General features: G+C 55.4%; 2 protein-coding genes and 1 pseudogene across 2 annotated transcripts; 2 read left to right on the top strand and 1 right to left on the bottom strand.

The window, feature by feature from the left end:
- Nucleotides 1-7167: 7167 nt before the first annotated feature.
- LOC129011830 (uncharacterized) lies at nt 7168-8060 on the top strand (annotated as a pseudogene).
- A 10042-nt stretch (nt 8061-18102) lies between these two features.
- On the bottom strand, nt 18103-37757 carry GRK1 (G protein-coupled receptor kinase 1). Its single transcript, XM_054447098.2, has 7 exons — nt 37059-37757; nt 35329-35456; nt 33521-33678; nt 31779-31862; nt 24912-25036; nt 23173-23374; nt 18103-21721 (listed from the first exon to the last, which is right to left on the bottom strand). The coding sequence occupies exons 1-7, from the start codon at nt 37755-37757 to the stop codon at nt 21426-21428; spliced, it is 1692 nt and encodes a 563-aa protein (XP_054303073.2). The 3' UTR covers nt 18103-21425.
- Nucleotides 37758-46950: 9193 nt separating this feature from the next.
- On the top strand, nt 46951-56313 carry ATP4B (ATPase H+/K+ transporting subunit beta). The gene is made up of 7 exons (XM_054447096.2): nt 46951-47119; nt 50058-50186; nt 51577-51690; nt 52013-52212; nt 53382-53438; nt 54605-54706; nt 55578-56313. Exons 1-7 carry the CDS (start codon nt 47008-47010, stop codon nt 55737-55739), a joined length of 876 nt encoding a protein of 291 aa, XP_054303071.1. The 5' UTR covers nt 46951-47007; the 3' UTR covers nt 55740-56313.
- Nucleotides 56314-56690: the final 377 nt, after the last annotated feature.

Here is a 56690-nt window from a genome sequence, read left to right as displayed (position 1 = left end):
ATTCACTCAGTGAGCCTCTCAAGACTTAATAAACATCCGCGATATACCAGACACTGTTCCAGGTACTTGGGATGTATCAATGAGCAAGGTAGACAAGGATACTGGTGGGGAAGTGAGGCCATGAATAATAATACAATAAACAAGAAAAATGCACAGCATGTCAGAGGGCAACATGCTATGGAATACACACACACATACACATACACACATGCACACTGCATACACACATGCATACATATGTGCACACATACACACACACATGCACACACATACACTTATACATACACACATGCATATATACACGCATACATACACACGTGCATGCATAGATACATACACACATACATGCACATACACACTGCATATGCATACACATACACACATACGTGCATACATGCATGCATACAAACATGCACATACACACAGCACACTTATACATACACACATGCATACACACATACATACACACACATAAACACTTATACATACACACATACACACACACATACATACACAGCCAGGTAATGCAGGCCACAGAAAAAGCAAAGAGGGGTAAAGAAACAAAATAGAAAGTATAATGTGGGAGAGGGAGTGAGCTGTGGTTTTTAAGTAGTGAAAAGAGAGCTTGTTGACAGGTGACGTTGAAGACCCAGCTTGAGGGCATGGAGGTGTTTGCTCACCCAGACATCTGGGGCAGAGGGTCCAGGAAAAAGGAACCTCCATGCAAAGGCCCTGGGGTGGAACCATCCAGGCCCAGGGGGAGCAGCAAGGAGACCAGGGTGCCAGAGGCTTGTGGGGACCAGGTAGAGGACATCAGGGGTGGGCTGCAGGGCCTCTGGCCTTTGCTCCGAGTGATGTGGGGGTTATTGGAGGGTCCTACACATAGGATTACTGGAGAGTAGTTGTAGGGTAGCAGAATGGAAGCCGAGAAACTGGTTATAGGATATGATGAAACAGTAGGAGGTGATTACACGAACACCATGAGTCATGTTTGCAGATACACGGACACCGTGAGTCCTGTGTGCAGATACATGGACACCGTGAGTCATGTGTGCAGATACACAGACACCTTGAGTCATGTGTGCAGATACACAGACGTGAGTCTCGTGTGCAGATACACGGACACGTTGAGTCATGTGTGCAGATACACGAACGTGAGTCTCATGTGCAGATACACGGACACCGTGAGTCTCGTGTGTGCAGATACACGGACACGGTGAGTCATGTGTGTAGATGCACAGACACCGTGAGTCATGTGTGTAGATACATGGATACTGTGTAAGTAAAGTAGAAGAACATGCTGGGGGAGAGTGCATGCTTCATCCAGAACTGTGATTCTCTGTCTGGGTGGACAAGCTGAACAGCTTTGGAACTATGTCTAGGGGCTTAAATTCTATTTGTGAAACCTTCTTTCTTTAAAAAAGTTTAAAGACTTGAAGAAAAAGGGGGAATGTTGAGATACCATTAAGGCTAGATGGTGTGGACAGGGATGTTATATTATTCTCTATACTTTTCTGGATGTTTAAAATAGATGATTACTTTTTTGTAACTTTTTATTTTTATCTATTTTCAAACCTAAAGGTGGGTTGCAGGGATAGTGCAAGGAGCTCCTGTGCATCCTCTACCCAGGTGCGCCTTTGTTTGCAGTCTGTCACTTTTTTGTTTTTTGGGACATGCCGTGGCTCTGTGGCCCAGGCTGGAGTGCAGTGGCGTGATCATAGCTTACTGCAGTCTCCACCTCCCAGCTCAAGCGATCCTCCCACCTCAGCCTCCCAAGTAGCTGGGACCACAGGCGTATGCTGCAACACCCAGCTAAGGTTTATACTTTTTGTAGAGATGGCGTTTCCTCTTGTTGCCCAGGCTGATGTCAAACCCCTGGGCTCAAGTGATCCGCCCGTCTCGGCCTCCCAAAGTGCTGGGATTACAGGCGAGAGCTACTGTGCCCGGCCACAGTCTGTTACATTTTAAAAATTAAATGGACAAAAGGAAAAGAAAAGGAGGAAAAAGGGCGCCTGCTTGGCTCTGCAGGCCGAGTCCCACCCTAAGCTGCCAGGGTGCCCAACCTCTTCCACCACTGAGAGCAGCCCAGGGATTTCCATGTTTGTCTCATTCCACCAGGCTCAGGGAATGCCTTTTTAAAGAGGAGAAAAAGCGCCTGCCTGGCATGGGGAATGTACAGAGGCCGATTGGAGCACAACCAACTCAGAACTTCTTCAGGGGCTCCCTGAACAGGCCCCACCTGCCTCCTCTTCCCAGGCCTGCACCTCGGAAGTGGCTGGAACCCACAGCCAGCACCTGTCCTTCCTTCCCGCCAGCACTGCCTTCCTCCTCTACTCACTCAGAGATACCGGGGGTCCCCATGACTGGTTCATCCTCCCCTCACCCCTAACTCTCCGTGGTCCTCAGATCTCTAACCCATTCCTGCAACATCCAGTGAGGTAGGGAAGCAACAGCGCTGGCTCCGAGAGCCAGGGTCAGGGCCAGGGGCTAACTCCCACACTGTCCTGTCCTGAGCATTGTCCAGGCCCAGAGCAGGGCTGGGCTTGGCGCTGGGCTGTGGAAGCACAGGAGTGATCACTGTCCTGGGGCCCTGATGGAGCTCGGAGGCTGGTGGAGAAGAGACAGAAAGACTGAGCCCTCCCAGGTGATGCCACCGTGTTAAGCTCAGCGCTGAGAGGCAGCGGGAGGTGTTGCAGGGAGGGCTCCCGCAAGGACAGACACACAGAGCTAAGAGCTGGAGGGCAGGGAGCCAGGCCGCTCGGGCCCTTCCTGGAGGATCGGATGAATCTGTTATGTCTGAGCAAGCTCCGGGAAACAGGAGACAGGCTGGGTGCTGGCTTGATGAGGGCAGTGGATGGGGTTACCCAAGATACGCTGCGACCTGTGAGCGTCCGGGAAGGGATTCAGGCTTGGGAGGAGTCCAGGAGACAGAAGTCATAGGATTGCCAATCTTTACAGTGGGACAGGTCCTTGGAAGTCATTCCGGTTACTACAACTGTGGGACAAATGACCCCATAACTCAGTGGCTTAAAAAACCACATTTATTTAGTTGGAGTTGAAATTTGGGCAAGGCTTGGAGTGGACACCCTGCCTCTGCTCCACTCAGGGTTAGCTAGGGTGGCTCCCAGGACTGGCGCGTGGCTGACTGTGGCTGTGCCTGTAACTTCTCCAGGTGACGTGGGTTTCCTCATGACATGGGGGCTGGACTCCCAGGAACGTTGGGCAAGAGAGAGAGCCGGGTGGAGTCTGAGGCACCTTCTGCAACCCAGCCTTAGCTTCACGCTGTGTCACCTCTGCTGCCTTCTCTTCAGCAGCCCAGTGACAAAATTCAAAGGAAGAAGGAAGAGGCTCTCCCTGTGTGTGGGAAATAGAAAGGTGATGTGGTCATTTGGGGAAAATAGAATTTGCCACAGGGATCACTGTGTCAGGACAGGACCCTCACTACAGGGAGGCCGGAAGGTGAACAAGCGATAATAAAGATAACGAACCTTTTCCTCTTACTTCAGCAGATATTTAGCAGCTATTTGGGCAGCTTGGAATGGGAACTGCTGAAGTCTTCCTAGACCACAGGTAATGAGGGGTGGCGTAGAGGAGGCAGCCCTGCCAGGCAGGAAGATCATCCTGGGATCCACAATGTGTGCATTGGAGGCACCCAGAGAGAATAGAAGCTGCCAGAAAAATGCAAGGAAACCCAGAAACTCGGAGAGCACAAACGAATCGCAGTTTTTATTGTGTGAATTTTCACTAAATATCCTACAATGAATACTCGTCATAAGAAAAACAGACATTTTTAATGTCATGATTTCCTGGAAATATAGAAAGAAAGAAAAATAGAGAAAAGGCACAACTCCTCCCAAGCACAGCAGCAGAGCCTTGGTGGTGGGTGCTCCCCTGCCACGCCCGGGGATGCTCCTGCTTCAGGAGTTCGCTTGGCTCAGTTATGGCAGCAGGTTCTGATGCTGCAGAGCTCAGAGCAGAAAGGCTAAGGACGCCTGCTCAGGGCCCCTACTGTGTGTGTGCATGTCTGTGTGCACACATGTGTATGTGTGTGTGTGCAGGACTGTGTGTGCATGACTGCACGTATGTGGATGGGTGCACATGACTGTGTGAGTACCTGTGTGTGTATATGTATGGATGAGTGAGCCTGATTGTGTGTCTGTGTGTGCATGTGTGTGTCTCACGCCAGATTGGTTCTGCTCAGGTGCTCTGCATCATTTCTGCAATCTGATTTCTCCAAGTCTCAAAGGTCGAATGTGTACCATCAACAGCACTGAGAGCCTCTTAGAAAGGCAAAGTCTCCCCAGACCGAATGCACTCCCAGCTTCCGTGCCTGGAATTAGCCTATTTCCTGCAACACCAGGCCGGGCAGAGCTAGGCAAAGTCACCCAGGATCTGGAGTTGCCAAAATGCAACTTCAGCCACTGACATCATCATCATGGCCAAGAACTGCCCTCTTCAGACCACATAAAAAATCTCCCAAATAGATTTCCTAGGAAGAAGTAAATAAGTTCTTTGTACCTAAGTTTGGAGGTGACCAGTCCTAACTGGTAAATGAATTCCTTGTGATGTCTTACAAATCCTTTGCTTTCTAATTCTATAAATTATGTGTGCTTTTCCCCGGAGATCTTCTGAGAATTTCCTTTAGAGAGCATTTGACTCGGAAGCCGTCGGCATCAGATCAGCCCAGGACACTTCAAGAGTGAATTGTGTGACAAGCAACAAAATCTCAGTAAAGCTAAAATCTCAGTAAAGCTAAAACATCAGCACTGAAAAGACCTTAAAGAAACCGCCTCCTCAGCCACAGAGCCGGCACAACGGGAAAGAAACCGCCTCCTCAGCCACAGAGCCCGGCACAACCGGAAAGAAACTGCTTCCTCAGCCACAGAGCCTGGACGGCCCGAAAGAAACCGCCTCCTCAGCTACAGCCGGCACAACGGGAAAGAAACCGCCTCCAGCCACAGAGCCGGGAGGGCCGGAAAGAAACCGCCTCCAGCCACAGAGCCGGCACAACGGGAAAGAAACCGCCTCCAGCCACAGAGCCGCGACGGCCCGAAAGAAACCGCCTCCTCAGCCACAGAGCAGGGACGGCCGGAAAGAAAACGCCTCCAGCCACAGAGCCGGCACGGCCGGAAAGAAACCGCCTCCTCAGCCACAGAGCCGGGACGGCCGGAAAGAAACCGCCTCCAGCCACAGAGCCGGCACGGCCGGAAAGAAACCGCCTCCTCAGCCACAGAGCCGGGACGGCCGGAAAGAAACCGCCTCCAGCCACAGAGCCGGCACGGCCGGAAAGAAACCGCCTCCTCAGCCACAGAGCAGGGACGGCCGGAAAGAAACCGCCTCCTCAGCCACAGAGCCGGGACGGCCGGAAAGAAACCGCCTCCTCAGCCACAGAGCAGGGACGGCCGGAAAGAAACCGCCTCCTCAGCCACAGAGCCGGGACGGCCGGAAAGAAACCGCCTCCAGCCACAGAGCCGGCACGGCCGGAAAGAAACCGCCTCCTCAGCCACAGAGCCGGCACAACGGGAAAGAAACCGCCTCCAGCCACAGAGCCGGGAGGGCCGGAAAGAAACCGCCTCCAGCCACAGAGCCGGCACAACAGGAAAGAAACCGCCTCCAGCCACAGAGCCGCGACGGCCCGAAAGAAACCGCCTCCTCAGCCACAGAGCAGGGACGGCCGGAAAGAAAACGCCTCCAGCCACAGAGCCGGCACGGCCGGAAAGAAACCGCCTCCTCAGCCACAGAGCCGGCACAACGGGAAAGAAACCGCCTCCTCAGCCTCAGAGCCGGCACGGCCGGAAAGAAACCGCCTCCAGCCACAGAGCCGGCACGGCCGGAAAGAAACCGCCTCCTCAGCCACAGAGCCGGGACGGCCGGAAAGAAACCGCCTCCTCAGCCACAGAGCCGGCACAACTGGAAAGCAACTGTCCGAGCTGAAAAGCAATGGGTTTGCAAAGAGTGGGAAAACACACAGAAGGCGGGTCATGCAAAACGTCCTCCCGTGTCTGTAAATGGCAGTTGCCCGCTGCGATGTCCAGATGCACCGGGGAGTCTGGCCACGCCAAGGGAGAGACCAGAGGGGGTGACCAGCACACCGTTCACATCTGGTGGCTCTGGCCCCCTAGACACTCCCCACCGAAGCTTGGGGCAGAGGAGAAACCTCGTGCCTGCACACAGAAGGCGTCTCCACAAGGAGCCGTCTCTGCAGCGTGACGTTGGAAACCAAGCCTCGGGACCCTGGGACCAGCACCAAGAATGCCAGACCTGGTTCTCCGAGGCTGCGGCATTCCTCCCACGTCTGCCACTAGGGGCCACGCAAGGGAGCTGAGACACGGGAGTTACAGAGCACTCAGCTTCCCCACAAGAACTGGCTCTGGTAAGAGCAGCTGGCATCAAGGAGGATTCACGTGTGCACACACCACTCAGAGACACAGACATATGCACACTCACAGACATGCACAAACACATGCACATACACATGCACACACACACACACCACAGACAGACATGCCCATGCACACACACACACGTGCACACACGCACACACATGCACACATACATGCACACATGTACTCACACACCACACACACACATGCACACACACAAACATACACATGCAGGTATGCATGCATGTACATGCACACATACACACACCACAGTGATGCAATCACACATGCACACAAACACATGCACATACACACATGCGTACATACATGCATATATGCAGATATGCACACACGTATGTGCACACACGTGCACATGCATACACATGCAAACATGCACACGTACACACACCACACAGACATGCACTCACACGTACAGACACCTAAACATGCACATGTACACACCACACAGAGACAGACATGCACTCACATACACATGCACACACAAACACATGGACATACACATGTGCACACACACATGCACACACACAGTCACACACGTACGCACATGCATGCATGCACACAGACATGCACACACACCACACTGCACAAACATGCACACACAGACACACAAGCACATGCACACACATGCACATGCACTCACACCACACACAGACGTGCACACACACGCATGCACACACACGTACACAGAGACACACATTCACAAACACATAAACGCTTGTGTGTGGAGACAACTTTCTGCATTCATTGAGCATGAGTTTTGTTCATGAAAACCCACTGGCTCCGCTTGTTCTTTGAATGGGTCTTTTTCCTGTGCATGATTTTGAGGCATCACACGCTGGTCATGTGGAGAATTATTCGGAAGCTGTCACGCTCACAATACGAGAAACAAGTTTTCAAAAATTCCTCTTGTCACTTGAAAGCTCAACATTCTATCATTGGTGCCAGATACTCCCAGCTGTTTTCCTTGCAGGGATGGGCTTGTTTGTTTCCAGGAAAACACCCAAGCCTGGGTATGTAGGGCTGTTCGCTGTTTGTTCCATGGAAACTGGTGTTGCAAGAATAAAGGAGCTCGGTTCGGCTTGGCTGCCAGACGCCCACATGGTACTCACAAAGCACTGCGCGCAAACCTCCAGCTCCATCACAAGGAACGTCACTGCCGAATGCTGCTGGCGATGGTGGCGAGAAGCCTCACGAGCTCAAAGCCACCTTGATCCAGGCCCAGGCACCAGCAGGTGTCCCACCATCAGCCTTCTGCCATTGCCGCGAATGTCAACACAGAGAAAAAGGCAAGGGGCCCGAGATGACTGTGCTGGTCTTGGAGACCCCACTGAAAACACCCCAAGGACCACACGTGGATAACTGCTGTTCTGTGGAACAAATGATGCCAACGCTTCAACAAATGCACAGCCCGAAGAGTCTGGGCAGATAAACAAGGTGCCGGACACGGCCCTGCTGGGTCCTGTTTCAAACAAGCCAGACATAAATAGACGTGTGGAGACCCCGAGAGAACCTCCGGGAGCACTTGGGGGCTGGAGGGAGGCACACGGGCCTGTGCCTGGGAGCCGTGCTCTGCCCACTCCACCCCACGACCCTCGAAGGAAGCACTTCACGGGGCCCCCAGGGGTGCAGGGAGTCAGCTGCCCTGTTCCTGGGTGAGCAGGGCCCCTGGGGCACGGACCTGGTGAGGAGAGGCCACTCCAGCCTCTGGGCTTCTCAGGGGTGAGGCCTGAAGTGGCCCTTCCCAGTCTGAGCAAGGGCTCAGTCCCACCAGCAGCTACATAGCCCAGGGCATGGAAGCCCTTGATGGCGTACATGGGGCTCGACTCCCACAAAGCCAACCCCATTGTGGGGTCAGCACAGCTGCAGAGAGTACCCACGCCAGCCGCAGCCATCCCCGAGGAGCATGGTGCTGGGGACAGTGAGCTGGGTGTGTCAACCTGTGAGGGGCGCCTGAGGCCAGCATGAGGGCAGGCGAGGCGGCCGTGGCTCATGGGTGCTTGGTCTGCAGGACTGTGCCCAGGTGTAGGCTCAGCCTCCCAGCCCCGCGGCGAACACCCACGGTGCCCCTGCCCTGTGGCAAGACCCTGACCCCCACACATGTCCCCAGACACCTCCTGGGGCAACAATGCTGCCATGAGGACCTCTGAGATGAAGGCACCAGCTCCACTGAGGCCTGTGTGGTTCCCACCACCTGCCCCCACGCCCTTCCTCCTCCACCCGCCCTGCGCTCTGGAGTGGCCCAGAGCCTGCCCCGTGGGTGCCCACAGAGTCAGGCACCAGCAGGAGATGAAGGGGCGGAGGAAGGTGAGAGCATCCTCATCCCAGGCCTCCTCGTGTGGTCCCTGCGGCCTGGCTGAGCCCCTCCCAGGGACAGGCCCCTCCACTGCTACCCTGGAAGCTGCTTTCCTCGGACGTGGGAACAGCCCTGTCCCTGGGCCCTCAGGAATGGGATAGAACAGGGCCCAGGGTGCGAACCAACACCCTAAGTTTCTTCCCACAGAAGCCTAAGGACAGCAATGGCTGAGGGAGGCGTCCTGAGGTGCTCCCGTGGCTGTGCTCCCATGGCTGTGCTCCCCTCGCTGTGCAAGCATTGCAGCCACTCACATGGCTGGAGGGCAGGGCCCACTGCCTGCCCAGGCTTCACGGTGTGGCCCTGGCTGCACACCTGTGCTGCAGGTGCCTGCGCCAATCCCTGGAGGAGCTGTAGTAAGCGTTTGTGCGTGTAAACACATCCAAACTTGGAAATGGCACAGTAAAAGCACAGCACCGCGATCTTACAGGAGAAACGTGGTTATGCGTGTGGCTGGGTGGCCTTTACTACTGCTGCCTCAGTCCCTCGCTTGAGGGGGTGCCTGGCTGAGTGAAGATCCCAGCACACTCAGGATCTCGTGCCTGTCCCTGGGCACCTGACCTGCTACGGAGACAGTGACTTTGCAGATGGGATTAGGGTCAGGGCCTTGAGGCGGGGACTGATCTGGGACTGTCCAAGTGATAACAGAATGTAACCACGAGGTCCCCAGGGAGGGAGGCGGAGGGAGGTTTGACCAGAGATGACACTAAGGCCATGTGATGGTAGGGCAGCGTCAGGGAGGTGGCAGGGCCGCAAGCCAGGGATGCTGACTCTTGCCTGAGCCAGGAGAGGCAGTGTGGCCCTGCTCACACCTCCCTCTTAGCCCTGTGAGCCCCGTTTTGGACTTGGGCCCCCAGAGCTGTAATGGGATAAGCGTGTGTGTGTTAGGCTTCGACGCACAACAGTACCTTGAGGGTCCCAGCGTCTCGGACACCTCCATGCTGGGGCGTACGAAGATTTTCCAGGTGGTGCAATTGCCTAAGGGAATCACTTCCAGACCCCTGATTTCCAGATGCAATCTCTCCCACAGTAGATCTGGCTGAGTCCAGGGCCCCAGCTCCACTGCATCCCCTTCCCACCCGACTGCCACCAAGAGGAGCCAACCCCGTCCCCAGCCCAGCCTCCCTGAGGTGCAGCTCTACCTGTGTGACCCTCGGGCCCCAAACACAGAAGCAGTCACAGCACGGGACAAGGCCGGGCTCCGGGGGAGAATCACCGAGTCTGTACCTGGCAGATTCTGTGCCTGACGGATTCTGTGCCCGGTGGATTCTGTGCCCGGCGGATTCACACAGGGCCCAGCCTTCTCCTCATCCATGCCCAGCCGCCAGGGCCGGAGGACCCAGAAGGAGGGGTCGTCACTGGACACCTCCTGACGTCCTAACAGTTCTGACAGAAGCCAGATCGGTCCTACCAGCCGCTTTGACTGGCTCCCCAGCCAGGTTGCCTTTGTCTGTTTGGTGAACTCCGGCCAAACCTTGCTCCAGGCGCGCCACGTTCAAACTCGCCACAGCCTTGCATCAGGGGCTGTCACCACTGCCGTGTAAGATAAGGAAGCCAAGGCTCTGGGCAGTGGCGTGAGCAGCCCAGGGTCACACAGCAGGCAGTGGCAGAGTGGGGGCAGACCCAGGCACCAGCCAGGCTCATGCACACGGCCTTTGTTGCCACAAGCCCCGAGACGAAAGGACCTCGTCTGTGGATCCCCGTTCTGTGGGAAATGCATTAAATGGCACGTGAGTGCGTTGCTGCATCACCGGAAATGATGCCCTTTCCAACTAAACCAAAAGTATTTTAGATGCAAAGTTGACATGGCACATTTCTGAAAATTCTTTGAGGGCTACACGAGCAAAACATGTTGAGAGCCGGGACCTCGGGCCTTAGCCTCAGTAACAGAAACCAAAGCCATCCCTGAACAATCTCAGCATGGTCCCCCTTCAAAGACGAGAAACTGAGGCTCTGGGAGGTTGGTTGTTGTGGCCCAGGACGGACCCCCAAAGCCCGTGTGCTTAACTGCAGGGCAGGGACGCTGGCTAGGATCTGGCCACTGGAACGGCTCCCGCCCCAGGGCCCAAGCTGGTGGCCCACAGCACCTCTCCTGCAATCCCAGATCAGCTCGGCATGGGCGGTCACCTGGGATCAGGGTATTTTTTTTAATTTAATTTACTTTAGCTCTTCCAAGAGGCAATTAGGAGATGAGGAAATCTGTCTTCCGCCAGACTGAAGATAATTAGAGAGACTGGATAAATTGTTATTGACAGTAAGAAGATAATTCGCTAGAACCGCTGGAAAAAATGCCTGCTGTCCTTCCCAATTCCAGATTCCTTCCTGCTTAGAGGAAAATGAAAGTGCCCTGAGGTTTCCTACCTTGACTTCCTCCACAGGAACATGGGCCCTGTAAACCAGAAAGCATGAGAGACAGGCCTCAATCCATTGAGAAGTTCATTTGCCAAGGTTAAGGGCACGCTTGGGAGAGAGCTCTGTGACTTTCTCCAAAGATGATTTTGAGGGTTTCAATATTTTGAAGGGGAAATGCAGGCTGGAGGGGAAAGAGGGAGGTTTGGTTGCGTGACTGAACCTGTGCGTTGTAGGAGAAAGGAACAGGCAGGACAATGGTGAATGATGCATTTGTCCTGGGCTCAGAAAGTCGGACTTTGCACTAGGCCAGGGGAACGCAGAGCAGCTGCCGGTGGAGACGCTGAGCCTTTGCTGGGCAGCTCCCTGCTCAGGAACACAAGGAAAGGCCTCTCCTCACAGGGCTCAGCTTCCAGCTTTAAGGGTTTCCTTTGGCAGTGAATTGCAGTCCCCAGATTTTATTTTGCTTTCACAGCCCCGATGTTGCCCCAGAAACAACAGAGACTCCTAAAAGTTTCCCACACCCTTTAGAAGGCTTCGGGCAAATCGGGGTCTAGGAGATGGGATGAGAATGGATGGAGTGCCTACTGTGCACCTCATGCTGTGGCTGGTCTGGGAGACGGGACGAATGTGGATGGAGCGCCTACTGGATGCCTCACCCTATGGCTGGTTTGGGGATGGGACGAGCATGGATGGAGTGCCTACTATATGCCTCACCCTGTGGCCGGTCTGGGAGATGGGATGAGCGTGGATGGAGCGCCTACTGTATGCCTCACGCTGTGGCTGCCACTTTCACTTTCTGCCTCATCCCAGCCTTGCCGTGTGGCACCCATTTCACAGATGGTGAAACAGAAGCACGCAGAATTCAGTAACTTTTTTCAATATCAAATAGCTGGCTAATGGGAGAAACAAGATATAAACCAGGTAAGTCTGATTCAAAACATAACCACATCTTCCAAATGGGAAAGCATGCATTTACCTGTATGTACACTTTTAAGTTAATCTTTCACTCAGTCAACACACATGTATTGGATTTCCTTACGTGCAGGATGCTAGACAAGGTGCAAAGATGACTCGTGCAGTTCTGCTCTGTAAGAATCCACAGTTAAAGTAAGAAGCAAGAGAAACAGAACAGACGATGATGAGACAAAGCAGACAGCGGTGACAGCATCCCACCATGCGGCTGCCCTGCTGGAGAATTCACAGGGAAGTCCAGGATGTGGCTGGCCCGTGTGCAGACCAGGAGCTCACTGACCAATCAACACATCAGGCAGGGGGTTGTCAACCGTGGCCTCACCTGAGGGTCCCGCAGGGGCTGCTAAGGACCCAGATACTCAGGACACAGGCCGGCTGGACCCCGCACATCAGTCTCTGGAGGGGGTGGATGTTTGAAGCTCCCCAGGTGGTTCTCTAAGTAGCCAGGCCTGCAGGGGGTGGTGGGGGTGAGCAGTGGGTGAGTTTGGGGTGATGGGGAGGAGCAGCAGGTGAAACCACTCCCTGGGGGGAGAAGGAGCAGTTGATGAAACCACTCCCAGGCAAGTGGGAGGAGAAGTGGGTGAACCACTCCCTTCGGGAGGGAGCAGTGGGTGAAACCACTCCTGGGGGCGGGCGGAAAGGAGCAGCAAGTGAAACCACTCCTGGTGGAGGGGAGCAGCAGGTGAGCCACTCCCTGGGGTGGGGGGAGCAGCAGGTGAAACCACTCCCCGCAGGGCAGAGAGGAGCAGCTGGTGAGCCACTCCCTGGGGGTCCACAGTGGTTCCAGGCAGAGGCTGCATTTGTCAGGCCTTGGAGAATGGTGCTGAGTGGGCAGAATTCCAGGAGGCTCTGGGGCAAACCCTAACCTTAACCCTAATCCTGGCCCTGGCAACACCTCATCGCAGCTCCTCTTCCTCCTGCAGCCCGTAGTAGATTCTCCAGCATGAGCACCAGGAAGACGCCCTGTCCCAGAACCCATCCAGTACCCACCCCAAGCTCCAGGAGGGGCAGGCCCAGGCCCCAGACACCAGGGCACAGCGCCTCTCCTCCCACCCCCACCCCCGCCTGCCTGCCAACCTTGGCCTCCCTCACACACACAGGCGCCCCCACACATATGCACATGCTCACACACACACTACCAAGAGTGCACACACTCACACACACAAGGCCTGCACACACACACCACCAAGCGTACACACTCACACAGGGACTGGCCCGGGTCCAGGCTGTGCAGTGTCATGGTGGCCGGAGTGGGTGGGGCTGAGACATCGGCCATTGGCCCACACTTGCCACAGTGTCCACTGTGGGGCTCAAGCAGGCTTTCACGGCCAGCATGCCTCTGATCTTCCGGCCACAGTGAGGGTGGGCGTGCTGTGTGGTCCGGTGCTTGCACCCCCAAGTCTGCAGCGAGGCCTGGCTGGGGAGCCGCCGAGATCACCTGCTCCGGCTCTGCCACCCTCTCTCGGTCCCGTCCTCCCCAGGGAAGCCCTTCCTAGTTTTCTACCCAGGCCTGTGAATCCCCTTCTTCCTCTTTCCCTGCTTCTTTCTCCTTAAGGTTTAGACTTTGGAGAAACCAAAACAGAAAGACCTGCCTGGAGCTCCCACACGGACCCCTCCCTGGAGCCCCAGATTCTACTGGCCCCCAATGGAACAGGGGAGGAAGCAGAGGAAGAAGGTACATGCAGCCTCCAGAAAAATGATCAGGATGATTCCAGACTCACCTGATAGGGCTATCAGGGCAGGCGATTAGCCCTGATTCCACCTGGGGAGAGGGGCCTCCCCAACCACACAGCCCTGTTGGGAGAAGGAGCTGCTGGGGCCTGCCAAGGGAATGGGCCTCCCTTGGAGCTTTAAGAGTCAAAAGCTGTGCCTTTTTTGCATAAAAGCGGGGCAGGAGGAATTGGGGGTGTGGTGGCCGAGGCACTACTGAATTCAAAAGAAGCTCGTTGAGGGCAGGGACCTTCACCCCAGTTCTCACAGGAGGCACTCCCTGAACAAAAGCCACAGGAGGACTATACATGCCAAACTGCCAAACTCAGACCAGCACCTGCTGGGCCGGGGCCACGGGGACGCCTGGTCTTCTCCTACCCGTACCCACCATGGCCCCCAGGCAGAGGACACGGGGGACCCATGGGGGCCTGACTACTGGGAATACCCATTGGCTTAAGCAGATGTGCGTCAACAAGACTCAGACAATGACGCGGGCTCTAAGATGGCAATTACATGAACCATGAAGCTCAATTTCTCCTGTTTGTTCAGAGCCTCCGCATCCTGGCCCCAGCTCAGGTGGGAGTCATCGCTGAGGCACCCATGTGTGCACGTGGCCTGGCTCTCGGCGCTCAGGGATCAGTAGTGCTGGCAGCAAAACATGACCCTTCCTGTAACAAAATGCCCATGAAATGGAGCAGGGGATGAATAATGTAAGCCGAGCTGTGAGGGAGTGGGAGGGGCCACCCCGCCTGTCTGTACAGGGTGTGGGGTGAGGGCGGCAAGGAGACAGGAGGTGCCCCCAGAGACATGAATTTTTAAAAATTAAACACACTCCTTGCACTTTGCTAGAAGGCCTCTGTCACCATGTGACCCGGGACCTCTCCAGGGCTCCCAACAGGAAAGGCAGAATTACACCCCCGGGAAGCCTGAAGCCCACCCTCTCGCAGCCCTGAGCTGGGCAGCGGCAGCTCGCCAGCACCTCCTGTTCTAGGTGGCATTTCTCTAAAGTGCAGAGCACAGCAGCCTCTGCATCACCCCACTGCAGGGAGAGAGCCACGCCCTTTGCAGCTGTGAAACCAGACCCGCTGGACAGTTCGCCTCCAAGCACACAGTGCATATTGGATACCGATGGTCCGGGGTGGCAGTGGGGCTCCTGGGACCCATGTGACGGGACAAGAGCTGAGGCTCAGCCAGTCGCCCCCACAAGGCCAGCCGAAGAATGCCAGGGACCGAGAGCTGAGGCTCGGTGAGCCATCCCACCCATGCCAGCGGGAGAATGCCAGGTACATCGCTCTCCACGCTGTCGTCCTCAAACCCCAGCATAATGCCTCACCCTTGGTAACATTCAGCCTTCAGCTCATTTGTCTTGGAAATAAAAAGGTTGAACTTGGAAGAACATTTCACTACGTAATTGGGGGATTGGGGCTTGGTTTTTTAAAAATCAAATCAAGGCTTCTTATCTCCATTTTAAATTGCCTAGATAGAAACTGAGAATCTATCTCATATTTATTTGTAATTTCATGTTATCAGATTGAGGTTTTCTTTCAAAACTGCTCTTCCATTGACTGGCATAATGCCTGTAATCTGTACATTTTATTTGCAATTGAGACACGTAAATACATGTCTAAACACTCACAGAGGGCAGACCCCCATTGTAAAACAAAACACAATGGGCCCCAGCCAGAGACTGCCAGCTTTTCGAGGACTCGCTGTGGTGGAGCTCACGTTGAGGTAATTCCATACTCGGAAAACCCACAGACTGCAGACATGAAAAAAGAAAGAACCGCCACTCTGACAATATCATAAATAGTTGAGTAAAGGAATAAAATAAGAAGTACTGAGCCTGCAGCCCATGCTGGAGTTATCAGAGCCGGCCCCAAATGTCCTGCAAGGCTGTCTCTGGCACGGCCCTCCCCAGAGGCCAGCTGGCCCCATAGGCACATCCATGCTAAGCTCCATGGCCTCTCACACATCCACGCTGAGCTCCACGGCCTCTTCTGCATCCATGCTGAGCTCCACGGCCTCTCATGCGTCCACGCTGAGCTCCACAGCCTCTTCTGCATCCACGCTGAGCTCCACGGCCTCTTGCGCATCCACGCTGAGCTCCACAGTCTCTCCTGGGAAGCCCTGGCTTCCTTCCCTCTGCCAGCCCTCATGGGAGTGCCCAGCACCACCACAGCGCAGAGAGGACGCGAGGTGCCTGCAGCTCCAGCCATTTCTTCTCCAGGGGAGGAGACCAGAGGCAGAGGGAAAGCAGGCAGCTCCCGCAGGACAGCCCTGAGCCAGCATGAATGTGGGTGAAGCTCCCAGTGCTCACTGCAACAAGGAGGACGCATGAGCAAGTGCAGACCCCGGGGACTCAGCCCTGACCGACAATGTTGATATCTGCCAGGTATATAGAGATGAAAATGAAGGCATGTCGCGTGCACGTATGTGTGTAGAGGTGTGTGTGTGTGTGCATGTGTGCACCTGTGTGTAATTCTGAAGAAAAGTATGTGACTTGGAAATCATGTTACAATCCAGGGACTCACTCTTCCTTATTAGCTTTTATTTTTACTCTTTTTTTATTTGAATAAAAATTGCAGTTCTTGTTTTTTACGAAAGGAAAGGTCACACGGCATTGTTCCTCAGCCTGCTGGCGGCCTGCGGCTCCCCCAGCTGCAGCGTCACTAAGGCAGTGCGGTGGGCTGGCCCTGAGCTGCAGGTGCACACGCTTGCCCGGGAGGTTGACAGTGGGACGTTTCTTGCCATGTTTTTGGCCCCAGCATGAGCTGATCGCATCAGCCACCTCCGCGGATGAGACAAAGCCACCTTGCAGGGATTCCCATGGGCTTCTGAGGAGCCCTGGCCGTGGCCCACATTGAGGATAAGAGGATTGCAGCTGAGGGCTTCTCTGCAGAGGGTGCGCCTATGCCTGCCTCACTGCAGCCAGATGCCCAGATGCCTGGGCCTCTTGATGTGCAGTCCCACCCTTTGCTGACCCCCAGGGAGACTACAAACCCAGACTGGCCAGACGGCTGCCTGGGCAGCAGAGCGGGGTGTTGCTGGTCCAGGCAGCACCGAGAGAGAGCCCGGGGAGGGCAGCAGGGGGTCGACCCCACTGAGGAGAGAGTATTTGCCCAGATTCAGGGACCTGAAACCCCAAGACTGCCCACAACAGAGGGCCCAGATGAAGAGTCCATAGAGACATCTGCCCAGAGGGCACCGAGCCATGTGCAGCAGCACCAGGCAGGCAAGAATGGCCCTGGATGCCTTCCTTCATCCCAGCTCAGCCCTGCAGAGCCAGAGGCCGAGGCTGGCCACAGGGAGCAGGGCTGCTCTGCAGGCAGGTAGGCATGAGACACATGCACCGCCACTGTCAGACACTGCAGCCCCACGGGGACGGAGCCACCGAAGCTCATCGCATGTGGAGCTGTGACCGTCATGGGGCCACACACACTGAGCCCCTGAGGGGAGGCTGGTGCTGCCTGGGTGGGGAGCAAACAGGCGGGGGCAGGCAGTATCCGAGCTCCAGAACTGGGCGGGGCCCCCCGTGGTGTCTCTGTGGGATCACTGACTCAGCATTCGTGATGTATTTTCTCCATGGGACACAAAGCTTTAGAAGTTTTTAAAAATAAAGTGACAATAGGCCGGGCACTGTGTCTCACGCCTGTAATCCCAACACTTTGGGAGGCCGAGGCCGGCAAATCACAAGCTCAGGAGATCGAGACCATCCTGGCTAACACGGTGAAACCCCGTCTCTACTAAAAAATACAAAAAATTAGCTGGGCATGGCAGCGGGCGCCTGTAGTCCCAGCTACTTGGGAGGCAAAGGCAGAAGAATGGCATGAACCTGGGAGGCGAAGCTTGCAGTGAGCTGAGATTGCACCACGGCACTCTAGCCTGGACGACAGAGCAAGACTCTGTCTCAAAAAAAATAAATAAAAAATAAAGTGACAATAGGGCTTTCGAATGCCTTGTATGAATGCATGGGGTGAGCGTGAGTTTCATCAAGGGGTGAAAACACCACTCAACTGACCCAAGAGATGGCAGAAGCCAAAAACAAAGCTGCTTTTGTGGTTTTATCCCAACAGGTTGCCTGTGCAGTGGAACCACTGCTGATCTTACAGATAAATATATAATCTGCAACAGGCTTGCCAGAGTTAACCAAAAGAAAACTGCATAACATCCCATTAAATCTGAATTTCAGAAAAATGATGAATCATTTTTTAGGTCAAGTATGTCCCAACCACTGCTTGGGATAGACTTACACTAAAAAATGATTCCTTATTTATCTGCAATTCAAATTCATCGGGATGTCCTGTATTGTGTCTGGCAACCCAGCCCTAAGACAGGCAGAGGGTCTTGCTGGTGGGCCTGGGGGGCCACGGGGCTCCTCTCCGGCACCAGGAGCCAGGTTCCCCTCCACCGCTGCAACCACTCACAGCCCCTCCAAGCCCCCTGATCCCAGTAAAGCCAGGACGAGATTGCTCACCTGTCCAGGGCCATAGGAATGCAAGGCAGGTTAAAATGGGTTTAAAAAATTAGAAATGGAGTCTTTCATGTTCCAGAGTGTATGAAGTGGGACTGATAGCCATTACCTAATCGATGTGTAACATTCTAGAAAACAAAACAGGAGGCCGAGGCGGGCGGATAATCTGAGGTCAGGAGTTCGAGACCAGCCTGGCCAACATGGTGAAACCCCATCTCTTACTAAAAATACAAAAACCCAGCACTTTGGGATGCTGAGGCGGGTAGATCACGAGGTCAGGAGATCAAGACCATCCTGGCTAACACGGTGAAACCCTATCTGTACTAAAAGTACAAAAAATTAGCCAGGTGTGGTGGCAGGCACCTGTAGTCCCAGCTACTCGGGAGGCTAAGGCAGGAGAATTGCTTGAACCTGGGAGGCGGAGGTTACAGTGAGCTGATATTGTGCCACTGCACTCCAGCCTGGGTGACAGAGAGAGATCAGTCTCAAAAAGAAAAGAAAAGAAAGAGAAAGAAAGGGAGGGAGGGAAAGAAGGAAGGAAGGGAGGAAGGAAGGAAGGAAAGAAAGAAAGGAAGGAAAAGAAAGAAAAGAAAGAAGGAAAAAAGAAAGGAACGAAAGAAAGAGAAAGAAAAGAGAGAGAGAAGGAAAGAAAGAAAAAGAAAGAAAGAAGAGAAGAGAAAGAAAGAGAAGGAAGGGAGGAAGGAAGGAAGGAGAAAGAGTGGACAGGGAAATCTGTCCGGCAGGCCGCTTCCCACGGGCCTCCTCCTGGGCCTGCCTGCGCCTGCTCAGGTGCACATGGATGGGCAGTTTTATGACAAAAAGCACTGGACGCCCCACAGCTCCTCCTGAACATCCCAGGTCTCAGAAGTGTCAGACGCTCAGAGCCAGGACAGGAGCCGGGAGGTTTATTCTGCAGTCCAGGTTTGCTTCCCGAGAACAGTCTGCAGGTGCATGAGGCACCTTGACAGGACATGTGAAAGTCTCCACAAAACCAGGCGATGTGGAGTTCTATTGGGATCTGTGGGAAGACGTGCTCCTAACCCAGGGTGTTGCCGACGTGGGATCTATGGGAAGACGTGCTCCTCACCCAGGGTTTGGCCAACTTGGGATCTATGGGAAGACGTGCTCCTCACCCAGGGTGTGGCCGACTTGGGATCTATGGGAAGATGTGCTTCTCACCCAGGGTGTGGCCGACTTGGGATCTATGGGAAGATGTGCTCCTCACCCAGGGTGTGGCTGACGTGGGGTCTATGTGAAGACGTGCTCCTCACCCAGGGTGTGGCTGACGTGGGATCTGTGGGAAGACGTGCTCCTCACCCAGGGGCGTGGCCTATCTTCCCTCCAGAAGCTCTAAAACCACATAGAAGGGAGTTGGGTCCCCATTTTGGCTGCAGCCAGCAAATCTCCAAAATTGTGGATTGCCAGGGTCCTCTTCTCCCCAACAGGAAGAGGACGACCTGGCAGCCTGAGGACTGTGAGGGCATAGGCCCTGCCCACCGCAGTGCTGACTCTCAGGCAGCTGTCTCTGTCACTTCTGGGAGAGAGGCTGAGACCCACCAGTCCAGGCTACAGAGGATCCATCTCTTCCACTCCCTGCAGGACGTGACACTCCCAAGTGGGACCTTCCCAAGCCACCCTGTCTCCATCAATCACATCATCAGCCACTTGCCGCGGCCCCTCTCACCAAATTAGAGTAGACAGGGCTTCTTTCTACCACCAGCTCTGCCCCAAGGCTCACGGGGACGTCCTACCATCTTCTCTCCCCGTGACCACATGTGGCAGGGTCAGGCTCCTTCTCCCACTGGTGCAACAGTGGCCGGGGCTCAAAGGAAGTTCTTTCCTAAGAGGAGCTCAGAGGCCCTCTCTGGAAAGGAGTCCTCAGGCCGCCCATCACCACTGCTTCCCTGAGGCTTGGATGCACTCCCTCTGAGCCCACTGCTGAGGCCATGGAACCCAGGCCAGCACCGCCGGCCCTCAGGAGGGAGTGTGTCCTGGAGGCAGTTGCAACAGAACTCACTTCTTGCAGTTAAAACACACAAAGCACTTGGGGAACCTTCGGTGTTCAAAGTGCAGTTGGAAATGCCAGGTGCCTTGTGGGTGGGGCCGAGCCGTATGACAGGGTGGGCCGTGAGTGTTTTCCCGGGCTACGGCTTTAGGACTCCAGTGCTGCTGCTACTGGGAACACAGAGAGGGGTTGCAGCAAGGAGCTCTGTCCCTGTGCACAAGGCCCGTGGCCTGAAGTGTCCCCTGGGAGATGAGACGGACCAGCCCCGGTGGGAAGGAGGGGTCAGAGAGCAAACGGTCCCAGCTTTCCCCGCCAAGAGCAGCTGAGGTGCTTCCGGGGCTCAGGGTCAAGACAGAAAACATTTTCAGCCCCCCAGCTAGGGGTGGGAACTTTGCACCAGCTGCCGTCAGCTGGACACCCTGAGATAAGGAGACCCCAAGATGCACTGAGACCCCCAGACTCCACACCCACTCCCCTCCTCCCAACAGCCCAACGGAGCCTGCGCCTGGCAGATGTGGACCACGGCACCCCGGAGTGCAGGGGAGCGTGGTGCCCCAGTGTGCAGAGGACCACGGCGCCGCAGGGTGCAGGGGACCACGCGTCATGCAGGCCACCAGCACAGGGCCCGGGCACCCTGGAAGGCAGGAGCCTGCACAGAGGGACCTGGGGGGGCCGAGGTCCAGCCCTCCCTAGTGGGGCCCGGGGCTGCGGCCAGGGTTCACCAACCCCTGACCTGGCCACAGTGCACCTCCTGCTGAGGAACGTGGCTCTGGGAAGCCAATGGCTAAGGTCTTGGGAGGCCCAAGCCAAGTCTCTGCCCCTGCCACACGGTTGGTCGCTCACCAGTGCGGAAGGCTCTCTAAGAGTTTGTAGATTTTTGGCTTACTCCCTCTGGAGAGCATCTTATGTCTTCTCAATGAGATGGAGCAAAAGACGTGAAATATGCAGTCGGGGGCTCACGGCACCAGGGTGTGCGTCTGGCGGCTCAGGCCGACGCAGGCTTTCTCCTTCTTGGGCCGCAAGGAGATGGCATGATGGGGACCTGGGTGGAGGGAACCACGTGTCCCCTTGCTAGCAGACCCCAGGCTGGCACCACGGAGGCAGGCGGCCCCCACCGAGCCCTGTGGGTCCTTTTCCTCCACGTGGACTCTGGGGTGTCACCTAGGAAACCAGACACATCCCTGACTTGGACGAGGAGCCGGAGCCCCCGGAGATGCCCTTCATGTCGTCCGGCATCTGACCGTCCGAGCGCCATACGTTCAGCTCGCCGAAGATGCCCGTCTCGATCATCTCCTCCTGCCAGGGGATGGGGCAGTTGCCAGTGGCGAATTCCTGAAAGAATTCTGTATCTGTTTTGTCAAAGGCCACCCCTTTGACGGTGGAAAAGGCACCCACGTCCTGAATATCCTTCGCGTAGACAGTTTTGGAGTCTGGGATGAAAGGGGGCATCAGCATCCCTGTGGGAGACAGAAAACACAGACGCCAGGCTCCTCGTGGTGGGAAGGAAGCGCCGTTTAGCCAAAAAGCCCCCTCCCCCATGGCTCCGAGATGCACAAAGGCCTGGGGCCGCTCTTCCTTAGGGGAGTGTTGCGGGGACTGACAGAGAAAGCCCAGTGTGCCCACAAGGCCCCTGGGTTCCCTTGAGACCACACAGCTGGGGCTTGAGTGGGGCCGGAAGAAGCCTGATATCCCAGGGCCCATTTTGGAGCCTTCTTGTGAAAGGGCCTGGTGCTCACGTCTGCCTTGTTGGGAGCCTCCCCTAGGGTCTCGTCATGAAGCGGCCTCCTCCCCGAACACCTCTTCTCCTGGGGCCCCGTCCCCACCAGGGCCTCCCCTGCGCACTCTGCAGACCCCAGACCCCAGGCACTCAAGCACACGCTCCAGTGAACTTGGCAGCTTCCTTCCAAGCCAGCGTCCCTCCCTGACGCACCGGCCCCCGATGGCCAGGCACAGCCGGTCAGACATCACTCTCCTCTCAGTGCACCGACCCTGACCCGGCTGGCCCCCGCTGGCCCCCAGACGGCCTCTGCGACAGCCTCAGGACCACCTCCCAGCGCCAGTAACACTGCACAGCTGCCATGTGGCTCCTCCTCAGCCTCACTTTGACCTCAGCACTTCTGGGCTCTAACCCTTCTGTGTCTCAGACTTCCTTACAGGGCGGGCGGGGTCCCCTCCTCATCCTGTGACCAATTGGAGCCCCCTTGGATTCCCTGACCACAGCCATCCTTGCCTTGCTGGGCCTGCCCAGGGCACCTGTCTGGCAGTCACTGCTGTGACCCTAACATACGAAAGTGACTTCTCGTTTGGGGGATCTCCTGCTCCCTGGTCACCTGTGGCCCTGTCCTAAGTTAGTCACACTGCACGTGGCCTGACCCTTCCACCTGACCACAGGGTCCTAGAGGGTATGGCTGTGTCTCAGATGCACAAGTGCATGAACACATGCACACACACACATGCACACACACGTATGCACACACATACACACACACACGCACACACACATGCACGCGCATAGTATCTTCCATATCCACTTGACAAGCAAGTGCTGGTGGGTGGATGACTTTCTCCCCAGCAGACAGCCTGAGCCGCCGGCCTCCATTTGATCTTGGGCTCCCTCCAGCACCAGGGGACGTGGCGGATGGTTTGGGTCTCGAGGCCCCAGTGCAGCCAGTGTGTTTCCTGCCTCCCATCGCACCCAGAGCCCTCTGGCCCGATGCCGGCTCCATCGGCTTGTCCTGGGGCTGGGAGGATGAGTGGAGGACTGCGGGCCTTGCTGGGGGCAGAGGGAGAGCCTTGGTGGTCTCAGGCACTCCTCCCTGCCGACTCTCACAGGCTGGACCGGGCGGACACCCGAGGGCCACACAGCACAGACCCCCACCCTCCCCGGGGCTGAGGCGTCCGACAGTACCAGCCTCCAGCTGCCTCCAGTTAAGGTCCTTGAAGAGGGGGTGGGCGCGGAGCTTGTCGCAGGTCTCATCTCTGAACCCCAGGCGCTTCTCTGGGTCCTTCTCCAGCAGCGCCTCGCAGAAGTCCTTGCTGGCCTGGCTGAACTTGTCGGGGTACTTCACGGGCTCTGAGATGATCCGGTGCTTCAGCTCCTTGTTCTCCACCTGTGGGGACACGCGTTGCCTTAGCCCTGCCAGACCCGCCTCTCTTGGGTGGTCAGACCAGACCACAGCTCCTCCCACAAGAGCCACCGCTCACCCACGCGGGTGGAAGACCCGTGAGGCCTTGTGCCCCTCCCCAGCACAGCAGCGTTTGAGGCTCCAGTCTCAGGAATGGAATCCTAAAGGCAAAGCTCCCAGGAGCCACAGGTGGGTGCCGTGCATTTTGGGGACTCTGGCTGACCCACTCCCAGCACAGCCGCACCCACCGAGGAATAAGGAGAGATAGGAAACTGACGGCCAGCGCGGGCCCAGCTGAGGAGCAGCCTCCATTTTCACTCCGCCACGGTGGACGGAAGCCTCGGTGGCTCTGTTGTCTTCAGGAGCGCTGCCAAGGTCTCTCTTCCCCACCAGAGGCCCCACCGGTGGGTACAGTGTGAAGGGTGCTGCTCAGTCCCCAAGGCCCCCGGATCAGGCCACTGACGCTCCTCCCATGGGTTGCCCTGGCAGCCCACGCCTGCGCCACGTCCCACAGACACAGAGTGACCGCAGGCGTGCTAGTGGTCCTGGGACGACTCTGCTCTGAAACCTGTCCTGGCAGGACAGGTCACATGTCCAGGGAAGTCAGAAGGGAGAGGGGTGAGCATGGCCCAGGTGGCATCAAGGGGGTGATGGGTGGCCAGAGAAGAGCTGCACCTCAAGGCAGCCCGATGCGACTCTGAGACGGCGGCCTTCTGGCTCCGTGCGGCCACTCCCTCGGTCCAACGAGAGGTAGCCCCAGCCCTGAGTTCTGAGTCAGCCTCACAGGGGAAAAGCCAGCTTTGCTCCACTTGTCTTGAATAAGGACTGGCACCTCCCAATGTTATCCCTATTTGCAGTTCTGGTGGCCTAGGATCCGGGGCAGCCCAGGGGGGCACTCAGGGGAGACCCAGCAGCCCCACTAGGTGTCCACACTCCGGGACATTCAGAGCAGCTGCTGGGCCCACCATGGGCTGTGGGTTCTTGGCGTCTGGGAAGAAGGGGAGCTTGCTCTTCTGCAACAGCGAGGGATAAGACCGTCCAGGGAGGGGGAGCCGACTCTGTGTCCCCCAGAGCCCCAGCGTCGCCAGTCCCCAGGGGATGAAGCTCCACCCCAAACCACAAAAGGTGGTTTGTTCCGCCGCCCAGGGTCTGAGGCAACAGTGGGATAAGTCGCCCTCCCTCCTCCGGCCTGCACCAGAGGGACCGAACCCTGCAGGGCCCTCAGAGGCTGAGTGGTGGCGTGCTCTCTGGTGGGAGGGTCTGCTTGCTCTGGGGCACAGGGTGACTTGGAATCCCTCAGCCCCTCCACCTGCAGGCCTCAGGGGCTGGGGGCGTCACCCATCCAGACAGAACAGCACAGCCCAGGAGCGAGACCCCAGGACGTGAATCTGTGCCCTCCCCACCCCAGGGCCCACAGAACAACTCCCAGGTCTGCCTCAGTAATGACCCCATCGCTGCCCCGTCCCCATTGAGAGCCAGGGTGCCAAGGTGGCTGCAGAGACACCTGCCGGCCGCCTCCTACCTTCTCTCCACGGGCTCGGAAGGGTCCTCTGGCCACAATCATCTCATACAGGGTGACCCCCAGGGCAAAGTAGTCCACGGAGAAGTCGTACTCCTCACCCTGCAGGAGCTCAGGGGCCATGAAACCTGCCAGCAAGGGACATTGCAGGTTCAGAAGTGGTCACCTCCACGGTGGGCACGCGCTCCGGGAATCGCAGGACTGATGCTCTGGGGATGCATCTCCCCGGGGCCTCAGCACGCTCCACATTTGGGGCCAGAAAATCCTTTGTGGAGGGGCTGCCCTGTGTGTTACCGGATGACAAGCAGCACCCCAGACTCTGCCTATGGGGTGACAGCAGCACCCTCAGGCTGTGACAACAAAAAATGACAACCAAAAATGCCCCATGCCCACTCTAGTGCTGGGCACAGGGCGGGACTTGTTGACTGTAGCTGCACTGAGGCAGTCTTCCTGGACTCTTTTACTGGGGAGAATCCAACATCATTATCTTTTAAATTTTCCTCTCGAGCTGGTCAGATCATGCCAAGGCGGGTCTTCCACATTCTGGGAACCACGTTGGAGAGGAGGCCTGGGGAGCCTCAATCATCGGTCACTCTCCTCTTCCTCAGCTGCCAGCCTGTTCTCCAGTTGTCTGGTGACCCATGAGTGCTATGGCTGTGTCCTCTCCAGAGAGGCGGTCCCAGTCTTCTGCCAAGAAGGCCCTTAACCACAGGACTGTGTCAGGATGGAGGGACCAGTCTGGGTGCAGCTGCGGGGACTGGGGGACTGTGTCGGGATGGAGGGGCGGGTCTGGGCTCAGTCGTGGCGACTGCGTTGGGATGGAGGGACGGGTCTGGGTGCAGCCGCGGGGACTGTGTCAGGATGGAGGGACGGGTCTGGGCTCAGCCTCGAGGACTGTCTCAGGATGGAGGGGCGGGTGTGGGTGCAGCCGTGGGGACTGTCTCCGGATGGAGGGGCGGGTCTGGGCTCAGCCGTGGGGACTGTCTCGGGATGGAGGGTCGGGTCTGGGCTCAGCCACGGCAACTGTCTCGGGATGAAGGGGTGGGTCTGGGCACAGCCGCAGGGACTGTCTCAGATGGAGGGACGGGTCTGGGTGCAGCCGCGGGGACTGTGTCAGGATGGAGGGGCAGGTCTGGGCACAGCTGCAGGGACTGTCTCCGGATGGAGGGATGGGGTCTGGGCTCAGCCGTGGGGACTGCGTCAGGATGGAGGGATGGGTCTGGGTGCAGCCACGGGGGCTGCCTCGGGATGGAGGGGTGGGTCTGGGCACAGCCACAGGGACTGTCTCAGATGGAGGGACGGGTCTGGGCGCAGCTGTGGGGACCGTCACAGGACAGAGGGCGGAGGGGCAGCTCTGTGTGCAGCTGCTCTCACGCAGTCATTCATCTGCCAAGGCCACCTTTGCACGGACACCAGGCGCAGGGCACTGACAGTTCTGTGCAGCTTGAGGGCTCTGGCAGCAGCTTAGCATTCTGCTTCCTTGTGTCAGCTGCCGGCTCCCCTCACCCATCATCAGTCTTCCAGCTGCCATGACGCTGCCACTCACACTCTCCTTTGAGCACATGGGTTTGTACTTTTAGCAAGATCCCTTCACTGCCCCTATCCCGGGACTTCAGGAGGGAAAGCAGATCACATGTGTGTCCAGCCATCAACTTTGTCCACGCGAGTATCTGAGTGGCTGCTTCCCAACACTTTACTAAATTCACAACACACTTTCCACTCCACACTCGGTGCTCTGGCTCCGCCAGTGGATCAGGGAGCGATGGAGCCGGCAGCCTCGCTCGCACGTCTGTTGGTGTCTTGCTGACGTCAAGAAAGATCTCTAGGCTCAGCACTTTCACACTCACAAACACCCCTGCTCTAGGTTCGTGCCTGGAAGCCACGCCAGGCTCACATATGTCTAGTTTGCTGAAGCTGAGTCCTCTGCCTGGTCCCACAGTCTCAGCTCGAGTCCTCAGCACCCTAAAAGGCGCCTCCCCTCACCGCGGCCTGACTCTGAGGCAGCCAAGCACCTCTCGAGCCCTTCCCAACTGCTCCTCACAGAGAAGACGGAATCCAGTGTGGGCTGCAGCCTCCAAGGCACCCCCACGCTGCTCAGGCTGGCATGGGGTGCTCTCCTCTCCTCCCACCCCTGGCTGAGGCTTGCCCACCTGCCTGGCCTTGTCCACCTTTTGTGGCTCCCTGCAGACCCCACCAGCTGGGCTGCGCCCTCCCCGGCCCTTCTGCCCTCTCCAGGGCATCCCTTCTTCTTCATAGGGATGAGGTTCAAGGCCACAGCCACACACTGAGGCTTCCCTCTCCTTGTGAGCAAGCTTCCCCTCCAGGGTGGAAACCGCAGATCCCGCCTGCCTCAGCTCAGGCACTTCCGTGGTCCAGCCCTGTGCCTGTTCCGCAGAGTCGGGGCGTCTCTGAGTGATGACCACAGACCCTCCGGGCCCCGCTGCAATGCTGCCATGGCGATGAGCACAGCACTTGCTCCAGCCTGCCCTGAGTGCCAGGCACAGCAGTCCACTATACGCCATGAGCTGGCCATGGGTACTCCTCATCACCATGGGTACTCATCGCCATGGGTACTCCTCATCGCCATGGGTACTCCTCATCGCCATGGGTACTCATCGCCATGGGTGATCCTCATTGCCATGGGTACTTCTCACCATGGGTACTCCTCATCACCATAGGTACTCATCGCCATGGGTACTCATCGCCATGGGTACTCCTCATCGCCATGGGTACTCCTCATCGCCATGGGTACTCATCGCCATGGGTGATCCTCATTGCCATAGGTACTCATTGCCATGGGTGCTCCTCATCGCCATGGGTACTCCTCATCGCCATGGGTACTCATCGTCATGGGTACTCCTCATCAACATGGGTACTCATCGCCATGGGTACTCCTCATCGCCATGGGTACGCCTCATCACCATGGGTCCTCATCGCCATGGGTACTCCTCATCGCCATGGGTACTCATGATGGGGATGTGCAGCAACTTGTCCAAGGCCACAGTCCACACCCCACAGTCCACAGGCCGCTGTCCACAGCCCACAGGCCATGGTCCACAGCCCACAGTCCACAGCCCACAGACCACAGGCCACAGATCACAGACCACAGTCCACACCTCAAAGCCCACAGCCCACACCCTACAGCCCACAGTCCACAACCCACAACCCAGTCCACAGACCGTGGGCTGCCTCCCTGAGTGCTCTGCCCTCTTGTCTCCAGTGGCCGCAGCCATGAGCTCTGGGACCTCCCTCCAGATGGCTGCATGCTCACCAAGCAGGATCCTTGGCAGACGTCTGCACTGGTTAGTCAGATTCCAGGAGAAGTTCAGACACCTGCCTGGCCCCCAAGCCAGCTCTGTGTGGCACATGGGGCCTGTGTGAGTTATGTCAACTCCCCAGCTGCTACCCAAGTGAGGCCAGCCCAGCACACAGTGGCAGATAGGCCCGTTGGAAGACCCATGACGGATGTCCTGGGACCAGGCAGAGGGGCCGCAGGCTGGGGCATGGGGGCTGCTGGGGCTGGTCAGTTTTGACACTTCTGAGTCAAGGTCCTTCCTGGTCCTTCACCGTGCCTCAGGGCCAGGCTGATGTGGCCACAGAATCCTTTTTCCCCAAAAGAGTTGCAGGAACCCTGCTTCACAGAACCACAGGCCCTGAATATGCCCTACTGGTCCGGGGTTACACTGACCTCAGAATTCTGCCCAGACTCCGGGGAGGAACTGCTCACACGATCACAGCCTCTAGACCCACCCAGAGCCTTCTCAGTTCCCAGGCCGGGCACAAGCAAGGCCCACCAGACCGCAGGCTCCTGTCAGTTCCTGGGCCAAGGAGCCCCCCAGCCCTCCTGGCCTGACCCCCATGATGCAGCCCAGACGGCGCACCTGTTTGTGCCCCAGGCCTCCTGAGGGACCTGCAGCCACGCAGCAGCCAGTAAATATTGACAGAAAGCGTGAGGGAGCCAGCTCTATCTGCTCTGTTCACAAATTCTCCCGCCCCTGAACTCAAACTGAGGACCGCGCATGACCGGCCCCGCCCTGTGCACGCCCCTGGGCCCCGCCCCGAACTCAAACTAGGACCGCGCATCATCGGCCCCGCCCTGTGCACGCCCCTGGGCCCCGCCCCTGAGCTCAAACTGAGGATCGCGCATGACCAGCCCCGCCCTGTGCACGCCCCTGGATCCCGCCCCTGAACTCAAACTAGGACCGCGCATGACCGGCCCCGCCCTGTGCACGCCCCTGGATCCCGCCCCTGAACTCAAACTAGGACCGCGCATGACCGGCCTCGCCCTGTGCACGCCCCTGGATCCCGCCCCTGAGCTCAAACTAGGACCGCGCATGACCTGCCCCGCCCTGTGCACGCCCCTGGATCCCGCCCCTGAGCTCAAACTAGGACCGCGCATGACCTGCCCCGCCCTGTGCACGCCCCTGGATCCCGCCCCTGAACTCAAACTAGGACCGCGCATGACCGGCCTCGCCCTGTGCACGCCCCTGGATCCCGCCCCTGAGCTCAAACTAGGACCGCGCATGACCTGCCCCGCCCTGTGCACGCCCCTGGATCCCGCCCCTGCACTCAAACTAGGACCGCGCATGACCGGCCTCGCCCTGTGCACGCCCCTGGATCCCGCCACTGAACTCAAACTAGGACCGCGCATGACCGGCCCCGCCCTGTGCACGCCCCTGGGCCGGCACTGCACCGGCAAGGGGGAGTCCCCGAACAGGCTCCCGATGGCTGTGGCGTCTCTAGCTGCGTGGGGGGCTGCGTGGGGGGCTGCGTGGGAGGGTGCGAGGGTGCCAGGAAGAAGGATGCGGACCCTGCGGCTTTGCTGAACTGACACCGGCCTCCCAGCCTGCATCCTGACGTCAGCATCTCCAGGTCACTGTGCAGGGGTCACAGCCTGAGCCCAGCCCTGCTATGTGCACCTGGGGCTCCGAGGAACGGGCGACGGCGAAGGCATGGGGCCCCCTGGCGGCCAGTCGGGCCCTCACACTCGGCCTGGAAGCTGGGCCCTTTCCATCCGTGAGGTTAACTCTTCAAGTCCTGGCCTCGGAGTCCACCTGGATCTTCCCGAAATGCGTGAGGGGGCTTCCACCCACGCGCTTACACCCAGGCTTGGCAAGGGTCCCAAAGACTCGAGGGCCGCAGCGCCAACCATTTCTACAGACCCAGAAAGAGGCTTGGATCATCTCACGAAAAGCAGGTGCCACCCGAGGCTTCCTTGAGCCGTGGGATCCCCCAGGATGAACTGCCTTCCAGAAAGTTTTGAGACCTTCGACCACTGGCCCTGAGCACTCAGTGGCTACGGAATCCCACATCCAGATTGCAACCCAGCCATGAGGGGTGTGGGCACAGAACTGCCCTTCTTCAGAACTTTGGGGAAACATTCCTAGCCCCCACCCCGAGATGCACCTTCCCCTAAGCTGGGGAAGCATCCAGCTGGAGCGAGGATGTCCCCACCGTGGCCACGGCACAAATACGCCCAGTGCCTAAGCACCAGCATGGGAGGACCCAAAACACCCCCGGGCACAAACCCCATCAGGCGACAGCACTGCCTCCCCACAGCCAAAACAACCCCAGGGAAGCGACATTCTCTGGAAATCCCACCAGAAGTGAGCCCGACACGCGGACCCTCAAGACTGCGGAGGAGAGAGGAGAAGAACTCAAATTCACGGTGTGGCTGCTGTACACAGGCGCCGGGCACGTGGCGTGTGAGGTCTCCTCAGCAAGCCTGTGCACCGAGTGCTATCAGGAGGCTCGGAGGTTAAGTAAAGCACACAGGCCACACGCCAGCAGGTGCTGGGCCCGGAACACGGACCCCGCTCTGCTTGACTGTGGGGTCTCCTCTCCTCCGCAGGTGCTGCGAGCCTCCCTGCCTGGGGGGAGGTGAGAGGAGATGAGTGAGACGGGATGGGGCAGGTAGTAGGATGCACCGTGCATGTGCACTTACACACAGGCACACGGACACACGTGTGTGCACAGAGACGCAGGCATACACATACAGGCACATGGACACACATGTGTGCACAGAGACCCGGGCATGCATACACAGGCACACATGCACACAGACACAGGCACACAGATACACATGTGTGCACAAAGATGCAGGCATGCACATACACGGACACGTGTGTGCACAGACACGGGCATGCACACACAGACACGTGTGCACAGAGACGCAGGCAGGCACACAGGCACACGTGTGTGCACAGAGACGCAGGCATGCACACACAAGCACACATGCACACACAGGCACACTGTAAAAGGAAAAAATCTTGAGACCCAAAATCACTAAACTAAAGGGAAAAGTCAAGCTGGGAACTGCTTATGGCAAACCTGCCTCCCATTGTATTCAAAGTCCCCTCAGTGAGCCCTCTGCTCACTGAGATAAATGCTTATCTGATTGCCTCCTCTGGAGAGACTCATCAGAAACTCAAAAGAATGTAACCATTTGTCTCTTATCTTCCTATGACCTGGAAGCCCCCTCCCGCCTTTCCAGACCGAACCAGTGTTCATCTTACATATGCTGACTGATGTCTCATGGCTCCCTAAAATGTGTAAAACTAAACTGTGCCACAACCACATGTCGTCAGGACCTCCTGAGGCTGCCACGGACTCGCATCCTCAACCTCAGCAAAATAAACTTTCTAAATTAACTGGTACCTGCCTCAGATATCTGGGTTCACAACACTCACATACACATAAATGCACAACCACACAGACACCCTCAGACACAGGCACACACAGAAGCCCATGTGCACACAGACACACCTATATACACAAACTCACATGTATGTGCAAGTGCACACAGGCACACATATGTACACAGGGACGCACGCATGCACAGAGCCTCCCTAGCTGCACTCAGACCCTTACCTGGGGTCCCTGCGTAGCCCTTGGTCTTGCTCTGTCCATCCAGCAGCTCCACGGCCAGCCCAAGGTCAGAGATCCGGACATTGCCTGAGAGGCAGACATAGCGGAGTCACCCCTGGCTGCACAGGACAAGCGCCGGCGAGCCCAGAGCCACCTTCACACAAACATGTACACACACACCACACCCACACCACACACATCACACCACACACCACACACCACGAACACCGCACACCACACATCACACCACACAACATGGACACCACACATACACAGATCACACCACACACACACTACACACCACACAGATCACACCACACACAAACCACAGACACTACACAGATCACACCACACACCCACACCATACCACACACAGACCCACCACCACACCATATGTACCATACCACATGTAGACCACACACAGACCATACCATACATACCACACCACACACACACATATCACAGACACACACACACCACACACAGACATACCAGGCAGCCATGAGGCCCCAGCACCCAGAAGCCTCCCCTCTCTAGCCAGACTCACACAGACACACACACTCCACCACCACACCATAAACATACACACACACCCCCCACACACACACCCCATGACCACACCACAAACATACACACATACCAAACAGCCATAAGGACCACCCAGTGCCCAGGATCCTCCCCTCCCCAGCCAAATTCACAGACACACCACACACAACCCACATGGTCTCAGACACACCACACTCACTGCATACTCACATACCACACACACACCACACCACAAACACACACACCACATTCCACATACCACACACACAGCACATGCCAACAACCAAAGACTACATACACACCTCACACAAACACACACACACCACACAATTTACCACACATACCACGTACCACACCATACAGATACCACAAACATACACATGCCACACACAATAGCACACATAGCACATTTCACATACCACACACAATACAACATATACCACACCAGATACCACACATACCACACATAATACCACACATACCACGTACCACACCAACAGATACCACACCATACAGGTACCACACACCACACATGCACGTACCAAGTGACCACGAGGCCCCAGCACCCCAGTCAGACTTACACACACTGCACACACCAGACACACCATACAATCACACACCACACACACACTGCACACACACACACACCATATGCCACACACACACCCCCCACAAACCACATACGCGCACGCAGCACACACCGTGCACACGACTGGCTCCCTGGCTGACGGTGGAGGGCGCAGGGTGTAGGGATGAGGGCCGGCCGTGCTACAGCTGAGCGTGGGTGTTGCCCACCGAGAGCCTCCCACCTCAGCTCTCTCCCCGCCCCTCGCGCACTCTCTCAGGGCCCTGGCGCGTGTCTCGCACTTGGCTGACCTGCCGGTGTTGGGAGCCTAAACCCTCGTGTTTATTTCTCAGAAGAATCCCTGTGTGATGCCCCATTCAGGCAGAAGGAAGGTGGGGACTGGGCGTAACAGACTCGCCGTTCCCAGCTAGTTCTGCACTGCAGACCCCTGCACTCACTCCTGTGACTCCTGGTGCCTGATGACACCCCTGCCGTCCACGCAGCCGTCAGCCCTCGTGAACCCCCACCGTCCACGCAGCCATCAACCCTCGTGAGGTTGTGCAGAGACCTCCAAGGAAGCTGCGCCCCACCCTCCTCGTAGCCCTCATCCCTCCCAGCCGAGGGCACCTCCTACCATCATTGTCCAGCAGCACATTCTCGGGCTTGAGGTCACGGTAGACAATCCGCCGCTGGTGCAGGTGCTCCAGGCCGCAGATGATCTGTGCCGTGTAGAAGACGGCGCGCGGCTCCGGGAAGCCAGGGTTCTCCTCATTCACGTTGTAGATGTGGTACCTGGGGGCAGACACGTGGGAGCCATGCACCCCGGGTTTAATGGGGAGTAAAATCATGGAAAGACAGAGCTGGGGCCTCAGAACCATGTCTCTCGGCCAGTGTTCTGGTCGTTTTGAGGCCTGGCCCCCCGACGTCCCTGCAGAGGAGACCCCAAGGCCATGGTGGCTGGCAGGGTTAGCAGCTCAGGGACCCTGAACCCCAACTGCTAACAGGGAGAAAGTGATGTCCACGTGCGTCTCCTGTCTGCCTGCTTCCCGGTGCTGGCTGCAGGTGCTGGGAAACAGCCCAGACCGTCTCAGGAAGGGGCCAGGCTGAGGCTGAGGCGGGATGGAGCTCCGCAGGCCCCGAGTTCATCAGACTCATGAAGGATTTGCAGTAAGGTGTTTCTTCTCAGCCTCTTTCCTCCCCCATAAAACATCATTTCTTATGTTTTCCATGGACAGGTTTTGCAGAGAAGCAAAACCTAACAAATAAAAGAAATGATTTAAACAAGAAATAATTTAAACGAGGTGGCACCAGGAGTATCATCACAGGTAACAGGAGAGGAGGCCCTGGAGCCAGGCGGACCACAAGGCGGCTGGAGCCACCAGGCCCTCCCTGGGCACCCCTGTGACTGAGCTTCCCAGCACCCCCTCCCCTCCTCCTGGGCACCCCTGTGTCTGTGCTTCCCAGCACCCCCTCCCCTCCTCCTGGACACCCCAGTGTCTGTGCTTCCCAGCGCCCCCTCCCCTCCGCCTGGGCACCCCTGTGTCTGTGCTTCCCAGCGCCCCCTCCCCTCCGCCTGGGCACCCCTGTGTCTGTGTTTCCCAGTGCCCCCTCCACATGGTATCTTAGTCTGGACTCACATTCCTCATCTGAAAAATGGGGCCACCAGCCTCACCTGGAGGAATTTCCTTGGAAATTAAAAGCAGGTGAGAATGGGGCATGGTGCTGCCAACCACAGCCATGGCCCCTGCCCACGCTAACCTTACGGGCATCAGACACTCCAGGTATTTCACACGTGTTGTCTTAATCTCCCAATAATCTTTGGACTTAGGTATTATCTCTCCCCATTTTACAGACCAGGAAACAGAACCACACAGTGGCTAAGTGGCCCACCTACCAAGCGAGCCTGTGATCTGATCTCCAACACGGGCCTGGGGCCTGTCTCAGCGGCAGATCCGGGGCAGGACTTTGTGGAGGCAGCGCCACCTCCTCTCTGCCGGGGGACAGCAAGATCATGGCCCCCAGCTGGACTGATCTTTTCTCCAGCTCTGGGGTCAGCCCTAGGAGTGGGCGCTGGTGAAGTTCGTCTTCATTTACCCTCCTGGTGCAAGGCCCTCAGCCCTGCAGAGGCCCCCCCGACTGCATCACACGTCCCCCACAGCACCACATGCCTCCCACACCCACACCAGGGCCACACACAGGACGTGCCCCGATTGTCAGGTTGGGCGCCTCCCAGGCTCCTGCACCGATGTGGGTCCAGGGTGCATTGTTTCAGGAACCGCCTGCCGACAGCGAGAAGCGGACTGTGATGGGTGCAAGGCTTCCCTCGAGGGCAGGCCTGGGGCCACCGTGGCTCTGCCCGCGGAAAGGAGCCCCGTTGGGCCCTGGAAACCCTGACCCAGTGGGACAGCGGGGCCCCCTCGTGCCCTCTGGCCCAGCCCTTACCTGATGTCGCCTCCGTTCATGATGGTCATCACCAGACAGAGGTCGGCTTTGGTTTCAAACGCGTAGGCCAGAGACACGATGAACCTGCTGTGTACTTTCATCAGAATCTTCTTCTCCACCATAGCACCCTGAAAAGTGAGACACTGAGTACGCGCTGGCTTTGAATAGGAAAGGGACTGGGTGCATCGCAGAGGCCGTGTGCACCCGGCCACACCCACTGCACACACAGCCACAGAACAGTCGAAAACATGCTTCAAATGCGCCTTTCACAAAGCAATTGCAAATGACTTCAAAACATGCCTGCACCGCCATTTCAGAAAACCAGACATGTGAATTCCTTCACATACAGGGGACTTCCGGTCTTCTGGGCCAGCCTCTGGCAAGGGGAGGCTCAAGCCCCAAGGCTGAGCAACATGAGTGAGGACCCCACCAGCCCCGCCTGCCTAGCAATCCTGCAGCCACAGCCCTCCCTCCTGTCCAGGCCCCTGTGGGCTGGGCTCCCAGACCAGCACCTCCCAAACCACCTCACCACTCTGCTTCGTTTTGTCTTTATTTTAAAACCTCACAATGCTCCATTGAACGAGTTTGTAAGTGTCTGGATAAGGACAGCACATCCCTCTTTGAAGAGGGAATTCCTGATGTCGGAGGCCCCTTTCTGCACTTACATGGGGAGGTGTTCAGTTGATCTCAGTATGGAGTTCAGTTTGGTGACGGAAGTCAGGAAAAGAGGCTGATTGTTGGGTTAAATTTACAGTTAGATGTGAATGGCACGGTGTGGGAATTAGATGTCAAGAAAACTAATTTTTAAAAATTACAGCACAACCACGCAGCATAGTTACTTGCCCCGAGTTCCACGGCGAGAACACGCAGATGTTCCAGGGCCTCCGCCCAGCGCCGTGAGCACCTGGTATTTCACCTTCACTAAGGGTTGAGGTTCCGCAGAGCCAGGGTGCGCAGTGGCTGCTGCTTAACCCTAAGAGCTTCGTGTGCCCTCAACACAGCTGCGCGGTGGGAGAGGGGCCAGGAGCCACGTGGAGCCAAAGTGCAGGGGGCTGGCTCAGGAGATCACGTCCACACCCGGTGCAGCCGCTGCCTCTCACCCTTAAGACCTGTAAGCAGCTTCTGCTGATCCTGCCCCAGATGCACAGTCTGACGCCAGTGGGCAGAGCGGATGAAACTTAGAGCAGCCTGCGTGCCCGTCGCTCACTCCCACCCCCGAGGACAGCGCACTCAGGGGAACAGTTCCTGCACCCGGCGTCACGCCAGGCTCCGCCTCACAGAAACTGTCATCAGAGCGAGGCTGCCTCCGTCCTGCCTCAGTTCCTCCCGCATTTGCTGCCATCAGAGGAGCCAGGGCCCTGGAAAGTCTTCCACAGTCGTGGCAAAGAATCCGGAGACCCTGCCCCTCTTTAGCCTCCCCTGAGAGGTCCTCTTTCCCCCACACTTGAGGCTAGTCTGTGGTTGGTGAAAAACTGACGAGCGAACGTAGCACGTCCCCACCCAAAAATGTGGAGGTCACTCTCCGAGGAGGGACTTCTGCACACGGGCTGAAACTGCTCATAAACGCACGGCTGCGGGGCGCCCACGTGGCGAGGCTGGCATGCATGCTCCCTTAGGCACCAGCTGTTAAGGGCCCTGGAGCCGACAGTGACCTGGGGGCCCTCTGTACCCTGCTGCCCCATCCCTGCACCCTGCCGCCCCATCCCTGCTGGCCGGGCCGCGCTGCTCACCTGGTAGCCCTTCCTCTTCTTCAGCCGCTTCTTGTTCAGCTTCTTGCAGGCATACAGCTTGCCGGTCGCCTTCATCTGGCAGGCCGACACCTCCCCGAAGCCCCCTTTCCCCAGGACCCTGAAGTCCAGGAACCAGTCTTCCCCCATGGGCTGGGCTTCCAGCCACTTCCACTGCAGGAACCTCAGGAAGTACAGGCTGCCCAGGTACTCCTGGAAGGGGGCTTGGCCCAGGTGTGCCAGGGTGGCCTGCAGCAGGGGCTGGAAGAGCCCGTCCTGGATCTCCACAGGCCCCTCCTTAAACTTCGCCACCGTCCCCTCATCCAGGAAGCTGCAGAAGAGTTTGGCCTGGGGGTCCAGGTACTGGGCCAGGATGGTCTGGGCCTTCTGTGGCTGGAGGTCATTGTCTGCCGTGTCATAGTCCTCAATGTCTTTCCAGAGCTCCAGGGCCGGCACGTGCTTCTCTGCCGATTGCAGGAACTGCTGAAAGAGCTTCTTGCCGATGGGCTGCTCCAAGCACACACTCTCAAACTCCAGGCTGAGGCTGTCGCGGAGGGACTCACACTTGGACAGCGGGGGCAGCTTGAGCTTGGCCAGGTACTTCTTGTCCCGGGAGGGTTGGGAGCTGCCGCTGTCAAAGCTGCCTCGGGCGGCGATGAAGGCAGAGTTGGCCACCACGGTCTCCAAAGACCCGAAATCCATCCCGGAGCTTCCTGCCTGCTTCAGGCGTGAGGGCCCATCAGCCGAGGCCAAGCCGGCGGCACTCACAGCCAGAGCAGGCCTGACTGCTGCCCTTGGCCTGTGGCCCGTCCCTGCCCTTGCTGGACGAGAGAGACGCCCTGGCCGTGTCGAGGGTGCCTGGGGACCACTGGGAAGCCCTTGGGAGCCTGGGGCTGACACAGCACCAGGCTAAATCCCAGCTGGGGTCATGGAGGACACTTAGGAGTGGCAAGAAGGTGCTAGAAAAAGACAATCCCCTGAGCTGCTTGGAATCCGATTAGATCATTCTGCCCTGCCCCTTCCTCCAAGGGGCCGCCTCACTTTTCCCCGAGAAGAACAAACAACCCCCAGGCTTCTGGGGCCCCTGGCTGGAGAGGCACTCAAAGCTCTGTTCTGAGCTGCTCCATCCACCCCCTGGCTTCAGCAGCCAGGCTCAAGCCTGCTGTTTCCTTGGGATGTGGGCCTGACGGAGAGGATGGTGCCAGAAGAAACCGTAATTTACAAAGGCTGTTTTTCCCTACTATATTTCATTTTTATTTTTAAGAAAAATAGCAAATGAGAAGAAAACCACCTGATAATAGGAATTTAGAGAGGAAAAAAAGCCCACAGTGACCAGCTTCCTGGGGGTCTGTAGGTGAGACCACCAGTGCTTACTGAGGGGTCAGTTCCCAGTCATTTGTCTTCTTCTCACCTGGGGTTTGCAGGCAAGGCAGGATTGTTAAGAGGCAGTTGTTGGTGACACCAGGACCAGGAAGCAGAAGACCCACGGAGCTACATCAAACCAAGGCCCCACTCAGAGGGACGCATATGGAATACAGCTGGGGTACACCTGGGACACACCTGGGACACACCTGGGACATACCTGGGACACACCTGGGACATACCTGGGACACTCCTGGGACAGCTGGGACACACCTGGGACACAGCTGCGGCACACCTGGGGCACAGCTGTGGCACACCTGGGACACACCTGGGACAGCTAGGACACACCTGGGGAACACCTGGGACACACCCAGAATCCACCTGAGACACACCTGGGACACAGCTGTGGTACACCTGGGACACACCTGGGACAGCTGGGGAACACCTGGAACACACCTGGGGCACACCTGAGACACACCTGGGACAGCTGGGACACACCTGGGGCACATCTTGGACACACCTGGGACAGCGGGGGCACACCTAAGACACTTGAAATGCAGCTGGGGAACACTTGGGACCCACCTGAGACACACTGGGGGCACATCTGGGGCACACCTGAGACACACCTGAGATACAGCTGGTGCATATGTAGGACACACCTGGGAGAGCTGAGGCACACCTGGGATATGCCTGGGGCACACCTGAGACACCTGAGACAGCTGGGGCACACCTGGGACACACCTGGGATGCACCTGGGGCACACCTGGGACACACCTGGGATGCACCAGGGGTCACACCTGAGACACCTGAAATGCAGCTGGGGCACTTGGGACCTACCCGAGACACACCTGGGGCACATCTTGGACACACCTGGGACAGCTTGGGCACACCTGGGGTACACCTGAGACACCTGAAATGCAGTTGGGGAACACTTGGGACCCATCTGAGACACACCTGGGGCACACCTGAGACACACCTGGGATACAGCTGGTGCACATGTAGGACACACCTGGGACAGCTGGGGCACACCAGGGATATGCCTGGGGCACATCTGAGACACCTGAGACAACTGAGGCACACCTAGGACACACACCTGGGGCACAGCTGGGACACACTGGAGACAGCTGGAGCACACCTGGGACACACCTGGGATGCACCTGAGACACACCTAAGACAGCTGAGGCACACCTGGGATACAACTGGGGCACACCTGAGACACACCTGGGACAACTGGGGCACACCTGAGACAGCTGGGGCATACCTCAGACACACCTGCAACACACCTGGGACACACCTGGGGATGGTCACGCCAATAGGATTGTCAGCTTCATGAGGGCATGGCCCTGCCTGTCTTATTCCAGCACACAGTAGGTACTCAATAAAGGTTGGAGAAGAATGAGGAGGAATTTAGCAGGGGATTGGTTCCAGCTCACACAGGGAGGAAGCAAAGGGTCGCAGAAAAGAAGAATGCCAGAGCGTGGAGAGGTCGAGACTGTCAGCCCACCCCATTCCACACGGGAGAAGAGGCAACTGTGGGAGGGCACTGGGGGCTGCACATGGCAGGGTCCTCTGTAGCAGCAAAGGAGGCCGAAGCGAGGGCCTGCAGACTGAGCCGATGTCCCCACGGCCTCCTGAGGGCTTTGGCAGGTGGATCACGAGTAAATATTTGAGGTGAGTGATATCCCATCTTCCGCCAGGAGCCCTGCAGGAGCCCAGCCCTGCCCTTCACAGCAGTGACCTTGGGCAGATCGTGTTAACTCCTTCCTGCCTGCTCACCCAATGGGGCAACTGTGGTGCTTTGTGAAGTGAAGCCGTCTCTGCTGACGTCTCGCTGCCTGTCCTGGTTCATGCCTCAAACAGCTACACACATGAATCGCCCGGAGACCTTGCTAGAACAAAGATTCTGCTTCAGTGGCCGGGCAGGCCAAGATTGTGCACCTGTAACAAGCTCGCAGGTAGTGCTGATGCTGCGGAGGCATGGGGTCTGAGGAGGACGGCTTCCTGTTGGACTGGGGGCCGTTCCACCTGCAGTCATGTTGGGAAGTGTTGGGTTAAATAAAGTTAAATATGTTAAACAAGCAAAGTTAAAAATATGTTAAACATGCCCATCACAGGGTTGATTCAGTGATTTCAGAGTGAACATGGCTCTCAAAGAGAAGTAAAGTATGTCGTTTCCCAAATTCATTTGGCCCTGGAAATCCCTTTTTAATTAAACTCTTTATTCTGTGATAATTGTGGATTTACATGCAGTGTTAAGAAACAATCCAGAGAGATCCTGTGTACCCTTAACTCTGTCTCCTGTAATGATGACATCTTGCCAAGTAGCAAGGATATTGACATCCATATGGTTGAGACAAAGGCCGCCTCCATCCACAGGACCCTCCTGTGCCGCTCACAGACGCACCGAAGTTCCTCCAGCCCGCCCTCCTCCATGCCCGGCAACCACGACTTCTCTAAGAACGTTACCTGAATGGAGTCAGACACTATGTAGCCTTTCAGGATCTGCATTTCTCACTCAGCACTGTTCCCCAGGTGTCAGCCATTCCCTCCTTGTCTCTGTGGTGTGCTCCACAGAGGAAAGTGCCATAGTCTGTTTCGCTGTTCACCGGTTGAAGGACGGCTGGGTCGTTTCCAGTGTTTAGCTATAATGCTGCTGTAAACATCTGTGTAGGCCTTTGTGTGAATATAAATTTCTATTTCTCTGGGGTAAATGCCCAAAAGTGTCGTAATTGCAAGTTTAGTTTTGAAGAAACCGGCAAGCTGTTTTCTGGAGTGGCCGTGTCATTTTACATTCCCACCAGCGATGGTGAGCAGATCCTTCCTCAGGATCCTCCCCAGAGTTTAGCGCTGCCACAGTCTTTTGTTTTGGCCCTCCTGGTAGGTGTGGGGTATTCCCTTACGGTTGTAATTTACATTTCCCTAATGGTGGAAGAACACCTTTCCATGTGTGCATTGCCATCTGTGCGTGCTCTTGGGTGAAATGTCTCTTCACATCTTTTGACCGTGTAACAACTGGATTGTTTGCTTTCCTGTCATGAGTTTTGAGATTCTATCAATATCAGATAGCAGTCCTTTGTCAGACACGCGGTTTTCGAATATCCTCTCCCAGTGATAGCTTGTCTTTGCCTCCTTTCTGTATGGGCTTTCATAGAGCAGAAGTTTTAAATTTTGTTGAATATAAATATTACAGATTGTGCTTTTGGTGTTGTCCAGCCCCAGATCTTGAAGATTTTCTCCCACATTTTTCCTAAAAGTTTTATAGTTTTACAATTTACATTTACATTCATATCCACTTTGGGTTACTTTTTGTAGAAGGTTTAAGAGGTTGAGGGTCTTTTTCCTCCCCCTTTGGCCAATGGATATCCAATAGCTCCAGCACTGTTTGTTGAAAAGGCTATTTTTGCTTCACTGAATTCCTTTTGCGCCTTTGTCAGAAATCAGTTGCACATATTGTGTGGGTCTACCTCTGGATTTTCTCTTCTGTTCCATTGATCTATGTGTCTCCCTCTGACCATACCATACAATCTTGATCACCATAGCTACATAATAAGCTTTGAAATTGGGTAGACTGAGTCCTCCCATTTTATTCTTGTTTTCCAAAAAAATTTTCAAAAAATGTTTAAAAAAACCCTATGTTAAAAATATGCAAGAAAATATTTATTTATTCTAGTTCCTTTGCTTTTCTATATAAATTTTAGAATAATCTTGTATATATCTACCAAAAACATTGTGCTTGGATTTTGATAGGAATTATGTTGCACCCTATATCAATTTGGGAAGATTGATCTGTTATGTTGAGTCTTCCACGCTACAAACATGGTGTGTGTCTCCATTTATTCAAACTCTAATTTCTTTCATCAATATTACATGGGTTTCAGCATGCAAGTCCTGTACATGTTTTGTTAGATTAACACCTGAATATTCCTCTTGGTGTTGAGCAATCATAAATGGTATTGTGTTTTTAATTTTGGTATCCATATGCCTATTGCTAGTATATAGATGTACAGTGGATTTTTGCACCTGAATCTCGTATCCTGAGACCTTGCTAAACTCACTTAAGAGCTGTAGGAGTTTTGTTATGGATTCTTTGAGATTTTCTACATAAGCATTCATGTTATCTGCAAATAAGGACAGTTTTATTTCTTCCTTTCTGACATTCATGCTTTTTATTTCCTCTTCTTGTTCATTGCTCTAGCTAGAACTTCTAGTACAATGTTGGATAAAAATGAGGGAGCCTTATTCCCGGTCTTGGGGTAAAAAACATTTCTTATTTCACCATTGGGCATACTGTTAGCTGTGAGTTTTTTGTCAATGCTTTTAATCAAGTTGAACAGGCTTCCTTCTACTCTTGGTTTGCTGAGAGCTTTTGTCACATGGAAGCTGAATTTCCTCAAATGCTTTTTCTTTGCTGATTGATATGATTGTGTGGTTTTTCTTCAGCCTGTTAATGTGGTGGATCACACTGATTGGGTTTTGAATACTGAACCAGCCTTGCATTCCTGGAATACATCCTGCTTGGTCATGGCGTTTACTTTTTATACTTTGTTGGATTCAACTTACCAAATTTTGTTTATGGTTTTTGCATCTATATTCATGAGGGATATTGATTTGTAGTTTTGTTTTTTTGAACTATCCTTGTCTGATTTTGGTATAAAGATAACACTGGTCTTATAAGATGAGTTGGAAAATATTTCCTCTTCTTCTATTTTCCAAAAGATGGTGAAGAATTGGTGTTCTTTATTAAGTGTTTGCTAGAATTGTCCCATGAAATCATCTGGGCCCAGAGGTTTCTTTATTGGGATATTTTAAATTATTAATTCAGTTTTCTTAATAGTTATAGGTTATTTACATTATCTATTTGAAATTGGGTGAGTTGTGGTTTTTGATGAAGCAGCCCATTATCTAAGTTGTAAAGTTTATGTATGTAGAATTGTGCATAGTATTTCCTTATCTTTTTGATGTTTGCAGGGTCTGTAGTGATAGCTCCCGTTTTATTCCTGCTATCAGTTATCTCAGCCTTCTCTCTAGCTACAAGTTTATTAATTCTATTTATATTTTCAAAGAACCAGTCCTTTCTATTGCTTTTGCATTTTCAAGTTCATCGGTTTCTGCTCTTATCTTTTAATTTCTTCCTTCTGCTTGTTTTGTTGCTGTTGTTGTTTGCTTGCTTGTTTTGCTTTGTTTTACTTGCTTTTCTTTTTCTACGTTTGTGAGATGAGAGCTTAGGTTTTTTGAGACTTGTCCTCTTTTCTAAAATATGCATTTTTGGTGCTATAAATTTTCCTCTTAATACTGCTTTAGCTATGTCCCTTGAGTTTTTATGTGTTGTATTTTTTCTTCATTCAGTTCCATGTATTTTTAAAATTTCCCTTGAAACTTCCTTTTTGACTCATGAGTATTAGAAGTATGTTGTTCAGGTTTCATATTTGGAGGTTTTTCTGTTATCTTTGTTATTAATATCTCATTTGATTCCATTGTGATTGTGATTAATATCTCATTTGATTCCATTGTGATCTTTGTTATTAATATCTCATTGATCCCATTGTGATTGATTCCATTGTGAATTTAAATCATACAGAACATACTCTGTATGATTTAAATTCTTTAAATTTGCTAAGCCTTCCTTTATGGCCCAAGATATGGCCTATCTTGATATATATTTCATGGGGACTTAAAGAGAACGTGTATTCTCTGTTGAGTATTCTGCGAATGTCAATGACATCCTGTTGGTTGATGATGTTGAGTTCTTCTGTATCCATGCTAATTTTCTATTTGGTTGTTCTATCAATTGTTAAGAGAGGAGTGTTGAGATCTCCAACTATAATTGTGGATTTGTTTATGTCTACTTTTAGTTCTATCAGTTTGCTTTCCATATTTTGCAGCTTTCTAGTTTTTCATTTGTTTCAGGCTTGTTTGTAATTGCTATTCAAGCATTTTTATCATGGCTGCTTTAAAATTTTTGGCAGCTAATTCTAACATCTCTGTCACCTTGGTGTTGGCATATATTGTCTTTTTAAATTCATTTTTAGAATTTTTTAATTTTTTAGCAGAGATGCCCAGGCTGGTCTGGAACTCCTGGTCTAAAATGATCCTCTCAGTCCAGCCTCCCAAAGCTCTGGGATAACAGGCATGAGCCAAAACACCCAGCTTTGTATTAATTCATCTTAAAATCTTCCTCGTTCTTTGTGTGATGAGTGGTTATCTACTGAAACCCAGACGTTTTCATATTATTTAATCCTTCTCTTTTTACTGGCTTTCTCTGACCCCACTTCAGCAGCAAAAGGGAGAGGCTTCACCTTGTTAACACCATGTGGGGGCCAGAAGTCTAGGTTTCCCACTGGGAACCTTTGGGTGGGCTCCTGAGGACTGTTGGGTGGGTGGGTAGCAGTCCTGGCTCTCCATATGGTCTCCACTGACACCACAGTGGGAGGTGGCCTTGTCACTGTGTGGTGGTCACAGTCCTAACTTTCTACTAGGTTGTGTCTGAAACCACTCAGATGTGGGGAGAGAGGGGTGACCGGTGGCTGCCAGATGTGGGTGGGATTCTGGGCCCCCCTCATTGTCTGGCACCCAATTTGTATGGAGCACTTAGTTCTGTGTTTTCAGAGCATGCTGTGGGTAAACTGCCCTCTACCAAGGTCTCTGGCCCTCCTCCCTACACGTATGTGTCCAGAAGAAGGTCATTCTGATAACATGTGTACAGCTCAGCACATGTACCTGCTTCTGGAAATTCAGAGACTACATTAGGAAGACTAAATTCGAAGATGTTTAGAAAGAGTTCATACTTTGTTCATTTCAAGAGCATCTATACACTTCACAGACAACAGTTGCTGCATACAGGTGTTGTCAGACCCCTGGCACTCTGGGGTCCCAGGGCCACAGTCTCTGAACAATCAGACTGGGGCCTCTACTGCCAGACCCTGTGTTCTTATCGCCCTAACATTCCAAAGTCAGAAATGGGTACAATGTTAAAGGAAATGCATAGGATGGGTCCATTAAGAAATTCTGGCTGGGCGCAGGGGCTCACACCTGTAATCCTAACACTTCGCGAGGCCGAGGTGGGAGGATCCCTTGAACTCAGGAGTTCTAAACCAGTCTGGGCAACATAGGGAGACCCCATCTCTACAAAAAAATAAAAGAAATAGAAATTAGAAATTAAAAAAAAGAAATGATACGAATCGAGGCTAAAATGACATCATTCCATTTGAATTTTAGGGCAATTATTTTGCAAACTCTAAATTATCCTAAAAAATTAAAGCAGTGTAATGCCTAGAGGAATTTTGTTTCCTCTAAGAAATGAATTTGGTTACACGGGTCCCTGAGAAGGACGGCCTAGAGGTGACAGTGTGGGAAACTCTGCATGTAATTCTGGACCCACAGGGCTAGTCGACTTCGATTCATATTTGTCAGAAGGCCCCTGAGCACGTTTCATTTGCCCTGCGTTCCCGTCACCCTCCTGCAGAGATGGGTGCTGCAGCTAGCAGGCAGCAATGGCATCTGCCATCTAGGACCTCTGTCTCCAACAGCAAAGTCTCTGAGCCGGGGTTCTGAAGTGCGCCACCCAACAAGACTGCCTGGGAGCCCTCCACGTCCTGGTGCTCGGCCCCATGGGGGAGAGGCTTAGGCAGAATCTCCGGGCGGAAGTAGGCAGTGATGACTTCATGGTCCCTGCCCCAGCCCTGTGACCCCAACGCACTGCCCGGACCCCCGGTGACCCCGAGGCGCTGCCCAGGCTGAGCACCCCCCACCTGGACCCTGCCTTACTCCCTCCCACCAGCACTGTTAGAAATGCAGTCTGGGGCCCCCCAGGACTCGCTGGGCTGAATCTGCATTCAACAGATGCTCAGGGCTCCTGTGCACTTCATTTCGAGGACCTCTAGATTTAGGGGTTTATGTTTATGAATTCCTCCATAGACACAAAAAAAATCCTAAAGGGCCCTCGGTGCCACTGCCCTCTGGGGATCTAAAAGGCTATTGCTGCTCTGGGTAAATCTGGGAGGCAGAGGAGTCCCCGGGGACCCCTGTGTTCCCTGCCAACCCAGCTCCAGCTGCCAGGCTCACCCTCCCACTGGGTGACCCAGAATCGGGGCTGCCGCAGCTGGGGGCCCAGGGAGCCAGTCACCCCTCACTCGCCTGCCTCACGCCCTCCCAGGCCAGGGATACGGCCCCAGCTGGCTCAGCCCAAGGTCGTGGACACAGTGGGTCCAGGCCGGCTCTGCTCTGACCTCAATCTCCCTCCTGAAGGAGAGGAGGGAAGGGGAAGGGCCTGTGAGTGCTGCTCACCCCAGAACGTGCCCTCACCGCAATCAGAGCAAAGCTGCAGCCAAGGGCGTCCCAAGAGCAGCAGGGTGAGGAACGCGGGCCTGGCCCGCCCCAGGGGCAACAGCCGGGCTGCACCCGGTCCCTGGTGTTTGGTGAGGCGATGGCCGGCGCTGATAACTCGGCCCTGGCCTCTCCCTGGGATCCTTCGCCTGCGATGCCTTTGACCTCTGGCAGAGGAAACTATAAAGCCCAGAGGTGGGTGTCTGGCCTCAGTCTCGGCGGCGTAGAGGGTGCAGGGAGCAGACGGGAGAATCTCAGGCCAGAGACGATGGCGGCTCTGCAGGAGAAGAAGACGTGCGGCCAGCGCATGGAGGAGTTCCAGCGCTACTGCTGGAACCCGGACACAGGGCAGATGCTGGGCCGCACCCTGTCCCGGTGGGGTACGTGCGGGGGGCGGGCCGGCTGGGTGCATGGAGGGGGCTGCTCTGAGGACGCAGCCTCCAGGTGAGCTCAAGAGGAGGGGAGCAGAGGGCCCCTGACAGTGAGACCCAGATGCTGCCTGGATGGCGTGGACGGGCTTCTGCCAGGGCCTCACTTGCCTCCCAGGGAAAGCGAGGGTCCCCAGAGCATCCTGAAGGCTGAGTTGACCTGAAGCCCCGACTGCAGAACGCCAGTGGAGGGCGTCCACAGACTGGCCCCAAATTTCAGCCGTATGTCTGAGAACAGCATTTTAAAAGTATGTTTCTAAAGTGAATCATTTTGAAAATAATGTGAAAGGTGGCAATGGCTATTCCTTGGTCACACACATTCACTCAATGACCTGAATAAGGGGCTCTGCTGAGATGCGGCTGCCAGCCCCTCTTTCCGGGACACCCGCTGGCGTCCAGATGCAGAGGTGGGGAGTAAACCGGGCCTGCCTCAGCCTGCAGCACCTGCGCCTTGTGCGAGGTCTGCCCTGCGGGGTCCTGTCCCCGTGGCTGCACAGAGGCGCGGGCAGCCTGGCCCTCCTGGGAGGAAAGCAGATGCCTGGGCCTGCACTGGCTGGCCTGGCGCCGTCCCCGGCTCCCAGGGAAGGTCAGGCCCTCCTCAGTCCCCACGGTGCCCGGCTCTGGAGGTCCCAGAGCCGAGGCGGGAATGCAAAGCCCCAGGCCCGCCCCACCTGTGTGTATAGCTGAGACGTGCTGGGAACGCCTGCGACACGCTGCCAAGTCCCCCACACTCACCACAGTGCTGGCGAAGGCTGCAGCCCTCGCTGGAGGCTCCACGGTCTCAAAGGGCACCAGAGCCAGCTGGAGTCATGGGCACATTTGAAGTAGAACAAATACCCGATTCCTAGAGAGGCAGGGACCGGGGGCGGAAGGGCCTCCTGGGCCAGGCGGGGCGGCAGAGCAGGAGGCCAGGATGGGGAAGGAGCTGAAGGCGGGGGCTGGGCTGGGGGCTGCCGGCCAGGCCCTTGGAGGCCCCATCTTTTGGGCCATTCTAGATACTGAGACTCCCATGTGCCGCCTCCTGGCTGCAGGGCCACAGAGAACTTTCCGGAATGGTCTCACTGCCTGGCCGGTAGACACGGCCTCCATTTGGGGATAAGAAAGTCTTAGGGCCCCAGGAAAACACAACTCAAGTGAAATGACAAAAACAAAAAGAATAAGACACGTTATTCTTACTAACGGGGGGACAAGTGCAGGTGTGGGAGAGGCAGAGTGAGCTGCGCTGGGCCGGCCCTGGGAGCTGGCGGGAATGGGACTCTCACTCACCTTCCAACCCCTCCCCTGTGCACTGCAGGGTGCCCTGAACACGGTGGTGCAAGCGGGGGCCCAGGAAGTGCAGGGAGCACGGCCCACCCGAGCCTGGGCCCAGCCTGGCCAACCTCGGGCTCCTACCCGGGAGGCAGGGCTGAGCCGCCTGGTGGAGCTGAGACTCACCACAGAGTGGGTCAGCAGCCACTGGGAGACACACCCCGCCCACGTCTCCACTTGCACCACGGGCCCCAGAGTAGACCCACAGGACCCGCAGCAGGGGAACGGAGACCCCTGCCTTCACGAGTGTAGGTCACTGGGGGGCAGGTGGCCAAGTCAAATAGAAGCCACATCAGGAGTGACCTGGGGACACTGAGGCAGGACCTGCAGGGACAGCACCAGGGAGGCGCCAGGCGTGATCCAGCGACAGAACAGAAACCCTCCACCACTGCGGGCCCCACGCTGCTGAAGCTGGAAACTCAAAACCGGAGGCTGAAGCCAAGCTGCTGTGGCCACACGAGAACGTCGTCACCAGGGACTCCCAGCAGGGAAAGGAGGGACTCGAAGTGGATGCCAGGTGAGCAAGACCCAGCCCTGAGCCCAGCTGGTGCTGAAGGGACCTGGCTCAGAGACCTGTGCTGTCCCAGCTCACAGAAGAGGACACGCGGTCCGCAGGCCACAGCCTCTCATCACAGCTCAGGGCTCCGGCCTCTTGGCCCCGCGCTCCCTTGCTTCTCTCTGACTTGGTCCTGCCCTTTGGTTGTGTTTTGGGTCACTGGAGAACGGCTCACTAAGCAGAATCCATGCCACATCACCGGAGAGGAGGAAGAGGAGGCCCAGTTCATTACAGACTTTCCAGAAAGACAAAAGCCGTAGCAAACACAAAACCGTCCTCTTTCTGGCGGTGTCTCCCCGCAAATGCCTGCTGCGATCCACACAAGCTAATTTACAGAGACAAAGACAGCATCCAGGCAGCCGCCTGTGTCCAGGAGCCGCCCATGTCCACGGGGGCGGTGGCTTCCATTAGGTTCTGACTCTGCAGGGGAAGCTCACAGGAGGGTCTCAGAAGCAGATGAGATGAAGCTGCACCGAGTGGCCAGTGCCCATGGACACCCCTGCTTCTGAGAAGAGCCATCTCCAGGGCCTCCCTTCCTCCCTTTCTCCTCCTGATGTCCTTGTGGAAGCAGGGCCGGCCATGCGCTTCCAGGCCACACTATGGGTCACCACGGGCAGGACCACACCTCTCTGCCTCAGTTTCCCTTCCTGTGATGGGGGAACCATAACTCCCCCCTCAGAAGGCCCTCGGTTCCTGCTGGAGCTGGGGTGGTGGCGCATCCTCGGCCACATCTCAAACAGCGGCTGGAGTGAAGGCAGCGGGTGCAACGGCCTCGGGTCGCAGGGTTCTGCCTGTGTGGACGCCCAGACAGGCAAACCCAGAGGCACAATGTGGCCGGTGGTGCGGCGCTGGGAGGGGATTGTAGTGACTGTTCGTGGGGACCGGGTTTCTGTTTTGGGGGAGGAGAATGTTCTGGAACTAGGTAGGGAAGATGGTCACGCCACATCATGGACGCGCTCAAGGCCACCGAATTGTGCGCGTTAAAATGGCTGACGTGGTAAATTTTGTGCCTGCCTTGTGTCGCAGTGTGGATCAGCCTGTACTACGTGGCCTTCTATGTGGTGATGACCGGGCTCTTCGCCCTGTGCCTCTACGTGCTGATGCAGACAGTGGACCCGTACACACCGGACTACCAAGACCAGCTACGGTCACCAGGTAAGGGCCAGGGATATTGCCCCAACACCGCGTGACAGGCCCGGCTGCCGCATCCTGGGCTCTGGAGACGCCCAGGGGACCTGTGCCCTCCCCAGAAATGAATCCCAGGGAGGCCAGGCCAGCAGTCCCAGGGTGAGCCACATACCCCAGCAGGTGCCCCCGAGGGCGGCCCCCGGCCCCTGAACCAGCTTTAAGAGCAGCCCCAAGGCATAAGCGGCCCCTTAGTTTCTTTCCATGAGGAAAATGACACCAAATTATAAAATCTGACTTTGGCTTTAGTTTTAGTTATGAAACAGAAGGGTTTTGTTATAGAGACAAAGTTTTTCCATCCACTTACTTCCTGTGCTTGGATATGCAAATGGAATGTTTCTGCAAGGACACACAGGAAACAGTTTCCAAGGAGCACACCCGGGAGACCAGCAGAAAAGAGCCCGCTGGTCACCTACACATCAGCAGGGTGTGAGGACAGAGGAACAGGCGTCGGAGTCGTCAGAGGCCACAGGACAGATGTCCCCGTCAGTGTGCAGAGCAAGTGCAGAACCTCCTTTTCTCTTAGACCCTGCTGAAGGTTTTTATTTTAAAGCATGTATAGATTTTACTCTAACAACATCCACAAAACAGCAACACCTAGCCTCAAATGTAAAGCCAGCTGCATCCATAGGGGACCAACTAAGCAAACTGCAGGCTTCACACAATGAAACCACATTTATGGAAAGAATGAGGTGAGTTGACACAAAATGACAGAAAAAGAGGCTCCCAATTGCATGGGAAGTGGAAGTGTGTGGCGTGTGTGGCCACTGGGAAGCCAGTGGCGTGTGGATGGCGGGCTGGTCCTAAGGACCTGCAGCAAACACACGTTTCTGCATCTGTGTTTCCACAGAAACAGGAAAGTGTGCAAAGGATGCACATTTGACGGTTCACATCGGGAAAGTCGACGGCTCTGGGTTTAACTCCCCGCTGTGTGCATCCTGATGTTCAGTTTTACAGTTAACATGTTGTTAGACCGCTTTTGTTCTTAACCAAAACCAGTGAAGATTTTTTTTAATCCATGTTCAAATACAATTTTACATAGAAACCCAGGTGCAGCCTCTGGATTAGTCATCACCTGTCACAGAGCAGGCACCCGGTGGAGAGAGCCAGCCACCCCCCACCCCTAACCATGGCAGCCAGCCAGGTTTCAGGGCCGGGGCAACTCCCAGCAGGGCCCCAGGCTGCATTCTGACTGTGCTGTCCTGGGGGTCCTTCCTTCCTGTGCTGCAGACAAGTTTACTCCGATGTGGCTCCTGGGTTGGGCCACAGCCTCTGGCGTATCCTCAGCCACTTCAGAACTGATGGCTTAAATGTGGTGAGCATTTGGAGACACGAAACACAAAGGTCTCTCTCTCTCCAGGGGTAACCTTAAGGCCAGACGTTTACGGGGAGAAAGGCCTGGAAATTGTCTACAACGTCTCTGATAACAGAACCTGGGCAGACCTCACACAGACTCTCCACGCCTTCTTAGCAGGTAAGCTGTGAAACAGCAGGTGAGGTGTGAAACGGCAGGTAGGTAAGGTGTGAAACGGCAGGTAGGTAAGGTGTGAAACGGCGGGTGAGGTGTGAAGCAGCAGGTAGGTAAGGTGTGAAGCGGCAGGTGAGGTGTGAAGCGGCAGGTGAGGTGTGAAGCGGCAGGTGAGGTGTGAGGTGGTGGGTGAGGTGTGAAATGGCTCCACAGCTTCAGCCTTTTCTATTTCATAAGAAACTCGCACTTGGGGCTCAAGGCCTTCCCGGGGGGCAGCCGGGCATCAGGGCCAGGGCAGGACAGGGCTGGCAGGTGCATCCGTCTGCAGGCTACTCTCCAGCAGCCCAGGAGGACAGCATCAACTGCACCTCCGAGCAGTACTTCTTCCAGAAGAGTTTCCGTGCTCCCAACCACACCAAGTTCTCCTGCAAGTTCACAGCGGATATGCTGCAGAACTGCTCGGGCCTGGCAGATCCCAACTTCGGCTTTGAAGAAGGAAAGCCATGTTTTATTATTAAAATGAACAGGGTGAGTACTGAGGGTCTCCTTCATGCGCCGCTACAACAGTGCAGTCAGGGCCTCTCACCCACACCCACCACGAGGAGCACAGGCATCCCGTCTGGGGCTTGCCCAAGCGGGACAGGGACTCCGGCCTCACCACCCTGTACCTTGGTTTGGCACGCACCTGTCCTGTGTGGCTCTTAGATACAAATTTAAAACCACTCATCAGACACCAGCACATAGCCGGCCCTCTAAAACATGTGGAAACATTTGAACAGGGGTCTCTGTGAGGCCAGGGCCCCCCTTCAGGGCGGCCAGAGATGCCAGGGCCAGGTAAAGGGGCCTCAAGTTCTGGAGTCAGGATTGGGAGGGGTTTAGCACCTTCTAAAGCAGAGGCTTCCAACCTGGGACCAGGGGCCCCTTAGGGGGTGTGGGGAGGTGACCCCTGAGCCAGGCTCAAGCAGGGCAGGTCCTGGCCAGGCAGAGGGCTTGGGGCCACCACTCCATGGACCAATCAGCAGCTCTGTGCTGGGCCTCCGGGCAGCTGTGCTGTTCCTTTTCCACTTAAGAGGCTGCAGGCTTGTGCCCTCTACACCTCACGGGTCCCCCTGTCAGCCAGGGTCTCAGCACTGCCGGCATGGAGGGGCTGTGACGGGGGTCCCAGCAGGGCGTGGTGGCCACTGTGCCTGTCTCATGGCAGCTGCCACCCTCGGAGCACAGCAGGGGATGCCTGGAGCTGGAGAAGCCCAGGGAAGAGGTGTGGGGAAGGCGGCTGAAGGCCCAGGTGGGCCAGAGAGAGTTTTCTGGAAGAGCTGTGCAGAGCAGGAGGCAGACCCAGCCCTGCTGTGAGGCAGGCCAGCCCCTGCTCTGTCTCAGCGCTCCACCGGACCTGGACATGGTTCGAGGGCTAAGACCACCCCGCCCCAGCTCTGCCACCTGCCAGCCGCCTCCTGAATCCTGGGCCAAGCGGCCTGCTGATGGGTGGGTGGGGGGAGGGCTGTGGCTCCGAATGATGAGTTAGTGACACCTGTGGGGATTCCTCCAAGGGAAGCCGCAAACCAGACCAAGGGCCCTTCTCAGTCCTGGTCAGAAAGCCCAGGCTGGGAACAGCCAGGTCTCAGCTCCATGGGTGGGTGCCACGCACCTCACATGGCAGTGGGGCTGGGGAGCGGCCACACTCAAGCTTTCCCTTCTAGATCGTCAAGTTCCTCCCCAGCAACAGCTCGGCCCCCAGAGTGGACTGCGCCTTCCTGGTGAGTACAGCTGCGCGGCGGGCAGGGCCGCCCCAGGAAAGGAGCTTGTCAGGGTCGTGCTGGTTCATGCTGGGCACGGCCCGCCTGGTTCTCTCCAGGAATGTCGGCCGTCGGCCCAGTAAACCGACGTAAACACCGAACCGTCACCACAGCGAGCTCCACCATGGCGGGTAAAACCCAGCAAGGGAAACACGGGGCTTTTTTCTTATTGCTTGGCTTCCAAAAGCATCTGAGTAGCGTGTCAGCAGCACGTTTCAAAATGCCTGGTGGCGACGTGGAAAGACCAGTGCACTTCCAGCAGTTCTGTCCTTTTTACGGAATCTTTACAAAAAGATTCCAGCTTGCCAAGCAGCTACAGTTGTTTAATTGTGTTTAGTATACGGACTGCTAAGGGTTGGCATTGATCTCAGTCTAATTCCAGGTTGTTTTTCAAAATTGCTTTTTAAGTCAACATTTTTTAAAACTAAATTTTTTAAATTAAATGTCTTCTAAGGTTTGCTTCCACCATTACACCCAAAGGCAAAGGTTTCACAGCGTGGTTCCATTACTGCGTGGAGCCTTCCCACTCGGGTGTCCGAGGGAACCTCACTTCCCTCAAAGCCTCCACTCTCGGTGTGGGCCGCGGGGATTTGCTTTTCCTTTTTTAATTTATTTGGGCCACACCGCGGTTCCTGAGATTCTAACAGATCCAAAGCACCCTTCAGCTGTTCGTTGATGACCCTGAGCTACCCACTGGGCAAGTCTCTGCTTCTGAAACGAGAGGGCCCCAATCTCACAAAAACACGCGTTCACTTGTCCCACTCACACCAACTTGTAACCCAGTTTTGGCAAACCAGCCCTTGCCACTGAGCAGTGGCTACCCTCAAGTACAAACAAGTAAGCCGCCTCCCAGCTTCACCCACCTACGTCATCCTTCCAACACTTCAAGTTGTTAGAAGCACACGTTGGAGGGGTCACTGGGCATTTTGCATGCTAACAAATCATGTCCTTGCTGAGATCTCAGCACTGATTAGAAAGATTGCATCTGATTTATGCTAAGTATGCAATAAAGTGTTTATGCAAGCACCTACACAGTGCGTGTGAGTACATACGCACACAAACGCAACACACAGACACGGGCACACACCAGCTCCCGCCTGACTCAGGCAGTGGCCTCTCCTCCCCAGGACCAGCCCCGCGAGCTGGGCCAGCCGCTGCAGGTCGAGTACTACCCTCCCAACGGTACCTTCAGTCTGCACTACTTCCCTTATTACGGGAAGAAAGCCCAGGTAGGTTCCTTCCTTCCATGCTTCCCTCACCGCAGCTGCTGAGTCCTCTCACACTTAGCGAAAGGAAAGCAATAAGCCCCTTCGTGTAGAAAAACAAAACAAAGGCGTGACTTAGCCGGTCCTGACTGCGGAACGGTCTGCGTGATTCCCAAGCCCAGGTTCTTATATCTACCTGGAAACATTCCTCTCACGCAACATGAAAATACAACTCTAACTCTTCTATTTTTTTTTTTTTTTTGAGACAGTCTTGCTCTGTCACCCAGGGTGGATTGCAGTGGTGCAATCTTAGCATCTTAGCTCACTACAGCCTCAACCTCCTGGGCTCAAGTGATCCTCCCAACTCAGCCTCCTGAGTAGCTGGGACCACAGGCACACACCACCGTGCCCAGCTAATTTTCGTATTTTTCGTAGAGAAAGGGTCTCAGTATGTTGCCCAGGGTGGTCTTGAATTCCTGGGCTGAAGCAATCAGCCTGCCTCAGCCTCCCAAAGTGCTAGGATTACAGGCATGAGCCACTGCGCCCAGCCTAATTTTTCTACTTCCCAGATCCTCTAAAACAACTGCATATCCACTTTGAAGACTTTCCTCCACATCACGTGCTTTTCCTGTTTCATTTTTATGTTAATCATCGTAAGAGTTTGAAGCTGAATTTACTCCTGGTATTGTCTGTCCCCTCCAGACAGTTGCTCTCCATTTTTACATGGGGGGTGTTATCTCAGCAAATTCCAGGGCATGCATTCGGTCAGGGCCAGTCTTAAACAAAAGAGCTGCTTCTCTGCACCAACCTGACTGTTGACACTTCTTTGCTTAGTTTTCTCTCCTTAACTTCAGAGATTTTTGAAACACCTGTCCTTTGCTCACTCCCACTTCAGCCCCACTACAGCAACCCTCTGGTGGCAGCGAAGCTCCTCAACATCCCCAGGAACACTGAGGTCGCCATCGTCTGCAAGATCATGGCGGAGCATGTGACCTTCAACAATCCCCACGACCCGTATGAAGGGAAAGTGGAGTTCAAACTCAAGATTGAGAAGTGAAACAGTTTGCACAGGGGTCCTGGGCACAGCCTGCGGGGTCGCTCATGGACACCCTCCTGGTTGGGCTTACCTTGCCCGTCAGCTCCCTGCCAAATCATCCCCAAAGTGGTTTAGAACAGCAACGGTGCTGTCAGTGTGGGAACTCCAGAGACGCGCCCACATGTGAACGGCCTGCTCGCGAGTATCAGTTCTTCCTTATTGAATTCTTACAGTTTTTAGATGGAATTTGCTGCTATAAGAATGTCCAGCTACCATGGGAACACAAGGCAGCAACTCTCTAATTAACCAGGTCATAAAAACGATTCGTCTTCTATGTAGACATCACTTTCTTACTATAATTTATTTTTCTACACTTCAATATGAACTGCCCCCCCACATTAATATAAAAACTTTTAATGCACTGATATGGAACACGGCTTACACTAATGACGTTCTGAATTCTTGCTTTTAAAATTGCAATTCCTAAGTTGTAAACATAAAATATATTAAAGTTACTCTTATTGTATGTAAAAAAAAAATCGTGTTTCCTGATATGGGAGAAAAATTAACTAAAAACCAAACACTTCCTTAAAAATCTCCTTCTAAAAGTCTCCATTGCAAGTCAAGAAAATTACAAAAACCATGTTGGTGTGGGGCTGTCACCTAAGGACGCTCACAGCTCCAAGAGGCAAACAGTGAGGAGTGAGGGTGTCGGCAATTTGATGGTTTAAAACCCAGTTAGTTACCAACACACTTCTCATTTGCCAAGAACAAGTCTCTCCTCCAAATATAAAGTTAGCAGCTCTAACCCTTTCAAAAAACTGAAATGAGAACATTCTCCCAAACAAGCAAACCTGCTCTTGCTGAAGGCCACAGACTTCTCACCCAGACAGCAGTGAGGCCTGAGTCCCAGTTTCATCACGGAAGGCCACGGGCTTCTCACCCCAACGGCGGTGTGCGGCCTGGGTCCCG

Source organism: Pongo pygmaeus, chromosome 14, assembly GCF_028885625.2.
Source record: "Pongo pygmaeus isolate AG05252 chromosome 14, NHGRI_mPonPyg2-v2.0_pri, whole genome shotgun sequence".
Taxonomy (NCBI): Eukaryota; Metazoa; Chordata; class Mammalia; order Primates; family Hominidae; genus Pongo; species Pongo pygmaeus.
The sequence above is the reverse complement of the archived record's forward strand: the minus strand, read 5'-3'. Positions and strand labels throughout refer to the sequence as shown.

What these genes read in the sequence shown, in the direction of transcription:
- GRK1 (XM_054447098.2), bottom strand. Translation starts at nt 37,757, where the DNA reads ATGGATTTCGGGTCTTTGGAGACCGTGGTGGCCAACTCTGCCTTCATC. An exon ending in GGGCTACGCAGGGACCCCAG is followed by an intron (nt 25,037 to 31,778) that starts GTAAGGGTCTGA and finishes CCTTGCTGGCAG; the next exon opens with GTTTCATGGCCCCTGAGCTC. An exon ending in TCCGAGCCCGTGGAGAGAAG is followed by an intron (nt 23,375 to 24,911) that starts GTAGGAGGCGGC and finishes GTGTCCCCACAG; the next exon opens with GTGGAGAACAAGGAGCTGAA.
- ATP4B (XM_054447096.2), top strand. Translation starts at nt 47,008, where the DNA reads ATGGCGGCTCTGCAGGAGAAGAAGACGTGCGGCCAGCGCATGGAGGAG. An exon ending in AGACCAGCTACGGTCACCAG is followed by an intron (nt 50,187 to 51,576) that starts GTAAGGGCCAGG and finishes CTCTCTCTCCAG; the next exon opens with GGGTAACCTTAAGGCCAGAC. An exon ending in TCTCCACGCCTTCTTAGCAG is followed by an intron (nt 51,691 to 52,012) that starts GTAAGCTGTGAA and finishes ATCCGTCTGCAG; the next exon opens with GCTACTCTCCAGCAGCCCAG.